Source organism: Colossoma macropomum, unplaced genomic scaffold, assembly GCF_904425465.1.
Source record: "Colossoma macropomum unplaced genomic scaffold, Colossoma_macropomum, whole genome shotgun sequence".
NCBI classification, from domain to species: Eukaryota; Metazoa; Chordata; class Actinopteri; order Characiformes; family Serrasalmidae; genus Colossoma; species Colossoma macropomum.
The window spans coordinates 12,246,236-12,318,324 of record NW_023494796.1 but is presented as its reverse complement, the minus strand read 5'-3'; the positions used below and the strand labels follow the sequence as shown (position 1 = coordinate 12,318,324).

Sequence of the window (72,089 nt, the reverse complement as noted above, 5' to 3'; positions counted from 1 at the left end):
ACACTATCATGTCTAATCCACTCATACCAGTGTAACACACACTAACACGCCACCTCCATGTCAGTGTCACTGAAAATGATCCACCATCCAAATAATACCGGCTCTGTGGTGGTCCTGTGAGGGTCCTGACCATTGAAGAACAGGGTGAAAGGGGGCTAACAAAGCATGCAGGGAATCTGAATGGATTAAAGATGGATTTAAACAGAAACTTTCAATTGTGCAAATACACGCTCTGCACCGGGAGAACAGTATCATAGAGTTGAGTATCATATCTTGTTTGACTGGTAGTCAAATCAAAATGTTTTATGCTTTGGGTCCATAACAATACGATTTATAATGATTTCTTCTCACTCTTCAGCTTTGTATAATTCTTAATCAACTTCTTCTCTTCATCACACACGGAGAAAGCACGAGCTACTCGAGAGTGCTGGCTTTCCCACTTTCAGTCATGTGACCTTGTAAGGGAAGCTCTCTTACACAGTTTTACAGAAAAATTATGTTCCACTTCTTGGTTTTCACAATTATGGACCTGCCAAGGCCTTTCGCCCTATTTAACCATTTGCTTTAACCAACTTGGTCCAGGTGTCATGCTGCTTAAAGTCAAAAAGGTGTGGATCCTCCACTGTGGTGGCAGTGACTCCACAGAAGCAGCTTGGCGAAGTGCTGTTGTGTATTCAGGAGCTCCAGGCTTCCTAGGGCCACTCATCTGGAGGCTTGAGAAAGAAAGACAGACCCAACAAGTCTTGTTTTTTGCATGGTCTTCTGCAGGGTTGCAAGCAGAGTTGATGTAATGCCAGGATTTCAGGTCTATGATCTGCCAAATTGTATTTCATGTTAGGCTGGTTACCTCTCTTACCTCTGCAGTCCTCCCTTTGTCAATTGTCAATTTTGTCTTTTATTTTAAGACAAAATTGTCACTTTTGCTTTAAAATATAGTTTTGCTTCTTATTTTGGTTCACCTGTTTTGCTAATCAATGTACATGTCTGTCTGGCTGCCTTGTGATGGACTGGCGACTTGTCCAGGGTGTATCCTGCCTTCTGCCCAGTGACCGCTGGGATATGCTCCAGCTCCCCCGTGACCCAGAAGGATAAGCGGCTTAGAAGATATGGGTGTGTGTGTGTGTGTGTGTGTGTTTTCATCATTTTGCCAACAGTTATTTTGTTACTACTTGTCTGCTTTTCTGGGTTTAGTTGTATTTCCCTTCCCCATTGAATTGGATGTTTGATGATTTTTTAATTTATGAATTAATTTTTTTTCTTTTTTTTTTGTATATACATTTAGATGGGAAATTCAGGTATATTGGCCATGTAGCATCCTCTTGGGTCTTTTAGCTAGTTGAAAACAGCTTATAGCCGATTCACATTCTTTTTGATTGTTTTCTTCTCTCTCTGACTCTACGTAATTCTATAAATAAGAAAAGGCCATGTTATTGAGGTAAAAACATTGTACATCCATATATTGGATGTTTTAGCTCTAAGACTATCCAGGTATTTGAATCCTGAACTGATAGAGCCGCTATAAACTGTACTGACATGAAACACCAGGTATTTGCAAATCTTTATGGTATAAATGGTATATTGGGTATTTACATCCAAAGATTTTAAATGTACACAGCCTTTGGAAAATAAACTACAAATGTAAAAATCAAAAGAAAAAAATGAATCATTAGGCCCAATGTAAAATGATGATGTAAAATTGAAAATGTTGTTGCTGACACAGTTCTAGATTGGATACAGCTGTAAAACTGGGGTTTACGACGAATTATGCTACTCAGTCAAAATTACATTAGCAGTGCACATTTATAGGTAGCTTCCTACATAAAAATGTAGGTAAAATATTTTGAAAATGCTACCAGCAGCAAAACTACAGATTGGATATTAAGATGAGTCTGTAATCTATATTAGAAACACAGTAAAACATTTAAAAACTTTTAAAAGCATTGAAAACTTACTATTACTGTACTAATGATATGTGCATGCTCAGTAGGACCACTCGATGGGTAGAGTGAATTATTAGAAAACCTGGCTGTATTTATGACATTGCTGTTAAAATTATTTACTAAACTTATTTACAAACGAAAATGAAAGCCATAATGGAAGGAAAAATAAATCAGTTGGACTGTGAGTGCAAAATGAACAATGAAAAGTAGAATACTCTGCTTCACCAACAGAGGGCCGCCCAGAAACGCTGATCAAAAATCCAGTGGGCCGGCCGCTTTCCGGGCCAACAGTGGCCTGCTATCCTCTTGCGATATGGAATCTACTACATCGCAAATACTCCAGCAGCAAATACTTCAATGACACATGACTTCATTCCAATTTTCAACCAAGTTTTGGGTGCTGCTTTTGTACGTACTGTAGCATGTTTAAGAAGTGTTCTGCATGTTTATTCTACATATTGTTCTTCTGTAGTTATTCTTTGGGTTTAATTTGACAAAGACTCTTACCGTGAAGGTAGGGCTAGTTTACCTTTGAGGGGGGAAGTGTGTCAGAGCAGACTGGGTGTCAGTCAAAGCTGGAAGTGAAAGAGTTCAGACGTGGGCAGAGTGTAGTACGAGCTGTTAGCCAAAAGCCGTGCTGTTGTGGCCGTGGCCGACTACAACTGCTTAATAAAGCACAACTACTTATGCACAAGCTTTGTGTAACAGCTTTAATAGCAGCAAACACCACAATACATATATGCTACTAAATTTTGCTGGTAGTTGTTTTCAAATGGTCTAAGCTGGTCTTTGGTGGTCTATGTGATTGACAAGCTGGACATCCAATGGCTGGCAGATCAACTTGGCTTGTGGGCCAACATAGGGTATGTTTTCATTTGAGTTTGAAGGTTTAGCTGGGCTGCCGGCAAGACCAACTTGTGCAAGCTTGTCAACCAAGCTTGGTCATGCTGGTTGACTAGCTTTGTTATGCTCATTGACTAGCTTGGTGATGTTGGTCATGCTGGTTGACAGGCTTAGTTATTCTGGTCAACAGGCTTGGTTATGCTGGTTGACCATCTTGGTTATGCCGGTCATGTTGGTTGATTAGCTTGATTATGCTGGTCTTGTTGGATGATTAGCTTGATTATACTGGCTGACTACTTTGGTTTTGCAGGTTGACCAGCTCAGTTATGCTGGTCATGCTGGTTGATTAGCTTGGTCATGCTGGTTGACCAGATTGCTTATGTTGTTTGACCAACTTGCTTATGCTGGTCATACTGGTTGACTAGCTTGCTTATGCTGGTTGAGCAGCTTGGTTTTGCTGGTCATGCTGGTTGATTAGCTTGATTATGCTGGTCTTGTTGCCTGATTAGCTTGATTATACTGGCTGACTACCTTGGTTATGCAGGTTGACCAGCTCAGTTATGCTGGTCATGCTGGTTGATTAGCTTGATTATGTTGGTTGACCAGATTGCTTATGGTGGTTGACCAACTTGCTTATGCTGGTCATACTGGTTGACTACCTTGGTTATGCAGGTTGACCAGCTCAGTTATGCTGGTCATGCTGGTTGATTAGCTTGGTTATGCTGGTTGCTTAACTTGGTCATGCTGTTTGACCACATTGCTTATGTTGTTTGACCAACTTGCTTATGCTGGTCATACTGGTTGACTAGCTTGGTTATGCTGGTTGACCAGCTTGCTTTTGCTGTATAAAAGAGCCACAACAGAAAACTGTCATTTAAGTAAATAATCCAGGGCATTAGGCAGAACTGAGACCACCCTAGACCAGAACTTAATGCTTTCCAGACCACAGGATCTTTTTTACTTTTTTTAATTGGCCTTTTCATAATGTGGAGCCTTTTACAAATGTTATCAAATTTGTACACGTAGTAAACTTTAATTATCTAAGGTAAACAGTCTAATTTAAACAACCTTGACTTCTTGAGGCTATTACTGCTTGCTTGACTAAACTAAATCTATTATTTCCATAGACTCGCTTTCTCATAGAAATCTGCAGGGATATTTTTCCACACCTCCAAAGTTCAGTCTTAGACATTTGTTGCACTTTCTTCATCTTTGTCTTCTTCTATAGTACAACTATAGACTCATCAGACAATAAAACCTTTTTACACATCTCAGACGTCCAGCTTTGGTGTTGTGGTTCACACGTGTCAGGATCCAGTCCTCACGGGCCAAAACACTGCAGATTTCAACACGCTGCCTCATTAAACACAACTGATTCCCTGATTCCGCTCATCAGCTTATTGGCAAGGCCTTCTTGAACTGAATTCAGTGTTAGATGAGGGTAAATGCTAAGCTCCTCAGTACTCCGGCCCGGAAGGTCCCCAGTTTGACACGCCTTTTCTAGTCCCAAGATCCTCCTTTATGTATATATCCTTTTTCAATAAGAGTTTCTTGACAGCTGAACATGTTTTCAGACTCATAGTGTTGAGTTGTCTTCTCACAGTGGAAGGATGAACAGGATTATTTCAGGTCTGAATCAAGAGTGGAGGTTGATTTTCTCCTCTCTCTCAAAGACAAAGACTTTAAGTACTGTTTATCTGATGGAGACAGTTTAGGTGGTCTTGTCTTATATTTAATATCCTCCTGAAAAATCAATAACTCGTACTTAATGGCTATTTTGGCTGGAAAGGTTGTTCTCTGAATGAATAATTAGTACACACTGTTTGTCATTGACGTGAATGTCCTGAGCTTTGATCTGGTCACACTGACTCGCACGTTTCTGCATCTAATCTGCTCACATTTAGCCAGATAATCACCTCTTAGTCTTCTGATGGAGGGAGGGATGACAGAAGAGGAGAGGAGGAGAGACAAAAGAAAGGCTGTACGTCGAAAGATCTGGACAAGTTATTTACATTCGGGTAGTGCTTGGTGGAGTGGTGGAGGAAGAGGAGTGCGCATCCACTTGTTTATCCCTCATCCCTCTCTTCTGAGGCCTGTTCTATTGACTGAAGGTAGGATATGGTGGGGCAGCTGGGGGGAGTTAGAGGTTGTTTTGCTTGTTATTAGTTTATTGGGTGAATTCCACTGTAATGTATTCAGTCTAGTGATGATAGAAACCAGGGTTCACAATGTCTACAACACAAATATAGCCATTTTATTTACTATCCAAAACCGCCAGTATCTTCTGAGTGTCTTCTCCTACACATCTTCAGAGTTTTTATATGTAATGTTGATGATTGTAAAATAATGCTCAGTGTGAAAGTTTTCTTTGGGGACTATTTTGCCTCACAGCAGACTGCATGCACCCCTCCACCATGAACAGATTGTAAACAGTTTCGGCCAAAATATTCTACTATCATAAGACAATGTGTCAGACATCAGGCAGTGAATTCATAACCATTTCATGGAATAACATTCTGTGAGGGAGATTTTAGAGGTGGGCGTCTGGTTCCTATCACCAGCGCAACAATTCAGACTCTGGAAGTTTCTCTAGAACAAAGCATTCCACACCAAACCACTCTGAAAGACTGAATTATAAGCAAATTTCAAAAAATCTGTTTGTTACCAGGCCTCTACTTGATTGCTTTTTCTTTTTTTGGATACACAAACAGTGATTGCATGCTTGAATAATTAAAGATAAACATGAATGATTTTCTTGATTTAGATTGATTTTTAACAACATTTTCCAATGTTAGTGACCAAATTCTCATCACTGCAACACTGTTAGATTTGCTAACAAAGCAAATTATTTTAAAAATATACAATACTAAATATGTCATTTTACAATTTCTCAGATTGATACTTTTACTTTTTACCAGGGCTGTTTTGGTGTTTTGGGTCACTTTCTTAGAGTTTACAATAAACACATTAAAGTTATTCAACAGTTAACAGTAATGCAAAACTTTAAAATAGAAAAATGAATAGTTCAGCTTTTTGCTGTACCACACAGAGATCAACTGATCTACAAAATTATGTGAATATTGTTTATCCGTGTGATGATTATGACTCTTAAATATATATAGACATAGATTGAGACAGTTTCCTGAGATTCTTTGTATTACATTATATTTTAATGGAAGATTATGGAGAAACAAGAATGAAGAAGCATGCTTAATACGCTTAATATAGCTTTCAGGCTGACTTTAATCTTGGCTCTGCATTGAATACATAAAGGTTAACTATAAGCACATGGGTCAAAGAGATGGAAAAAGGATAACAAATAATTTTCCCACCAAAAATGCCCACAAAAGAAGAAATCCTTTTTTTTCAATTCTTGTGGATTTTTCTTTATTTCTGCTTGTTGTATGTAGCGAACAGTTCAACTTACATGTTGTTAGCTTGTTATACTGCTTGTGTTGTCAGGAAGTGTATATATAAATATAAATATCCATATATATCTGCTACAAATGTCATCCATATTTTGTCCATTTAGAAACAACAATGATAGTTGTAGCTCTCTGCTCTACAAACCAGCAAGCTTGCAGAAATGTTAACTAATATTGTAGTACTTTTATTCATAGTTATGTAGCACTGGGCAATATGACAATATTTATTGTTATTGTGATAAATCATGTCACAGTCTGTTATAGTATGCTTTTCTGAGCGTATTGTGGGTATCGCCAGTATTTAAAAACACTTCCCAACTGCTTATTTAATGATAAGCAGAGCATTATTAATCCTGTTTAAATGGATTTTGTGGAGCATAGTATTTGAAATGCTATATACAAATGATTGGATTCATAGTTTTTGATAGCATTTTTATATTATGGCACTACTTTGTCAATTCCAACATATCAGATGTCAGAAAAAAGAAATATTATAACATATTGTGTATCATGAAAATTTCTTAAAGTATTGTGATAATACATTTTTCCCACATCGCCCACCTCTGTAGTCAAGCAACAAAATTAAATATGTTGGTCTTGGTCCTTTATAATTGGATTTAGTTTGTGGCACTACTTCGTCTGTTCCAACTTATCAGGTGTATCATGAAAATGTCTTGCAGTATTGTGATAGTACATTATTGCCATATCACCCACGTTTACCTAAAAGTGCTGTTATTATTATTAGTAACAGTAGTAGTATGATTCTTTTTCTTATTCATGTTCATTGTTGTCTCGTCTACAGTGACAGCTCACATGTATAACTGCATGAAACTTTGACCTCTGTATCTGCAACTTTAGCACTTTATCTTCAAAAGCAGCTCTAAAGTGACTCTCTGTTTATTTCCTGTAGAATGGCGCAGAAGGCAGAGAGAACGCCCTCTACTGACAGGTAAAGGAACTGCTGTGTTATTCATAGAGAAAGCAACATTCCATTTTTAATTAACCAATCAAAAAAAACTTTTTCAGTGAGTCAAAATAAACCTGTGCTGTGGTGAACCTGTATGCTAGTCTAGTGCGGTAGCATGTGACCTGCTACTAGAATAGTGCAGGCCCTGTGAGAGGCAGCATGAGGCCAGCATCTGAACCATGGGAAGTGGCATGAACGACTCCCTAGCAAGGCCTTCCAAGCTGAGCATTACGCCTACCGGAGCAACTACCAGGGTCCTGGCTTCATGCTGCTTCCCGTGGCTCTTGTTGCCATCTGGCATATCCGCTCATCAGCATATTTTAGTATATTGTACCATAATAGGTTCAAGCTCATTCATGACGTACAAACTGAGCTGGCAAAATTTCATCACTTTAGACCAGGGGTCACCAATCTTATCCACAAAGAGGAGTTCATCTCGTATAACTGATGAACTGATAGAGGGTCAACTGAGTAAACAGGTGGAAACTTTTTCTTGTTTTGTTTGGAATGAAAGCCTGCAGAAACACCCCAAAGATTGGTGACCATGCTTAAACCAGTCAGAACAAGTGCTGTGGGATTAGTCCTTTAAATTTTGGACAAAAATGGGTTAAACATTGACTTTTTTTTGGTTCTTTTAACAGTGTGCTAGCAGACTGCTTTATTTACGCCATAAAGAGTAGTAACCATTTCACTTTAATTAATGTTCAGTTCTAGACATTTATTTATTTACTTACTTACTTACATAATCAATTCATTTTATACTTAATTTTTTTTATAGTCTTGCCCATGTCACCCCACTTTCTTTATTTCCTCTCTCTCCTTCCCAGTGCCAAAACCGCCCAAGCAGCTGACGGAGCTGCTCTTAAGCCTGCCCTCCGGAAAACAGCAGGAGAAACACCAAAGAAATCAAAAAGCAAGAAGTCCAATGAAGAAGTATACACAAACCTGCTCAACAGTGTTTTTGGACAGGTACACACAAACACACACACACACACACTGTGCTGTGCAAAAGTCAGAGACCAACTTTTATTTATTTACCTTTATTTCCAGTCAAAACAGCATTTAAGTACAAGTTATTCATTTTCTCAGCATCAGAAAAAAAACAGTTTAACAGAAAATTACCCAGAAGCTTTAACCACTAAATATAAAATCTGATTTTTCAGTATTCACTGTGTGCGCCCTCTTTATTACAGCTTCTATTCTTTTCAGGAGACTCACTTTCAATCTTTCAAACTTTAAAGCATATTCTGTTTTTCATGATTCTAAGTAATCCTTATTAAAATATCATCTGTCTATAAAACCTTATTCTACATCGAGTTCCAGTTTCCGTGTTCTAGTGCAAATGTTCCTTTTTTTTAAACCATTTCAAAACTCAGTAAGTCAGAATTTTTATATTTAGTTGTATATTTAGATCACATGACCTCCAATCTCCCTCACATGACTCTACACTGGTCTGCCTCGACTCAAGGAGTCCTGACTGTTTTAAGAATAAAGCTCATGGAACTCCCTCACATGTTGATTTTGCAGGCTAGAAATTCTCCACAAGGGGCACCATTAGCAGTCAAATATGTGCTTGCACTTCTGATGTGACTAGCTGTTAGTGTTTCATCATCTTTATTTGGCACAATACTGAACAGTGCTTTTGCATTTTTTGTATTTATTTCAATGAGAAATTCTCTGTTTACATCAAAAACAAAGGTATGTTGCAGCACGTCCAGTCAGAGGCACTATTTTAATAATAATTTATTGCTTCTCATATCATTATAATGGTATCCAACAGCTTTATCGAACATCATATTTTATGTCCATATCGTGCAGTGCTGTTAGGTTATCAGGAGCTTTGAGAAACAGAAATGATGCTGATGTGTGGTGTTGCTATAGTTTTGTATCTGATCTCTGTGTGAAAGCATATATGTGTGTGCTTATGTAACATCTTGTACACAGAATAGAGAGAGTAATCTGATGTAAACCCCTTTCAGACTACAGCAATAGCTCATTAGTGGCTCAGTGTCTTTGTTAATAAGACTCAACAGGGCTTACAGGGGGATGGAGCAGGACGCAGGGAGAACAGTTCAGATGCTCTTTAACCTCAGTTAGCTGGTTCATGACCTACTGACTTTGAGGGTGGAACGTGAACACTGTGTGAAGGCAAATATCTGGAGAATATTGTCATTGGCAGAAAAAACTGCTTTATAAAGGTAACTTTACAGGAGAACAAAAAAAGAACAAGATTTCTTCCTAGTCATTTTGGAGCATTTCTGTTGGTCTGTTCATCATGAAAAACAGCATGAGTTTTCAAACTGTGTCAAAAAATAGAAAACAATAGTAGAGATACAAGATTTTGTCCCGACAGCCACAATATGTTGATGTAAGTGAGAACTGCTTTGTGTGTGTGTGTGTGTGTTTGTTTCTCATACATTTTAATGACAAAAAATGTTCTAACTTTGTTGACAAAGCAGAGACAAATACTCTTGATGCCAGCCTTACTCCAAACAGCTTCAAGCAATTTCACTGTCACAGAGAAATTTCCAGTGTCTGAATAAAATCATGAGAGTCTTGCTAGAGTTGCGAGCATGTGCACACGGTGCGCAAGACAGAGTGAGTGAGAGAGAGAGAGAGAGCGAGAGAGAGAGAAAGAGAGAGAGAGAGAGAGAGAGAGAGAGAGAGAGAGAGAGAGAGAGAATGCATGTGAGTGCCTGAAATCTCTCCTAAAAAGGCAAATCTGCTCCACTTTAAAACAATAATAGTATAGACCTAAAAATGTAAACTGGCTGTTTTAATAGTTCAAGTTCACTGAGTGTAACAGTAATATAAGGAAATGTGCAGAGGACTTTAAGAATGGCTTTATTAGAGAAGCATCAAAATTTTTGTTCTTTTTTTTTTACTTTCAGTGGTTCCTTATTTTATTAATTTGTTATGGATAGTTTAGTTTATAACACCCAATCAACACTGCTGAATCGCTGCATGTTTTGTTTATGTATTAATCTTTATATTAAATAAAAAAGTAGCTGCTCATTTTACAGGTTAATTAAAAAACTGGATGGTAATCTGCCAGAATATACAATTCCACAGTGAACTGGGGTGAGCATTCCCAGATCTCTACAGGCCTAGCCAGCGTATTTTCACATTAGTACCACTACCGGGCAGAGAAGGAAAAGGTTTCTCTGCTTGTAAATTTCCACCAGGTGCATGATGGGGAATAATCTCAAAAATCTAGTTGCAGTGTTGCTAACAGTTACCCTGTGAGATCTGTGACTAAAAACTCTGTGACATTGTCTTTAGATGTGAGAAGGTGTCAGACTTTAATCTTTTAAAAGTGTTCTAGTGTTTAGTAAGCATTACATATAGGACATTTTATTACTACAGATATACTTTTTTTGAGACGTTTTTGGGGGGTCCCATGTTGGCTAGCTGCTAACTCATTTGCCATACTAGCTCTAATGCTAGCTTCAGTGGCAGAAAAATGTTTGATTTAATAGTTCAGGTTAGTTAAATATTTTTTTCTGAAAATGCCCTTTTCTAGACTGGACACTTGGTAAATTGGGCAGGTTTTCCCATGTGCAATGTGCAGCGGTACATTGCAAAGCTTTTCAGTTTGCAGCAGTAACTAAACTAAAAACAACAAAAGTGAAGATACAATGTTTTGCTCTAACAGCAACATAACATAGAGATACGCTCATATAGCTTGAAGGTGATAGTATGTGCAGGTCCACCAGGGTGTCACATGACCTGTGCAGGAGACAGCAAAGAGAGACAATTGATTAATTGTGTGATTAATAGCAAAAGAAAATAGACGTTTGTCCTATCACCTCGATTAACAAAGCTGAAACTACGTGAGCTTTAATGTCCCATGACGCCACATACAGAGGAAACCTGGATAGGGTGTAATTGAATCAGGAAGAGTTTCTGACTGCCCTTAATCCAACTCTTCCTTGGTTTGACCAGCAAATTTAGTCTGACCTACACCTTCCCTAATCTGGAAACTCACATAGTGAACGTCAGTTGAACTTCTGATCAGTCTTTGCTGACTCTTCACCTATTTTTCTCCAAAACATTGGCCTTTGCTTAATAATAAAAGTAATAAAAGTTTTATTTATATAACATCTTTCATAATCACAAGGTTGCCCTACAATACAGTACAATGGTCTTAACAAACAACAACAGACGATGACAGAAGTATGAGAGGTAGGGGATGGGGGGGTGAATTAAACTGAGAAGGGGGATTCATTCTTTCTGTCTGTCCTTCTCTCTATTTCTTCTTCAGGAGAGAGAGCTGTCCCAACCAGAACTGGATGGTGAGTACCTGTAATTCAGATGATATTAGAGATGACTTGACTGAACTAATAGCACAATTCATCCTGTTGCGGTAATAAAACTACAATGATAATAATAATAATAATAATAAATTAAGTTCTGCACAGACAAATATAATGCTGTTCATTTGGTTGGAAACTAAAATATCTTCAAACTGACTCTTCTTCTGGACGAGCTTGTGTGTGTGTGTGCATAAGTGCATATGCATATGCATGTAAGTGCAGTCAAGGCAAATCTTTACTGCTTTTTTTAACCTTCCACTACTCATGGTTACTGTAGTTTACCAAATCACCAATGGTACTTTTTACAACAATAAAACTAGGGATGCATGATGATATTGGAATCATATCAGTGTTGGCAGATAATTGCTTTAAAAAAACCATTTGGCATCTGACAGATGTTTAGATTTTACTGATATTTTTAACCGATATTTGAAGATGTATTTATTGTAGAAAGTTTAGGAAACACACTAAAATATCTGCATTTTATTCATTTTACTGCATTTGTAATCCTACAGAATTAAACTACATTATATTTGTCCATAATGCTAATCCAGGTAGGCATCTACATTTTATATTGTAAAAGATTCAGTGACTGAATCACTCACTGTGATTGGGACATCCACAAAGTGTTGTCACATTCATAATATGTTTTGTGATAGTGATATCTATTTTATTTTATTTTATTATCCATGATATATTATAGGGACCCTATGGTCGACCAGGGTCATTTCTGTGTGGAGTTTGCATGTTCTCCCCGTGTCTGTGTGGGTTTCCTCCGGGTACTCCGGTTTCCTCCCACAGTCCAAAAGCATGCAGTTAGGCCAATTGGACGTGCTAAATTGCCCCTAGGTGTGAATGTCTGTCTGTCTGCCCTGCGATGGACTGGCGACCTGTCCAGGGTGTATCCTGCCTTCTGCCCAATGACAGCTGGGATAGGCTCCAGCACCCCACCGCGACCCAGAAGGATAAGCGGTTTAGATGATGGATGGATGGATGATATATTATAAACTTTTGCTGAAGTCTTCTAGCTGCTGTTACATGGAGTGGTCAGTAGGCGTGCTGGGGTATTGGGTTCCGGTTAGCATCTGCAAACTTTGTTTCTCATCTCTTTCACCCTGTTTGCAGGTTAAATAATCTGGTTACACTGGCCCTGAGGTTGGGGAGTGTAACATGATGTTTTTAGAAATTCAGAATAAAATGTTGAAATTGTGCAGAGGCGGAGACATCTTTGTGTGTTTTTTCAGAGTTGGCGGAGGCCTTTAAGGAGTTTGACTATGATCAGGATGGCTACCTGAACTATAAGGACCTGGCCGAGTGCATGAGGACTATGGGCTACATGCCCACGGAGATGGAGCTGCTAGAGATCATTCAGCAGATTAAGATGAGGTGTGAGTGTCCAGGATGTGTGTGAGACAAGCTTTATTGTGTCATAACTGCCCTTATTCTTTCTTAACAAATGTTATTCTGCCATGACAAGCCTTATTCTCTCGTAACACACTTCAGTCTGTCATAACAAGACTCAATTCTGTTGTAACAAGCCTGGTTCTAAGGTAACAAGCAACATTCTGTCATAACAAACTTCATTCTGACATAGCAACAAACTTTATTTTGTCATAACAAAACTTACTCTGTCGCAACAAACTAACAGAGCCCATTGTGTCATAGTAATCCTTATTCTATCATAGCAAACCTTATTCTATTATAACAATCTTTATTCTGTTGTAACAAAGCTTTTCCTAGCTTAACAAACCATATTCTGTTGTAACAGGCTGTCATAATAAATCTCATTCTCTCTTAACAAAACGTAATTCTATTGTAACCAATTTCACTCTGTTGTAACAAACTTCATTCTTTAATAACAAAACTCATTCAGTCATAACAAGCCATATTATGTCATAAAAACCCTTATTTTCTTGTAAAAAGCCTTATTTTAAGGTAACAAGCATTATTTGTTCATAGTAAACTTCATTCTATTCTAACAAAACTCATTCTTTCATAGTAAGCCTTATACTATCATAGCAAACCTTATTCTGTTGTAACAAGCTTTATCCTCCCCTAACAAACCTTATTCTGTTGTAACAGGCCTAATACTGTCATTACAAACCTTAATTCTGTTGCAACAAACTTCATTCTGTCATAACAGACATTATTCTGTCTTCACAAAACTCTTTCTGTTGTAACAAGACTTATTCTCTTGTAACAAGCCTTATTCTGCCAAAACAAACTTTATTCCATTGTAACAAACTTCATTCTGCTGTAACAAAGCTCATTCTGTCGAAGTATGCCTTACTCCATCTTAGCAAACTCTATTCTGTCGTAACAAGCCTCATTCAAACTTAATTTTCTCTTAACCAACTTCATTCTGTCGTAACAAAACTTACGCAGTCGCAACAAACTTGACCCTGTCGTAACAAGCCTTGTTCTATCTTAAAAAGCCTTATGCCTTATTCTGTCATAACAAGCATTATGTCATAACAAACCATACTCTGTTGTTACAGTACTTATTCTGTTGTAATAAGCCTTGTTCCTTATTTTATTGATCGTCTGTTTATATGTGTGGGTATGCAGTGGGCGGTCTGATGGATTTCGATGATTTCTGTGAGCTGATGGGGCCGAGGATGATGGTGGAAACGGCTCATATGCTTGGACTGAAAGAACTAAAGTCCTCCTTTAAACAGGTAATCTACTCCACACACACTAGGGCTGAACGATATGGACAATGCAATGTTCAGTAAAACCTTTTCATATCATGCTAATGAAATGACCAATGAGATATTATGAATGGAACACCTCTGACAGGGTGTGCAGCAAGAACAGACCCAGATTTTTCTGCAACAGTCTTTGAAACACTGAAACCTTTTTCTCTGTGTATCTGTTAGTTTGATACAGATGGTGATGGGAAGATCACTCTGGATGAGATGAAAGAGGCAGCAAAGACTTTATTGGGAGAGAAACTGAAGAAAGGAGAGCTAGAGGAGATTCTGAAGGAGATGGACCTCAACGGAGACGGCACTGTGGATTTTGATGGTAGTTACCACACCTACGCACACAGTGAACAAGCAGTTTTTAAATAAACTTTTTAATTGCTTAATTTATTTTTTTACTTATATTCTATGGACAATGCACCAAACGTATATAAAATATAATTGTGTGAGTGTTAGAAAACTGGCTAGTTTTCAGCTGTAGGCCCTGAAGCCATCTCTGGCATCAGGTAGTAGACAGTACATAGCACATAAGAAGAGTCGCAGAAAAGTGTCGATAGACATCAAACTCAAGCTCATTATACACTACACTCATCTAGATTTAATGGAATAAAACTTGCTAGTTTCTTGGAAGTTTGAGGTTTATTTGTTCTTCAGGCCACCAAAAGTGGCATCTCTTAAAGAATCCTTCACAACACCATTTAGTGAATTTATGAGGTTTGGTTTCAAGCTAACTAACTCTTCACGAACTTCCATTTTTCCAGCTAAAATGTACAAGGTGAAATGCGATGTGCTTAGGCTAATAACATTAGCGAAGGTGAAAACAGGCAATTAGAATTTGTCTGTTTATCTTAAAGGAATAGTTTGCTGAAAAAAATCAAATTTACTGTGCTTCTACTTTAGAACTGAAACTACGAGGCTGATGTTGCAAACACTGGAAGTCAACAGTCACCCAAACTGTTTCCGTAAAATACATCCCCAGAACTTCTCTCAACCCACTCAAACTGCATCCAGGTCTTAATACAGTAAAACATAAACAGCGCTTGCCCCGGTGTAACTTCTTTTAGATATCATCTGTGAAAAAGTACTTGGTACAGCAGGAGATTTTATTATATCCCACTAGAGACCTTCCTTGTAAATGCCAGATGAAAAATGATCACCACATAAAGGTAACTTTGCTGAATGTCCTCCATGCTAGTTTGAGGTTTATTGGCTCTTCAGGCAACCAAAAGGGGCATGGCTTAAAGAACCTTTCATAAGCATCCTTTACAAATAAAGCAGACATGTGCACTACACTGAAAAAAACTGGTATCTTGAATTGACTTAAATGTTAATCAGTTGAACATGAATAAATGTATTACAATAACACAAGTCTTGCCAAAAAACAGCAGTATGTAAAGCAGTGATAATTTAACAAGTATGTTTCATGTACAATGTCTTTTTCTTTGCAGAGTTTGTTATGATGCTGTCAGTGCAGTAGCCATCACTATAGTGTCATTTAGGGACTCTCAACGAGGGCTAATTATTCAACCTCAGCCAGCACACCTGCTACAACGACTCCAGCTACAGCTACACCTGCTACAACCATACCTGCTACAACTACTCCAGCTACAGCTACACCTGCTACAACCATACCTGCTACAACTACTCCAGCTACAGCTACTCCAGTGATTATCACACCACCTACAACTACACCTGCCACAGCCACATCTATTGCAACTACACCTGCCATAGACACACCTCCTTTTACAATGACACCTGTCACAGCCACATCTGCTGCAACTACACCTGTCACAGCCACACCTGCTACACCTGCCATATGCACACTTGCTACAACTACACCTGTCATAGGAACACAAATACACCTGCAATGAGTACACCTGCTGCAACTACACCTGGTACAACTACAATCATCAGAGTTTCTTCCATTTACATTTACATTTACATCATTTAGCAGACGCTCTTATCCAGAGCGACTTACAAAAAGTGCTTTGTCTATCCAGAGAAAGAATCTTCGCTAGCTTCCCATTGTGTTTGTGTGAGGGTTGCTTCTAGATCATAGTTTCCACTTATATCTGATTTGGAATGTGAATTTTTGTGAATTTTCAGATATTTTGTGAATTTAGCCTCTATTTTTTGACAAAATTATGAATAAGCTTGTGACATTCCGCTGGTTGGTTGTCGCAAATGTACAAAGTTGAAAACTTCTTTCTTATCGTACTAATAAAATAACTGCGTCATTTTATACAGGGCACCCTGGGGGTTTGTTACATTGAGGTCTGGCTGACATCAGTTATTTGGTTTGAAAGATAACAGAGCCAGAATGTCAACGAGTGCGACAATCAACCTCGTATTCCTCCTTCTTTGCTGCTTTAAACATTTGCATTCTTACACTGTCTCTGCTCTGGAGGCTACTGTTAACTGAAAATTACTCTTCACTGAAGGCTCCTCAAAGAATTCAAATACACCCACCAACATTCTTGTTTGTCCCAGGTTACATACACATACATTTGTACAGATTAGAGGACAGATGGCCCAGTGTAAACTATGTGTACTTATGTAAAGACTTTGGAATAAGTGTATTTGTAAATGTATCGTCTGTCATGTATATGCTGTAGGATATTTTGTAATTTTGCTAATAAAGAAATAAATTATGAAACAAAACTTTCTCAACTGCCTTTGTAAAATAAATATTTCAGTTTAAACATAACAGAAAAATAAAAATAGTGTAATGGTAGTGATGAACCGTGACTATTAGTTCAGGCCATAAATGTCAAAATGTCAAAAATGGTAGTTAATCTAACGTGTAAGGCCTTCGGTCCAGCTCCTGAAGTCCTAACCAGTGAGAGAGCTCACTTGGCTCTAATCTACCTAGACACCATAGAAAAAAACAATCCCTATTGGATAATATTGTATTGGGCATAAAATTTAACCCTGTGTTTCCAACTATTTAATTACTACAGTACTTGCAGATAAATACAACAAGCATGGTTATTCTATCAAATAAAAATAAACTAAACACTGAAGACATGTATTTTTAATTTCAATCATAAGGCCTAGAAGGCCCTGAGGGTTTCCATGTGGTGATTATCTCAGAAGCTTTCCTTTGCTTGGAACCCCAAGTTCAGAACATCGATATGACATTGTCAAAAATTTCTATTAAACATTATAACAAAAATGGCACACATTAGCCCATTTCAAATGTTTTTTGTTTATTTTGTCTTTAAATATATTGCATATCAGGAGAGCCCATAAGGTTTTCTCAAATGCCATTAGGATGCAAACCTCATGAAAACGGCTCATGCTAAATGATTAGATTACCATCATCTGAAGCTGACTTTAATACTCAAGTACAATGAACAACTTAGAAAATGGCCTGAAGAAACATGATTAAATTACAAAAACATATAAAAAGACAGATAAAAAAGATGATAAAAGAAGATATAAAGCTATACGACCCCATTTCCAAAAGCGCTGTGCAAAATGTAAATGAAAACAATACAATGATGTGCAAATCATTTAAGCTCTATATTGAATTGAAAATAATACAAAGACAACATATCATATGTTGAAACTGAGAAATTTTATTGTTTTTTTTTTTATATAAGCTCATTTTGAATTTGATCCCATCAACATGTTTCAAAAAAGTTGGGACGGGGACAACAAAAGGCTGGTAAGTTGTGTAATGATAAAAAACACCTAGCGGTTAATGGTCAACAGGTCAGTAAAATAAATTGTGTATAAAAAGAGCATCTCGGAAAGGCTGAGTCTTTCAGAAGTAAAAGATGATGAGGGGTTCAATACTACAATACAAGAATAACATGTATAAGTTAATACCATGTTCTACCATGCAAAAAAGAAACCATATAAAAATAGGATCCAGAAATGCTGCCACCTTCTCTGAGCCCACGCTCATTTAAAATGGACTGAGGAGAAGTGGAAAAGTGTCCTGTGTTCTGATGAATCAAAATATGAAATTCTTTTTGGAAATCATGGACACTGTGTCTTCCAGACCATTTAGCTTGTTATCAGTGCACAGTTTAAAAGCCAACATCTGTGATGGTATGCAGGTGCATTAGTGCACATGGCATGAGTGACTTGCACATCTGTGAAGTCACCATTAATGCTGAATGACATATACAGTTTCTGGCAACATATGCTGCCATCCAGATGACATCTTTTTCAGAGAAGACCTTGCTTATTTCAGCAAGACCACACCAAACCACATTCTGCATATATTACAGCATGGCTTTGTACTTAAAGAGTTCAGGTGCAAAACTGGCCTGCCTGCAGTCCAGACCTGTCACCCATTGAAGATTTTTGACACATTATGAAACAAAGAACATGACAAAGGAGACCCTGAACCTTTGAGCAGGTGAAATCCTGTATCAAGCAGGAATGGAAAAACATTTTACTTCTGAAGCTACAGTAATTGGTCTCCTCAGTTCCCAAACACTTACTGAGTGTTGTTAAAACAGGAGGTGATGCAACACAGTAGTAAACATGCCCCTGTCCTAACTTTTTTGAATTGTGTTGCTGGCATCAAATTCAAAATGGGCATATATTTACCAAAAAACAATAAAAATTCCAAATTTCAACAAATGACATGTTATTGTACAACAAATGAAATAAATCATGATTCATGATTTATATGCCATTGCACAGCGTTCCTACTTTTTTGGAAACTGGGTTGTAGAACAAAGCTTTGAGTTAGGTGGATCTTGAAAAGTGGCCCATGAACAGTAGGATGAAGTAAGTGTTTCTCATAAAGTGGACAGTGCGTGTATAAATGAGTTATATTTCAGCCACAGTTATTGGTATATATGGAGAATTTCTTCTTGTGAAAGATGTTTCCATCTGGCTTCAGTCTCCAGGTCAGTGTGGTTCTCTCTGCCATCCAATGATCCTTCACTTTCTGCTGGATCTGAAAAACAGAGCCAGTGGTTGATTACAGAATACAGTACAGCAGGCTCTTGAAAGTATTAAGAAAACAAACGAAGTTTCTGTTAATTGAATTAACCCATTTCTGAAATATACTTAAAGTATTACTGTTGAAAGAACGTAATTATCCCACACATCTAGACACTCAATTCAAATAAAGGAGAATGAATGATGCTTTTCTCAGTCTCACAGGATTTTCACCTACTATCATGAGACGCAAACAAAAATAAATGAAATTAGAATATATTTAGACTTAGGGGAACAACTTCTTTGAGTATTTCTTGTATTCAAAGACATTACTGGCTCTGTGCTGTCTTCCTACTGCTCTATTATTTAGCCTGTGTGCTTGTCTAATACAGTAATTATATTTTATTTGATGGTCCTTCATATATTAAACACCACTACGTCATTCACCAGAGAAAAAAAAATCAAGCCTATTGTATTTGGGTCCACAGTCTTCCTAAAATGAAATCTATAGATAGCTTTGGGCAATTAGAACTACAGAAGTAGCCCAACCTTACAAAAAACTCACTAATCACATCTAGCAAGGTACATAATGTGGCTAAAAGTAATGTTCAACCTTACATTTGCTCTCTAGTTTCATCTGCCCTAATTTTTGACTGGTTACGGCATGAAAAGAGACACATGATGAGTGGAGCTTTGCTGCTGAAGTTACGATCAAAATGGAAAAAAACCCATTCTTGTGCAGAATGAGCGGAGCCAGTGGAATATACATCCTGCCATAAAATGAAGTTTTGGGCAGAATACACTCTGCCATCGGAACACAGCCTAACACAACCAAGGCGCCCAAAGTAAACAATCAGAGAAGTATATAATATAATATATAAACATTCAAAGCAGTTGAATTTCAATAAGATTCATGTAATGTAAGTAAACTAATTATCACTCAGATACTAACATTTCCAAACATTAATTTGCCACATTCGACACAGCCTCTTTTCACAAATTTGATGCCAGCAACACATTTCAAAAAAGGTGGGACAGGGGCATGTTTACCAACCACTGTTTTGCATCACCTTTTCTTTTAACAACACTCTGTAAGTGTTATGGAACTGAGGAGACCAATTACTGTATTTTTGAACGTGAAATGTTTTCCTATTCTGGCTTAATTCGGGATTGCAGCTACTCAGCAGTTCAAGGTCCCCTTTGTCATATTTTTCATTTCATAATGCGCCAAATGTTTTCAATGGGTGACAGATCTGGACTGCAGATTAGTGCCCAGACTCTTTTACTACAGAGCCATGCTATTGTAATACATGCAGAATGTGGTTTGGTGTTGTCTTGCTGAAATAAGCAAGGTCTTCCCTGAAAAAGACGTTGTCTGGATTGCAGCATATTTAATTAATGATGCCTTCACAGATGTGCAAGTCACCCATGCCATGTGCACTAATGCAGCCCCATACCATCATGGATACTGGCTTTTGAACTGAGCACTAATAATAAGCTGGGTGGTCCCTCTCCTTTTTAGCCTGGCGGATGCTGCATTCATAATTTTGATTTGTTGGACCACAGGACACCTTTCCTTTTCGCTTCAGTCCATCTTAACTGAGCTCGGGCCCAGAGAAGGCAGCAGCATTTCTGGATCCTGTATATATATGGTTTCTTCTTTGTGTTTTAGAGTTTTAACTTGCATTTGTGGATGCAGCATTGAACTGCATTCAAAGACAGTGGTTCTTGGAAGTGTTCCTTAGCCCATGCAGTGATTTCCACGACAGAATGGTGTCTATTTTTAATGCAGTGCCACCCAAAGATCACAGCCAACCAATACTGGTTTTCGGCCTTGTCTCTGATTCTCTGAATCTTTTTATGATATTGTGCATGATGATGATGAAATCTCCAGGTTCTTTGCTATTTTACTTTGAGAAATGTTATTTTTGAATTATTGCACTATTATACTTTCACAGAGTGGTGAACCCCTCCCCATCTTTACTTCTGAAAGACTCAGCCTCTCTGGGATGCTCTTTTTATACCCAATCATGTTACTAATCTGTTGCCAAATAACCTAATTAATTGTGAGATGTTCCACCAGGTGTTTTTTTTTTTTTGAATTACACAACTTTACCTGTGTGACGATTCAACAGAATTCAGACGCTCGCGGATAAAAGGAGCAACAGTTGTTTTATTATCGTCAGGCAAAGCCGTGGTCAGAAAACAGGCGTGGGTCAAATCCAAAAAAGCCAGCCAGATCACAATCATTATAATAATACCAGGCAGTCAAGATCAAAGGGATAAAGCAAAAATCGTGGTCAATGAACAAGCCAAAACGTCAAAAACACAGATCCACAAACAGCAGGCAGAAGTACCAAGGGGTTAGGCAAAAAACAAGGTCAGGGAAACAAAGCACAGGTCATAACAGGCAAAGACAATCAGAAATATAACACTCAGTAAGTTCTTGGAATAAACAATACCTCGCAATGTCTACATCTAAAGCCCGGGCTTAAATACTGAACTAATACGGTCATATGACAAGATACAAAGGTGCACCACATTAGTATTCAGGCAATCGGGAGCGCTGATAGGTGCGTGTGCTATTGTCTGATGTCATGTGAACTCCTGAAGGATTGTGGGCAATGGAGTCTGTTTCGGTTTGACATGTGATCTCCACATGCATGCTGGGAAATGAAGTCCGAATCTTCCCGATGCGTGACAACCTGTTTTATGTTGCCCTGTCCCAACTTTTTTGAAACATGTTGCTGGCATTAAATTCAAAATGGGCATAGATTTATAGATTTTTAAAAAACAATGAACTTTCTTAGTTTCAACATTCTTTTTTTTTACTGCATTTTGCACATTGTCCCAACTTTTTAGGAGTTGTACATATACATACATGTGGTTCAAATAGCATAGAATGCATTAAAATAATTGTGTTTGCATGTATTTACCAGACACTTTTGGTGACTATCAAAACTAGCCTTATTTAAATAGTAGTGTTGTAGTCAAGACTACTAGAGTTGAGTCCAAGACCGGGGCCGAGACGCATTGAGTTCGATTCAAGACTAAGACTTTGTAGTAGTCAATCAAGACCAGGAGAGGTCAAGACTGAATTAAGTTTTTTTCAGAATATAAAAATAAAAAGAAAAAAGGGGGAAAAAATGTAATTTGTTTGTGGTTTATTGTAAATTCATTATCATTAATTATACTTTATGTGTATTAACAAACATTTTTATGCTATATTTTGTAAAGTAAAACATTAACTATAACACCTAAAAATCTGATTAATAATTATATATAATTATTATAGTCTTAGCAACTTTATACTGCAACTTGGTGAAGTTATTCTCACCTCACTTGTCACCACCTAAAGTCATCATCATCATCATCATCATCATCGTTAACCGCTTAGTCCAGATAGGGTCGTGGTAGCAGTTGGGAGAGCAGAGAATCCCAGATGACGCTGTCCCCCGCAACTTCCTCCAGCTCATTCCCGGGGACCCCAAGCTGCTCCCAGGCCAACTTGGAGATATAATCCCTCCAGCGGGTCCTAGGACGACCCCGGGGTCTTATTCCGGTAGGCCGTGCCTGGTACACCCCCACCGGGAGGTGTCCAGGGGGCATCCGGATCAGATGCCTGAACCACCTCAGCTGGCTCCTCTCAATGCGGAGGAGTAGCGGCTCTACTCCGAGCTTCTCCCGGATGGCCGAGCTCCTCACCCTATCAAATAGAGTGTAGCCCGCCACCCTGCGAAGAAAGCTCATTTCTGCCGCTTGTATTCGCGATCTCATTCTTTCGGTCATTACCCACAGCTCGTGACCATAGGTGAGGGTTGGGATGTAGACCGATCGGTAAACAGAGAGCTTCGCCTTACGGCTCAGCTCCCTCTTCACCACTACAGTCCGGTACAGCAACCGCATTACTGCTGCCGCTTGTCCCAGCCTGCGGTCGATCTCACGATCCTTCTTCCCATCACTCGTGAACAAGACCCCGAGATACTTAAACTCCTCCACCTGGGGCAAGTCCTTTCCCCTTACCTGGAGTGGGTATACCATCCTTTTCCGGGCTAAGACCATGGACTCAGACTTGGAGGTGCTGATCCGCATACCGACCGCTTCACACTCAGCTGCAAACCGCTCCAGTGCGCGCTGGAGGCATCCATGTGATCCAGCCAAAAGAACAACACCATCTGCAAATAGCAGAGACGCCACCCTCCGGCCTCCACACATAATGCCCTCCTGACCCCGGCTACGCCTTGACACCCTGTCCATGAATATCACAAACAGGAGTGGAGACAGGGCACAACCCTGGCGGAGTCCAACTAACACTGAAAGAGTCCGACTTAATGCCGAGTATACGAACACAGCTCTCACTCCGGGCGTACAGAGATTGAATGGCCCGGAGTAGTAACCCCGGCACCCCATACTCCCGGAGGACCTCCCACAAGATATCTCAGGGAACACGGTCGTAAGCCTTCTCCAAATCCACAAAACACATGTAGACTGGGTTGGCAAACTCCCATGCCCCCTCAACAATCCGTGAGAGGGTGAAAAGCTGGTCCATTGTTCCACGGCCAGGACGGAATGCGCATTGTTGCTCCTCAATCTGAAGTTCAACTATCGGTCGAAGGCTCCTTTCCAGCACCTTGGCATAGACTTTCCCAGGGAGGCTGAGCAGTGTGATACCCCGATAGTTGGCACACACCCTCCGGTCCCCTTTCTTGAAAATAGGGACCACCACCCCGGTCTGCCAGTCCAAGGGTACTGTTCCCGTGGTCCATGCACTATTGCAGAGGCGTGTCAGCCACGACAGCCCCACAATATCCAGAGCCTTAAGCATCTCCGGACGAATCTCATCCACCCCCGGTGCCTTGCCACTGAAAAGCTTGTCAACTACCTCAGTGAGGGAGGCATGTCTCCCGTATTAAGGAGTTCCTCATAGTGCTCTTTCCACCGACCGACAATATCCTCATTTGAAGTCAGAGTTTCTCCACCCCTGCTGAATACAGCCTGGGCGCAGCCACCCCGACCACTCCTGAGTCGCCGGACAGTTGTCCAGAACCTCCTCAAGGCTGACCGAAAGTCTTTTTCCATGGCCCCAACAAACTCGTCCCGTGCCCTGGATTTTGCTTCTGCCACCTTTTTTGCCGGTCGGTACCTATCTGCTGAGTCGGGAGTCCTCCGGGCCATCCAGTCCCTAAAGGCCTCTTTCTTCAGCTTGACGGCCTCCCTCACCACCGGTGTCCACCAGGTGGTTCTTGGGTTACCGCCCTGACAGGCACCCACAAGCTTTTGGCCACAGCCATGCCTGGCAGCTTCCACAATGGAGGTTTTGAACAGGGTCCATTCAGACTCCATGTCTCCTACCTCCTGCCGGACATGAGAGAGCTCTCCCGGAGGTGGGAGTTTAAATCATTCCGAACAGGGGCCTCCGGCAGTCATTCCCAGCACACCCTCGCTATTCGCTTGGGCCTACCGGGTCTGACCATTAGTCTTCCCTGCCATCTGATCCAACTCACCACCAGGTGGTGATCAGTCGACAGCTCAGCACCCCTCTTCACCCGAGTGTCCAGAACATACGGTCCCGAGTAGATGAAACGACAACAAAGTCGATCATTGACCTTTCAGCCAAGGAGCTCTGGTACCACGTACACTTATGAACATCCTTGGGTTGGAACTTGGTGTTCGTTATGGACCATCCATGCCTAGCACACAAGTCCAATAACAACTCACCATTCGGGTTTAGATGGGGCAGGCCGTTCTTCCCAATCACACCTCTCCAGGTCTCCCAGTCATTGCCAAAATGAGCATTGAAGTCTCCCAGTAAGACTACGGAGTCTGTAGGCGGGACCCTTTCCAGAACCCCGCCCACTTGCTCCAAGAAGGCCGAATACTCCGACCTGTTGTTTGGTGCATAAGCACACACAACAGTCAGTGTTTTCCTCTCTGCGATTTTAATACGCATTGAAGCAACCCTCTCGTCCACCGGGACAAACTCCAACTGCACTGCCGCCAGCCGGGGACTCGTGAGTATCCCCACACCCGCCCGGCGCCTCTCACCTTGTGCAACCCCGGAGTAGGAGAGGGACCAACCCCTATCCAGGAGTTTGGTTCCAGAGCACGATACTGTGGGTGTAGGTGAGCCCAACTATATCTAGTTGGTACCTCTCAACCTCCCGCACAAGCTCCAGCTCCTTCCCCCCCCAGTGAGGTTACATTCCACGTACCAAGAGCTTCTGCCGCAGGGGCCTAGGCCACCAAGGGCCCCCGTGCAATCTCCCACTGCCTGTACGGCACTGCACCACTCCCCCATGCTGGACCTTGTGGGTGGTGGGCCCACATGTTCCCCCCACGTTGCCTCTTCGGGCTGAGCCCGGCCGGGTTACGTGGGCTGCCCAGCCACGGGTAGATTTAGGTAGATTTCTAAATCTACCTAAACTTTCAATTGAGCCAGAGCTCTGTTTGCAGCTTTCCTCTCCTGACGTCCAGCACGTGTAATTGGCCAAACGCTGTCAAACAAGTTCAGGTATCTCATTAAGTGAATCAGAAAAAAAAATCTGATGGGTTAAATCTTCTTTTGGGCCATGGAAGCTTTTGTTGTTATTTGTGTAGGCTGCGAAGGATTGTGAACCCTTGATGTAGATAAAACCTATTTTATTCTGTTTGAAGTTGTTTTTAATGTAAAAAATGATGGAAAAAAGTTAAAAAAATTTCCAGTTCCCTCAGGCTGAGGCATCACACTCGGCTGGTCTCGAAAAACTCCACTTTAACTTGAGACCGAAACAAGACTAAGGTCAAATGATGCCGAGACTGAGACAAGACCAAACTATTAATTTATGGTCTCGAGACCAAGACCAGACTTGAGAACTACAACACTATCATACAGAGCATAGGGCATAGACTCACCTTCTCCAGGATAGCCGCCTTCACAGCAGGGTCATTGATGTTCTGACCTGACTGCACCTCCAGTCGCAGTATCTGCTTCTTTTTTTCTAAAATGTAAAAAGATTGGAAAACTATATGTTAATTAGCAGATTTGAAGCAAATCATAAGATCACCCCCCACCAAAGCAACAACCGTTTATATAAACCATTAAAACTTCTCACTTACTAGTATAGCAGAAGAACGGTATCGCCAAAGTGCACTTCCCACACACCCAGTTCCCCCGTGTCACGTACAAACCAACGCAGCAGTCACTCGGACTGACTTTCATTGGATGACCACTTGCCCAGTATCTGAATGAGAGACTGCTGTTGTCTGACCACGTAAAATTATCCTTAAACAGACCTATGAAAGCTCTATCATTTGCCATCAAGAGTTTTTGAATCTGCAGGTTCTCCTCTAGGTTTCTGACGCTGACCAGGTCAGTGTGATTGAGTCTGCAGTAGCTTTGAGCCCCAAGCCAGGTCTTTGCACTTTTTATCATAATGTACTTCTGAGCGCTTTGAGCTGTAAAACAGAAATGAAAACTATAATGTACACTAACTTAATATGCAAGGTCAGGATGTGGGGTGATACATAAAGAGGGGTGACGAGTTGAAGGAAAAACCAGCATAAAGTCAATTAGAAAGTTGCTGGGAAACTGTACTAGAGGGAACTGTGGATGGGATAGTGGGTGAGATAAAGGTGGTCACAATAACTTTGTACTAATTCGTTTGGACAAAGGGGACCCAAACTGCCAGAACAATGCAAAAATGAGTTATAGCTACATATTTATGTTTGATGGGTTAATCAGTGTTGATGTGATGTCAATACTGCTAATGGTCTGCCATTAACTGCATTCATACCTAAAGCACATGAGATCTAGACATAAATCATTAGGTCACATAAGTCAATCATCAATCAGTGTCAACTGTCAATTGTGAACAATTTTCAACACTTGAAAATGATCAAAAGTACAGAATGCATCTTTCACCAACTGTCTACCTGTGAGAGCAGACTTTGGTAAAAGGAAATGGATAAAAAGTTTTTCATGTTCTTGCTATCCAAAGATTTCTCCACGTCAGCTTCTCTCCAACTCACAACATCAGACAGCTGGAATGTTATGCAAGCTTGTGCTATTTTTGCTGTGTGTAAAATGGTCCCCTAATCACTATCCCCTACATTTCAAAAACAGGATCACTACATAAAGCACCATTATAGGGAACAGAATTTGCGATGGTAGTAAACAATTTCAGTCACTAACATTACATACCATACATACAGGTTTGCTAATTACTTACAGACAAACCAGTGCATTATGGGTTCACCCTACCATAGGTTGCACACTACCCACTGTGGTGCACTGTGGCATTGTCTGAGTGCACTGGGTGTTCTGCACTGTGGAAAAAATAGCAGAACCCAAAAATAGTACACTATATAGCGAAATATGGCACAGTTTCTGACACAGCTTTTGTTTTTCTGCTGCTGGTGTTACAACAGCTGTGAACCATGCAACACACAATGGCTGTATTTTATCTATCAGGATGCTTTGCTAGTTAACGGTGTACAAACTTTGGCTCTATGAGTGTGATGTCAACATGTCTTATACTGGTGATGTTTAGAATTAATTTAATACCTGTATTTATCAACTAGCACAGTTTAACACAGTTTCAAATAGACATCAAGTAAATTTAGGGGAGCATGGGATGGAAAATTTATTTCACACACCCCTGCATTTTAGAGCAGGAAGTGAGACTGCATCACTGTCCCTCATAGCCACATGGCAAGCAGTTAGATCCCACTGTTTTTAAGTAAATGTGTCCTAAAGTCTGAAAATCAGTGTGCAACATTAAGAATTGTCACTACAGAAACACATATTTTCTGCAATTAAGTAAACTTTTTTTTATGCATTTTAAGGTACCAAAACATTTCGTTAGTGTTATGATTGTTTTAATAGTGACCAAATAGGGTGTCTAAAGTCCAAGTCAGTTAAAAGTCCAAAATGGTTTTTGACTTTAATTCCATTCAGTACCATGATGTATATATTTTGGAGCAATTTTTTAACTTCAGCATGTACAGTAAATCTAACTTGTATATTAGTATGGGCCCTAGGTGTTTCTTAGGGTTTTTTAGTAAAAGCAATATTTCTTTGTAGAACCATGATCTCTCAAAGAACAATTTAATGCATAAACGGTTCTTTGTATGGTCAACTGGTTCTTTTCTATGATGTAAAACCACTTGCATATGGTTCTTTCTAGAGTGTATACTCTTTAAAAAAATGGATCTTCAAGGCAAAGGTTCTGACAAAGGACCATGAACACTTAAAGAACAATTTTGCATGCATAAATGGTTCTTTGCATGGTCAAATGATTCTTCGGTACAGTTTTTATGAATCTTTAAAAACTCTTTTAAAAATGGTTTTATACAGCACCAACAAGGGATTTCACTATTGTTACAAGTCAAAAAACCCTTTTCAGTACTATATAGAACGCTTTTTGCTAAGAGTGTACCTTTGCCTAGTGCTAAGGCCACCCCTGGTAAATGTATCCACTTACTCACTCAAGTGTTTTCTTTAATGTATCACCTGTTTGTGTGTACCATTTGTATTATACATATATGTATTTATATCATAATGATGATAATAATAATGCCAACCAAATATCTCAGTTTTTTCTTTCAACAGTGTTAAATTTTCTAAGCTAAACTAGGAAGATTGAAAAACAGTAAAACGTTGTAGAAAACAATTCAGAGAAAAATCAGCAATAAATTGCTTCAAATTCAAAGATGATATTGTTTAAATGGCAATATACAAAAGGGCTGGAACAGAGGGGCATGTTTCATGGGTCTTTAACACACACAAACTGAATATTTCATATTTGTACCAGAATATTCTTCATTGATTCTTCATTGTACTCATTTTCAGTGTATAAAACTTACCGTCATAGCAGATGAAAGGCCTTAACAATGTGCAGGGAATATCCAGAAATTGGCTATTAGCATCCATCACACCACAGTCTTCAATCCCTCCAGAGTTATTTGGCTCTCCAGGCCACCAGTTTCTGTACTTTATCTCCCCCTCATCGTAAAAGTCTGGCATGGCCAGGGACCAGTGCCAGTCAGGAGTGTTTTGTTGGTATAGACCTATCCATGCTGCACCAGTGTAACCATCTGTAACAGTAGCTAGGAGGTTCTTCATGTCTTCCATGCTATTAATTGTAGCCAAATCGCTGTAAGTGTTTCTGCAGTAAAGCTGAGCACTGGCAAAAGATTTAGCGTTGTTTATGAAGTGATACTGATTAGTGCCACCTGTTGAGTCGCATGGACCTGTTAAAAGAAAGTCTTTTTGGTAATTTGGATTTGTTTTAAAAATAAGAAGGAGAAAAAGGACACACACAAAGTACCTACCAATCAGAACCATGATAAGAAGAATTCTGTGGTCCATAGCTTTATTATAATGCAACACTGCTGACTTTATAATCTGATTCTCCTAAAGACAGAGAAATGATTTGTTTACATTTTATCCCAAAACTTGAACAAAACTGCACAGAATTATTCTAAACTGCACTGAATGATTTTAAATCATCAGAGTAGCTCATCACTTTCTCCATAAACGATAAATTTTGTTAAAACAATGTGTATGTAATATCAGAAAGACATCATGAATAAGTGCCCTTACCTGCAGAATCAAGTGTCCTTATTTTTACTGACATGAAAAGCAGAATCCTTTGGTGGGAGTGTGATCATGCCAACTTTATGGGCTCCAAGTGTGTCTTGTCCCTGGAATGCAAACTTCATGAAAAATAGCTTTATGCAAAATGACGAGCTTGATATCTGAAGGTGACCTGTAATGCCCAAATACACTGCATGTCTGAATGAAGAAAGTTGGCCAGGTTAGTCACCCTCCACCCCCACAACAACCCCCCCCAACACCCACCCCCAAATGGCCAATGAATGGCCATTGAGACCCTAGTGTGAAGCATGTCCACACTTCCAACCACCCCAGTTAGGCAAAGTGATTTACAGCCCTGTTTTCCCAGTTGCCTACGTTTCCAGGGTCTTATATTTCCTTAGCTCTTTATATGATACATCATACCTACCATACCTTGCGATAAGGTCATAGCTAGGGTCATGGGGTCATACAGAAGACAATAAATAGTAACTGCACTTAAAAACCATTAACATTAAGTTTAAAACCTGAAACCTTATTTCAAGTGGACCTATGATCTTACAGCAATACTTTGGTAATACTCTTTTACCAAAGTTTAGCAAAAGGAAGTTCCTGGTCATCCATCCTTTTATGTCTAAAATCTTCCATTATGTGTAACTATGACATTGAGTATGGCTGGCTTGACATGTATCATCAGTATAAAATTAACTTTGTGTTTATGGATTATTTGTCCAAGAGGCTGTAAATAAAGTGATAACAGTAAGGGCCCTAAAATAGAGCCCTGTGGCACACCTTATGGCAACTGTCTATGTTCAGAAAACTCCTTATTTACACTGACAAGTTGGAAGCTGCCTGTAAAACCTAAACCAGGAAACAACTTGTCTCTCCGAACCAACTACATTTTTAAGTTAGTCAATTAGGACCAATTGTATCAAAAGCTGAATTTAAACCTAGCAGTACCAGAAGAGAGTTTTCTGCATGATATTTTTTAAAGACAGAATAAAAAAATATGCTTATCATGCTTAATCAAAGACAACATTACTTTCTTCTAAATCTTAACTTTAAATCTTAAATTTAATCCTAAATCTAGTCAACAAATGTTGGAAATAGAACAATACTTAGAGATGAGTTGAATGTTGAGCAATGGCTTGACAAGAGTTATTTTAAAGAACTTAGAGATATGACTCAGGTTAAGTTATGAGTAAAAATGATAGGAGTAACCCACAGTGGCACTGTGGTGTCAGGCACTGGCTCACTGGCTTTCTCCAGACCACTGTGTGGCAATGCAGGGTCAGGCGCTGGCTTGCTTTCTGTGCAATTGGCTTCAGTGCAGTTCACGAAGGTGTGTTTCTCATTTGGGCACCACTTGCTCCACCTGAGTTCTGTTAGGTCCTGGTGGCCGTAAATCAGCCTAACCAGTAAGCAGCTCTGAACTAAACTGAACTAACCCAAAAACATCCATGACAGAGCTGCAGTGCATTGCTGAGACTACTTGGCTCTCAGACAAGCAGGCCAAGGGGATGTGCCCGCATTCTCCACTAATTCTGGCATCAGTCTTGCTGGGAAAAAAACATGAACCAAGAACGTATGCACTACCTTTGTGTGATGGTGACAACAACAACAACAACAATAATGACACATTAACTGAATAAATTCCATGTTTCTACTAGAATATAGTTCAGCGATTGTTGTTTTTCACCTTAAAACCTACACATAAAAAATTTACCATCATAGCAGATGAAGTGTCTTGTCAGTATATAGTGAATATCCAAAAACTGCCCATTAACATCAATGGTGTTACAATCTTCACTCCATCCAGCATTATCCGGTTCTCCGGGCTGCCAGTTTCCGTACTCTGTCTAACCCTCAGCATAGAATCCAGGAGTGGACAGGGACCAGTACCACCCAGGAATGTTCTGTTTGTACAAACCTATCCAGACTAGACCAGTGTTACTGTCAGTAACTGTATAGTTTCTTCATGTCTTCTTTGTTATTAATGGTAAGTGTCTCTGTAGTAAAGTTGGGCATCTGCAAAAGATTTAGCCTTGTTTATGAAGTGATACTGATTAGTATCTGTTGAGCTGCTTGAACCTGTTTAAAGAAAGTCTTTATACAATGTAGGTAGAAGAGAAAGAAAAAGAATTGTTTTTTTTCATTCAAATTTGCTTCTTTATGTACCAATCAGAACCATGATGAGCAGGATCCTGTGGTACATGACTCTATCATAGCACAACACTGCTGATTTTATAATCCAGTTTTCACTAAAAACGTTGTTATGGTGCAGTGCTTATGTTAGCATGCCAAAACTTGATCGAAACTGCACAGAAGGATTCTACACAGATCAGGCATAACATTATGACCACCTCCTTGTTTCTACACTCATTGTCCATTTTATCAGCTCCACTTACTATATAGGTGCACTTTGTAGTTCTACAATCCATCTGTTTCTCTGCATACTTTGTTAGCCCCCTTTTACCCTGTTCTTCAGGGGTCAGGACCCCCATGGATCCTCACAGAGCAGGTACTATTTGGGTGGTGGATCATTCTCACTGCAGTAACACTGACGTGGTGGTGGTGTGTTAGTGTGTGTTGTGCTGGTACGAGTGGATCAGACACAACAGTGCTGCTGGAGTTTTTAAACACCTCAGTGTCACTGCTGGACTGAGAATAGTCCACCAACCAAAAATATCCAGCCAACAGCATCCTGTGGGCAGCGCCCTATGACCACTGATAAAGGACTAGAGGATGACCAACAAAACTGTGCAGCAGCATGAGCTATCGTCTCTGACTTTATAGCTACAAGGTGGACTGACAAGGTAGGTTGTCTAATAGAGTCCACTCACAGAACTACAAAGTGCACCTATATAGTAAGTGGAGCTGATAAAATGGACAATGAGCATAGAAACAAGGAGGTGGTCATAATGTTATGCCTGATCGGTGTATATTACACAGAATAATTGTAACAGGTTAGAGTACCTCTTCACTTTCCCAGTACCAGATTAACTGATTTCTAAAACTAACATGAATTTTTAATATAGTAAAGGCATTATGAGTAATGGATGTGAGTGCACTTACGTTGAATCAGGTATCCTGGTGTTTTGACCTGCTCTACTTTCCTGCCGATCTCTGATTCATATTTTTACCGACATGAAAAGCAGAATCTTCTTATAAAAATGTTGTTATGTCAATTTGATGCTCTGCATGTTGTAAGGTTTTCTTGGTATGCAAAGCTTATGAAAACAGCTCATGCAAAATGATGAGCTTGGTGTCATCTGAAGGTGACTTTCTATACACAAATAGGGGAGAGCAGGGTTGGATGGCACACTCTAACACATGGTTCCACAGTAAGAAAGACACTGGGCAAAAATGGCATCCATGGGAGAGCTGTAAGGCACAAAACACTGCTGAACAAAAAGAACACAAAGGCTCATCTTGCATTTGCCAAAAATGATGACCCCCAAGACTTTTGGGATAATATTCTGTTGAATAATGACTCAAAGGTAGAACTTTCAGGAAGACATGGGTCCAGTTACATCTGGCTTAAAGCTAACACCGCTTTCCACCACGAGAACATTACAACAACAGTCAAACATGGTGGTGGTAGTGTGATGGTCTGGGGCTGCTTTGCTTCTCCAGGACCTGGACAACTGGTTATAATTTATGGAACCATGAATTCTGCTCTGTACCAGAAAATCCTGAAGGAGAATGTCCGCCTGTCAGATTGTGACCTAAAGCTCAAGCGCAGTTGAGTTATGCAGCAGGACAATGATAAAAAGCACACAAGCAAGTCTGAGCCACTGAGTGGCTCAAAAGAAGCAAAATTAAGATTTTGGAGATGGGCAGTTCATGCAATTCATGCTCGAAAACTCTCCAACGTAACCGAATTCAAACAAAGAAAGACTGGGCTAAAGTTTCTCCACTGTGATGTAACACACTCGTCACAAGTTATCGCAAACGTTTGGATTGCAGTTGTTACTGCCAAGGATGGCACAACAAGTTATTAGGTTTAGGGGCAATTATTTTTTCATATGGGTGATATAGGTTTTGTAAAAATCTTTATCTTCAAAAAATGTAATGGTCATATAAAAGCTGCATTGTGTGTTTACTTTTGTTGTCTTTATCTTATATTACAAATAGTTGGATGATCTGAAACATTCAAATGTGACAAATTAGTAAAATAAGAAGAAATTGGTGATGGATAAATACTTTTTCCCAGCACTGTATATCCAAGCGCCTGGATTCAGTTATTCAAATTCAGTATATCAAGCTATGAAACGTGAACAACTTTAAAATACAATTACTGCAATTTAGTCATGGAGGCTGCAGTTTTTCCAGAGATTTTTAGACACCTATCAGTTCTTTTTTAATAATCCAATTACACTGTCATGGTCCGATCACGTTACATTCACTCAGCTGAACGAATCAGAGTCAACATTACATGACCGCTACAGGGAGATGGACGTGATGCATGCCCACAGTGATGTGCACCCAGACCCAGAGTGGGATATCGGGCTTACGCTGCCTATAATCAGGGTTGGGATAGCTACTGAAAAATTAGTAGTTAGCTACTTTTTAGCCACTTTCCCAAAATGTATAGCTAGCTACAATTTAGCTACTTTTCCAGAAAAAGTAGTGTCTACTTTTTAGCTAGTTTTTGAAAAGTAGTGCACTACTTTTTGGCTCCTTTCAAAGCGTGATTGTCAGAATGTTTGTGAATCTCCACCTGACACACCAAACAAGCCCAACTCATACTGTGAACAACACACTGCATTTAATCATGTGCCAGATTAGTGCCAAAAAAACATACAATTGAAAAGCTGCAAATATACAAAAAGATCACCAAAAAGTAAGTTTAAGTGTAACCAACAATCAAACTTACACAACCAAAGGTGTGATAACCAACAAAAAATTTGATTAAGCAAAGGCAAAGTCAATCCTTCCAGGTTTTTCCTAACAAAAATCAACAAAAATAACGTATACTAACCAAACACTTTAGCCTCAAAATTCTCATCAGTGACCCAGGCTCTGCACAGTACTATTAGTAATAGTTTATTACAAACATGTTTTTTCTGCTTTAGCTAAGCCAGGGGTCGGCAACACGCGGCTCATTAACTGCCCTGTTGCGGTTCCACAGCAGAACTCGATTTTTATGTAAAATAACATAATCCTCCTTTGCTGCAAAATAAAGCTCTGCTGATCGTTATAACACACAGTTCTAACACAGTTTTCACAATAAATGGTCTTAAATGCTGGAGTTAATGCATAACTGCTAATTCACCAATCTTTAACGCTGAAGATTGACGCGCAGACTGCTGGCCACACAGTAATGCAGACAACCTTGCCTAGCTAGTAGATGACAAAACGGCGAGAAAGATGTAAGATGAGCATTGATAATTTAGAGACTAACGGATGTATTTACATTTATAATTACTCTAGCTGATTTCCTGATACATTCAGTCTGCAAAGAGAAGTCGCGAAGCCATAGTCAGCTTCTCTTTTGCCAGCTACTCGTCCGAACTGTTCCACTTTAAATGGTGCAGCAGTTACATTCTGGCGCCGCAGGCACCATTTAAGGTGGAACGGGACACTTCAAACATGAAGCTGGAGAATGAGAAGTGACTTCAGCCTCATAAAAAGTCGAATATTGAGAGACATTTTACAAGAAACTCTATCTAAACTCTAAATTTCTGACTGAGATGCGAGAAAAGCGGCTACAACTGAGCTAAAAGTTAAAGCAGAGCAAAGTAAGTTTGCATTTTCATTTATATTATATTTTTTGCCTGAACTACTACATCAGCACATACTGAGACATATATACAGCCAAGATGGTAAAACGGACATAAAATTTTGTGGCTTTCAAGGTGGTTTCATTTTTGATGAAAGGACAAAATGGCTCTTTTTAACATTTTGGTTGCCGACCTGAGCTAAGCCTACTAGTAATGGGTGATCAGCGTGAGACCATTTGCTCGAGCTGTCCGCGGCTCAGTCAGAATTGCACAGCTGCTAGCCCAGTTAACGACCGCAGTCTGTGGTTCAGATTTTGCGCGGATTGCCTGAAGCCAGTAGCGAAATTGTAGCGAAAATTATCGCTATAGCTACACAAAAATTTGTAGGTGCTACAGCTATTAGCTACATTTCATAAAACTGTAGCAGCTACAGCTATTAGCTACAAAAAGTAGTGCGCTACTTAGCTACTCCCCCATCCCTGAATAGCGGGAATGTGTAAGACTTTACAGACGCCTTAATGACACAATTTTCCTGTGTGTAGTTGATATTGCTGTTTGTAGGAGCTGCCCAGCAACAATTTGTGAAGGTGTTGAAGGAATATCAATCATCACAACCATTCAGCGCGACACTACACCAAAGCCAGTTTATGGAGAGCCTGGCCACTTCAACAAGACTGCAAAACAGCAGAGGGTGCCTGTGAGTGAGTCCTCAATGAATAGGAGGAAATGGCGCTCAACGGCTAAAAACAAAAAGTTAAAATAGTTTCTAATCACTTTCCCAGAACTTTTCTTTCATTTTAGAAAGTAGAAGGATGTATTTCACCTAAAAAGTAAAGTAAACTTACCTGTATGTTTCATTTTGTCTACAGCAAACATGTTTTGGGCAGCAGAACGCTAATATTACTGCTACTGAGTGCTGATTGGTTGGTGAGCAGAGCAGCTCACTGGCTGAACTGACGTCATGAAGCTACACAAGGTGCTGTTTTAAACTCCTACAACTCGAGTTTAAATGCTCTTAAAAAAATATAACATTGGTGTTAGATGTTTTGTGCTGTTCAATGTTCAGGAAATAAATGCATTTTTCTTATAAATATGAAATGAAAATTAAATAAAAATGTTTAATCATTTATAAACTATGATTTTGCTCAAATACTCCATCTTAACCCATTCATTGTGGACACCCAGGAGCAAGCGTCTCTAGCGGCTGAGAAGCCCAGAAGATATTACAGAGCGGTAATTCTCCTCTACAAGTTCTCTGACTACACTTTCATACAATGAATTTGAGATATTACTTCCTAATATCCTGCGCTGGGACAGGTTTCAGCCCCCGCCCCCCAGGAAGATAAGAGGCTTAGATGTATATGTGTGTGTGTGTGTGTGTGTGTGTGTGTGTGTCCTTCCTAATACTAAACATTGTAAAATAATTTAGAAAATGATTAAATAACAACAACATCAATAAAAACAAAAGGATTTAAGACCTTGCATTATTATTATTATTGTTATTATTATTCAATCAAAACGTGCATAAAAACAAAAGATTCATAAAAACAAAGGTTATAAAATTGTCTTTATGAATTTATGCACTGTGATTGCCAGTCTCCATTGTTTTTGGTGCACCAAACAACTTCAAACATTGCATTTTGATCAAATTAACATTGCTAAGAATGACCATTTACCATGTCTTCTTCTTCTTCTTATTATTATTATTATACACTAAACCCACTCCATGCTTTATATTGTTGAGGAGCATCTACTTTAAACATTACAGCGCAGTGTTTTGAGTCGCAGTTTCATCATATAATTTTCTGTACGATCACAAAGATGTGTTTATTTTAAAGCTATGAAATGATGGACAGCTCGCTGTAATGCTAGCTTTCCCCTTCCTACTTCACGTTACTTCAAGCTTGCCTCAAAGTAACTCGCTGCAGTAAAAACCAGCTAAAGTGACCGGATATTACTCTAGAGCAGTTAAGTCAGCCCAGCCAGGGCCGTATAGACAGAGAGCAGCGTCAACGGAAGTTCAAAATGCTTGATGGTCACGTGATTCACGTAGACTTCAGATAGTTCCAGGAAGTTCTTTGCGGGCAATTTAAACCCATAAACACTCAGCGACAGAACTGCGTCTTTCGGTACTTTAAAGTCAATAAATGCACCGATTTACAATATTTACATAGAAACCCAACGTGTGTGTGTAGTTACAACAGTCTGATATATTTAAAAGTCAAATTCGCTACTATTTGAGGATTAAGCAGCTGTCGTTACCTGCCTTTCTGACATGTTAGGTTAATGTGAACATGGTGTCAAAGTGTGCTTTGACTTTTCAGTATTATAGATATTATGTTCTTAAACTTGTATGGTAGTTAGCATCAGTCATATCCTAATGTTTATTGATATACTTAGAGGGAGGGAAAGGGATGTTTCAAAATTGAGATCAGATTAATTTTCAACATAAATAAATATAATTAACATAAATACATCTTTAACTAATGGTTGTTTCAGTAATCCCAAGGCCTAGATCATTTTAATGACTTTCCGAAAAGGACAGAAGGAGAAGGAGCCAAAGAAATTTGTTTGGCTTGCATATGAAAAAATCTGTATTAACAAGTGAACATTAAAATACATCAGATCCAGACAGGACAGGACATAATAAACACATCTATTTATATTTGTTTGTACACATATAAACACATTTCATATATCTTGTCTTTTTACTATGCACGTATTTACTGCGATGGATTCATTAAATAAAGCTATAACAAACTCAAACATGAATAGCCTGGCAGGCAGTTTGTCTGTGCCCTTTTCTCCATGTTGTCCTTGCATACAGTCCCCACCATGGTTTGCTCTGCTGCATGGAGATGCTTCAGTCGCTCGGAGAAAGGAGTGAAATGTTTGGTTTCTCCACTGACACAGAGGGAAGAAACAACTGCTGGCTCAAGTCAGCAGGAGCAATTACTAAATTACTTACCATCACTAAAGATTACAACAATGTGACACTGCATACGTTTCACAAACAAAAGCCACACCACTGGGAAGCTTAACGTTTTATTTATTAAACATAAGGAACAGGTAAAGAATCGCAAAACCCAGGGAGCTGAGACTCAGAGTGCAGGGTGGGGGTGCTGTCTTATTGTAGGGAGTCTTTAGGCTGAGTTGAATCCCCCCATGGTTCTTGCCGTTAATCCAAAAACAACTGAACTGCAACATAATGTACAGATAACAGTCAACAGAATCACAAAGCCTGCAAACACAATCTCAATCCATAAGTCTTATATTTGTTTACTCTTTAAAGTCTCCAATAGGTGCTCTAAATCCACATCAGTAGTGACGTATCACGAAAATAGCTCTTTCTTTTTATTGTGTAACTTACGTTAGCTCGTACTCCAAAATGGATAATGATATTCTCATTTTAACTCCCCCACCTCCTCCACTCTACAAACTCTGCCCCAGTGATGTATTTAACTATTATCTCCCACCCACCCCTTGCAAAATCACGTTTAGAAGCCTTTTCTAAGATTCAACAACGGTGGATGAAACGACATTAAGAGCAGGGATTTTACCATCACCAGGCTGTTTATGATATAATGTTAACATCATGGGTTCCTAACTTCACTCAGTACCCTAGCCTGATCAGTTATCTGTTAATGTTCCCTAAATCTACTAATTTAGTCGGGGATAATCCACTGACATACTTTAATATACATGTTCGTTTGATTCAGATGTGCTTATTATATACAATCTGATTCTTTAATAGTTTTACCCTTTTAAAGTGAATCACAGCCAGTCTATTCTGCTGCAGCTCGGTATAGCAATATTATCGCAAATCACGATTTCTTAACTAGAAGTTATCATGCTAATTATTTTTAGATATCGTCCAGGCCTACTTGGCAGTACTTAGATGGTCAGGCTAAATTTCAACTAGAAACAAAAAACAATTTCAACACTGTAAATCTGTAGTTCTCGGGTAAACAAAACTTACAGACTAAAACTTACCAAGGCAGTTGTTTCCAGGATTTATTTTGCTGGCTTGGCACTTTAAATGTTTGTGATGTTTGGGTAGTGGCGCAGTATCTTCTAAAATGCTGACAATTAGCAGGCAGTTTTCTTTTTTGGGAGAGAGCTTTTCAGCTTGTTTGCAAGACTGCGTACAGTTTTTCTCACAGTAAGCACTGAGCAGAGGCAAAACCAACAATGCTTGGTTCATCTTGTGCCACTGTCGAAAAATAAAATGCAGTTATCCTCATTGGAAAAAAGAAAGGCACAGTCTGTGTCATCATCCACTGTGTCTGTTCTCTTCCAGGCCTTCCTGAGTTTCATTCAACAGAGCATCCCTGACTAATGTCACGTATGGACTGTTGGTGTACTTGAGGCTCAAAACGTCCCGTGAGTTTTCAGAATGGTTAGAAATGGCAAAAAGATATTTGCAGGGTAGAAATGTAGACTTGAAGGAGACACACTCACAAACTGGAACTCCCTGCTGCTCCCATTCAATCTAAAGGCATCCTTTCCATAGGTCACACACTTTCTGCTCCATACGAAGAGACAGCCTCTATAGCTTTAAGACTGTGCTTAATAAAACCTCTGGGGCGGTTCCTCAAGAACTTTTGGATAAGTCTGCTGTATGCTATGTACTCTAGGCTATAGGAATAGTTTAATTTTACATAAGATAGGAGCTGTTCTGACACAAATTCCACACACAATTTTTTCAGCCAGTAAGGAAACTGTACCAGAACTTACGAGCTTCAGATTAAAACTCTTCAATGAGTTGTGAAAAGAAAAAAGGAGGGAAAAACAAAAAGATAACACATCTTAAAAACTGAAAATACATTCTGTGTAATCTGTATATAGATGGCAGAATAAAGGAATACTTACATCATATTAAATGTACGTTCATGGTGCAATGACACTTAATATATGAATGCAACTGCAATTTTAAATTCAAACTCACTTGTCTCGTGAGTAATACGTTTCTGAACTTCTTTTACATTCACATGGACTTAAACTACTCACTTCTCTAAATATGAAGATAAAACACTTTGGATGAACACCAGAAAGGACCATCACCTAGCTAACACTGTGATACCAGTCCTACAGACGATCCCCACCAACTTAATAACACTCAAATTCTAAATGTGCGTTTTGTGTAGTATTTTGACAGATCACTTCGTCAACAGGCCAAATATTACAGAAAGAGGACACTTAAAGGGTTCCCTCTGCCACGACACTACTGCTGGTGAAATGAGAAAAGCAAAAATATAAGAATGAATAAATGAAAAAAAAGAAAAGAAATGCAGACTATTAGCTGAAAGAACAGGCAGAGAACATTACTACATCACATTCCAGCTGTTTGGCTAAGATGAGGGAGAATATGGTGCTTCAACCAAGTACAGATGAGGTGGAAACACTCACTCTACATAACCCTCTATATAAGAAAAGAAACCACTTTATTTAGTTACAAACCTTGTACACCCATATATTAGACGTTTAAACTCTAAGACACTCCAGATATTTGGATCCTGAACTGATAAAGCCACTATAAGCCGCACTGACGTGAAACACCAGGTGTACAGTAATGTCGGGTATTTACATCAAAAATACAAAAAGACCAACGCAGCCTACAGCACGAAATATCAGGCAGGAGAAACAAGTAATTTGATCCTGTAAACGTACCAAACCGGTTCCCAGTATCGCAGCATGATAAACTAGTATAAACCCTGACACCACATCAACTTCAGGACATGAAACCTTAACCTGTATTGTTTCTGACCGAGTCGAGTCGCATTCAGCTAAATGCTAATCTCTTCATCTTCGTGCGCGTTGACCTGCCCAAAGCCACGCCTCCAGGACAACGCCTTACGGTGTATGCCACAGAGTTACATACCTAGATGCCACGTTGTCAGTTGTTCTCTATCTGTGGCGATACGTCTGCGCGTACGCCATGTTGGAGCGGTCAAAATCCGCTTGTGAAGAAATTCACTTGTACTGAGAGATTAAATCTGCCACAACCTTCTTATTACTATTTGTTTTGTTATAATGTTCAGACATAGATTAATCTGGGTTGCACGGACTGCTTTCGGTAGCTTTTATTTCTTTAATAACTTATCATGATTGGCCGTCCACCCAGAAGGATAAGCAGTGTAGATGGTGTGTGTGTGTGTGTGTGCCGTCCGGACCAGCAGAGAAGTATTCAGTCTGAATCTGACGTTAAAACCGAGTTTAGCGCGAGCTTCGGTAGAAACTTTAAATCACACATCAGCAAATACATCAATGTGTGAATCACTTCTAATCTTAATAAACATAAAAATAAAATAAACCCCCGAAACACAGTAAGAAGGACGAAACTAAAGTTGACCTCCTATATAACAACTACAATAAGTTAAGATCCCCTAAATGACATAAGCTTAATATAACACCGGAGGAAAACGATCACATGACCAGGTGCTGTGCCTCACCAACCACTCGGCCATATATCTACACATATACATCACACAAACAATTCGCATCACACAAACATGTGGATCGCTGCGTTCCTTCCGTTATATAATCCTATCTATCTTTATCCTACCTATAATCCCACTTTCTGAGTGCAATATTCTTGAAATAGTATAATTCTGGACAGTAACTTTTTTAAACTGCCGCTCTGTAATGGTACTGAATGCTGTCCCGCAGCGGTGTTAACCGCCCCAAAATGGCGGCGCCGTTGACGTGACTGGCTGGACCCAACACGGCATCTAGGTATTTATATCTATGGCCAGAGCATATATACAAAATCTCTGGCGGCAGTTCTCCTCTCCACAGGTTCTGTGTATGTGCTCGCTATCGGGGTCGATCCGCTAGCATTACATTATAGAGTCACATCAGTGGCAGCAAAAACGCTGACATACATTAAAAAATAGGATTCGTGACTGGACGAAAATCTGAGCAGGAATAAAAAGCACCACCAGCTCTTTTCCCTCCAGTGCTGCACCAGACCGCCCCATAAGCCATATTCTTACAGCTCGCTTAAATAAGCCCCGCTTCCACAACAACAGCTACAGAGTCTCACATTATTAGCCTGTTATTTCACACAGTCCCAGGCCCTACGACGGCGTTTTAGGGCCGCTGTTAATAACAATAAAATAGTAGACTTCGAGAATAAAGTCGTAATATTTCGAGAAAAAAATCGCAATATTTCTAGAAAAAAGTCGTAATATTTCGAGGATAAACTGGGATAACTGTAGGGGGGCTGCCATAAGGCGCCGGGGTCTCGGTTGCTGTACTGACGCGCTGTTCTTTGTCTCTTTGTGGATCGACCATTTTGATTATCGTTCTCATTGTCTGTGAAACTTCATGCCCTCTTCGAATGGCACGGAGATGTAGCCACCGATAGCCGTGTAGACGACCCTGCCTGCGATTCTCCTTCAACAAAACAGACAGACAGTTTCCCCCGAGACTGGTTCTTTATTCTGAATAAACTGTTTCCTGCTCAGCTGTTTCTTACACTGATAACAGGCTGGTGCTGATGTGCAGGAGAGACAGGGAGACTGAGTATTTCTTTATGGGTGAAATCGACATAAGAGTGTACCTCCACCTCCTCACCGCCCTCATTTTAACTCAAGGCGGTGCTGCCTTCCCTTTGCAAAGCCTTTGGCCACAATATTGCGACCTTTCCTGGTATTAACGCCACTTTGTCGTAATTCTACGACGTTATTCTCGAAATACCGTACGACATTTTTTCCCTCGAAATATTACGACTTTTTTCTAGAAGAACTACGACTTTTTCTCGACATATTATGACGTTATTCTTGAAATACCGTACGACTTTTTTTCTCGAAATATTACGACTTGTATCTCGAAATATTACGACTTTTATCTCGAAATATCACAACTTCTCGAAATATTACGACTTTTCTTCTCGTAGCACTACGACTTTTTCTCGACTTTGACTTATCTATCGTACGCTTTTTTTCGACATTACGACTTATCTTGAAATACCGTACGACTTTTTTTCTCGAAATATTACGACTTGTATCTCGAAATATTACGACTTTTATCTCGAAATATTACGACTTTTCTTCTCGTAGCACTACGATTTCTTTCGAAATATTACGACGTTATTCTTGAAATACCGTACGACTTTTTTTCTCGAAACATTACGACTTTTTTTCCTCGAAATATTACTTTTCTTCTCGAAATGTTGTGACTTTTATCTCGAAATATTACGACTTTACTCCCGAAGTCTACTTTTTATTAACGGTGTCCCTAAAACGCCGTCGTACCCGGGCAGATCACGAAACCCTGGAACCCTTTGTTTGAACGCAGGCGCATCCACCTATCCCCCACTACTGCGTCACGACCGAAAGTGAAAGTATTCCTGCTTTCTTAAATCGGGATCTGGGAATTCTGGGAATAACCACGACAGATCTGTGCGAGATTTGGGGTTATACTTTATAGAACCGTGTCTGAGACCTACATAAGAAACTTAGGATCAAGACTGGAGAGGCTGCGGTCACTGATCTGAGCACAAATCACGGGTAAATGGGATTAATGGACGGTATGCACGCACTTTCCAGTGTTGTACGGTTAAAGCAGATCTGTAGAAGGCCTCAGTAGTCAGCTAGATCTTACTTACAGGGCGATCGCCTTTACTGCATTAATGTTTTAATGGGTCAGTATTCACTGTGTGGCTCCTTTTGGTTTTGCAGAAATGCTGATGTTTTTGATCATCGTGTTGCTCTGGCCTCAGCTCACTCAGGGCTCAGGTAAGAGAGAATTTCTGCTAGCCCACGAATGGGCCTCCATTTTTGTGTCCCTCTGATATTACATTTGTGTTAAGTAAAGGTAAACATGGGTGAAGTGAAGCTGATGAAATAGACAAGGAGTGTAGATATAAGCAGATATAAGCAGGTATATTTAATAAAGTGGACAGTCAGTGTACAAATATCTATATATGTATGTGTGTGTGTGTGTGTGTGTGTGTGTGTGTGGTTGGGTGGGTGGAGTGGCTGGGGAAAGCAGATTTTTTTGTTTGGGAAAATGTAAAGTTAGACTTTTGGGGTAAGAACACCCCCTACTCTCCTAATCACGGGGCAAAAGACGCCAGTCTGATCTGAACAAGGATCATTTACACTAAATAATTCAGTGTTGTTGCTTTATTGAAGTCACTATTGTTGTTATTTGACTGTAATAATTTGTTTTGTTGTCATAGTTTATTACAATGAAGTGGAGACATTTAGACATGTACATTGGTATACATCTCAATTTCATTTTAAAATATAATATTTTAGTGTTATTTGTAATCTGTAGAACATCTGTAGAATGTAGATGACAGACTGATGGGAGATTCACCAGGTGTGCTTCTTTAAAGATGTTCTTTTTTGGGCTACAGAAACAGAGCTGTCTGCTGTTTCAGTTTATGACCTCTTACTGTGTACAGGTTTATTCATCATCACTTAGCTTTACAGCATTACAGGGCTTTTTCTCCTATAATGAACTGGTTCTTTCTCCTTCTACATCCTTTTCTCTCTTTATCTCTTTTTCAGATTCTCTCCCTGTAAAAGTTGCTAACACTGCGGTCATAGGGAGGCTTGGTTCCTCTGTGGTTCTTCCCTGTTGGCTCAATCCTTCATTGGACGTTAGAACCATGGAAATTCGTTGGTACCGTCCACACAAGTTCAACATCCCTGTCTTGTTCTACCGTGAGCAGAAGATCATGACGGACCCCCAGGAGGAGAGCTACAGGAACCGGAGCTCTCTGGCCCTGCGTGAACCTCAGTCGGATGGGCTGAAAGGAGGAGACTTGTCCCTGAGGCTGGATAACCTGAACATAGATGATGAAGGGACTTTTCACTGCTACGTGAGTGGGGACAAAGGATATGGCTCTGCTGATGTGACTCTCAGTATAACTGGTGAGTAGAAATGAACCTCAGTGTCTCTGTCCTGCATCGTGACTGAAAATGGTTATTAAATGGTATAACTCGAAATGCTATTTTATCATTTGCTTGTTCACATAATGTTAATCTCTCTCTCTCTCTCTGTCTCTTTCTCTGTCTCTCAGCTCAAGGCTCTTCTCCTGTCCTTTTGGTGCAGCCCAAGGATGACTTGATGAATGTTAGCTGTAGCTCCTGCGGGTGGCACCCACAACCCCGTGTTGAGTGGAAGTCTAACAGGACTACTTCCTTTCGTCCTGTAGCTCTCGTCTACAGTCAAGGGGAAAATAAACTGACCTGTGTCCAGAGCTGGGCCCTCCTCTCCCCTTCTGACTTTCACCAGGTCTCTTGCTCTCTCTTTATTTCTGAAGGAGATGAGAGGGAAAGCACTGTGGCCATTCAGACCATTTCTCGCTTAATGGGTAAGCAGTTATTCTCGGAAAAATGTAATTAATTCAACATGTTCTGTATTTTTAGTGCTTAATGATGTAGTTCAAGTCTAAGAGAAGACCCCAATGGAAACTGGTGTTGATCTATTTTCATGTCAGGTTCACTTTCTTACAAATCACTTTTTCACCAAAGCTCATTGTAAGGGTAGTAACAAAAGCCTTTCTCTTGATAATGAAATTATCTGCACATTTTACATTTAGATGCAGTTTACCTGTTCAAGCCTTTATACATCATCAGTAAATGAATTTAAACGTGTGTAACTGACGGCATCTTGCACACCAAACGTGACTTTTCAAACAGCAAACATTATTTTATTCAACCTCTGTTTCAACATGCCAGTGTGAACACACTGAAGATGACTGATCTGCAACTAGAGCTTTCAATAAATGTCAAAAGGATTAGTATGTCTTCTGCTTTGTCACAGTTGGTGTTTGTAAGCAGCAGAAACACGGCTCCAAACTGTGTTAAAGCATAAGTACCAACTACCCGTTATCCTTTCGCTTTTCAACAATAGAAAGAAGGCTGTCCAGTGTCACGCTTTCCCCATTTTGTGAGTAGTGCTCAACCAATATAGGATTGTTAAAGCCAAACTGGTTTATTTGCAACTACCTCCTGTTGGTCAATAATAGTGGCACGCTGATTTATCAGTCTGTCTCTATTTGTGAGGATATCTTTTCCAACTGGAGACATTTTGCCCATTTGTTTATGCTGAAAAAGTAGTTTAGCAATTCTCCAGACTGAAAAAAGGAAAAGGTCAGTAATAAGTAATGTAGTCCTTGGAATTCCCACTTGGTGTGACATTGAAATGGTGTGGCTGTCACTCGCACCAACAAAGCATTAATTCCTTTATTATAGATTCGGAATAAGACTGTTTGTTTCATGGAAAATGAATTTAGCATTTAGTGCTTTCTTGTACCTCATCCTAGGTCGTCTTTACTTGCCTTGTGCTTTATCGTATCAAGCACTGCCTCTCAAAACTACTACTCGTATCAGCAGGCTGTGCTGTAGTCATGACACAATGTAGTCAACTGCATCCTGCACCCTCCCCGTCCTCACTTCTAGCCTTGGAGAGTCTAATGTCAGTTAAGTCTTTTGTATTGTGGGACTTCACTTACATGGGTGTCCATAAGACAGACTGCTGAAGGAAAGCCGTAGCTTTTAGCTTCCGAACATAAAATAGACAAAAGATCTTGGTTTTTTGAAGACAGTAGGATGTTTGTGTAGTGTGATTATTAACAATTTTAAATGCTGTATTATGTATTGTAGTGTATGATCTGTGTTTTGTAGTGTTTACTCTTTAGGTGTCAGTAGTATATAGCAAAAGCATAGTGTAATATGTCTTTAAACAGAACATGGAATCATTTTAGGATTTGTTTATTGATAGTCTTATGATTGTATTATAGATGAAATTGCTACTAGTTTTGGTTAGTTAACGGAATGCTCAAATTTACATGTACTCCTACCAGATGTGAGTTTATTTGTTAGATGTGCCAAAGATGCAACTGACAAAGAACAAACTGTTGGTGAAACCTTGGTGCACTCATTTTACAGTCAGATTTGATGATACACAACTTTGAGTCCTAATCTTCACTTATGAATTGCCTGGTTAACCTAAGTCGTGCAGCTGGGTTCTCTTTTGAGACTCTGGTATGTATGGCAAATTTTCGTAATGTTGGGGTCTCGGAGACGTCCTACATAATATTTCAGTCAACACTCGAGCTGAATTTGATGGCCTGCATTGGAAAGACTGCCAACGATTTGAAGTTTTCTCCTTTTGCAAGCTATCTTTCGAACAGCAGAGTGATTGCTTATTAAATGGCTTTAAAACCCTTTTAAGACCTACAGACTTCAGCGGTCTTTATTGTCATGGCTTCAGAGAGCTCATTTGATCTTGGGATGATGTGGCCACACACTTTAGTTGCTAAAATCGAGCTATATCACAGCTTTCTAATGCTAACATAAGGCAATGACCTCCCTCAGGTTGCTCTAATTTTCTAATTATTTGCACCTGTTTTGGTGCACATTGTTCTAATTTTAGGCATTTGGTGCAATAAATGTTCATTTTAAATAATAACTCACTCACAGAGTATGACATATTAAAATGTACTGATATAAGTGTACTCACACTCAAATTATGGCTCACTGAGCAAACAAATCTTGAATGAATGCGATTTCTGTTAAGAGGCAGAGGACGCTGTTTTGACGAAATTTGGGTTCCCTTCATCTGATATTTTAAGACTGATATCTTAAGGTGGAAGTGGTGAAAGAGCCCCTCCTTTTCACTTTGTTCAAAGTGTGGCATGTTCTAGTGCAAACAAAATCTGGGGACAGTAACATTCATGTCAATATTCCTGTGTACTATAATTCCCCTATGAAACTTTTTTCCAATAAAAAGTTTAAACAATTAGTGTGTTTAAAGCACTAGTTGGTGTACTAAATAAATGACAGTAATATTATCTTATAAAAGTGTTTTTAACACTGTTAAAATCTATTCCATCTGCCAGATTCTGCGGAAGATGGTGCTGCATCCTGGAAGGCCCTGTTTGCTGTGGCACTGTTAGTGGCATTGGCCATGATTGGCGTCAGTGTCTTCCTCTACAGAAAATATAAATCAGGTAAGATGTAATTTCAAAGGTTGTTTCAAAATTTGAACATTTAAAATTTATGCACCACATGGTGTAATTTTGTTCTATTTTTGAGATCGTTTATGTTAGTGTTTCTGTGTTGCAGGATACATGCGGGCTAAAGCAGGTAGGGGGCGACATCACCTGGACTTCTTTGGTTTGTGCTCAGCTTTTCAACCCCTGTGGAATTATTAACTAAACTTTTAATTTGCTTTATACTTTCAGATGAAGAGCAACTTACAGGTTTGATGTACTTTATTTATTACTGGTCCTTGGTACAGTTTAAGTTATTTAAACCAAGAAATAAAACTTAACTGAAGTTATTCAGAAAATGTGTCAAATGTGTATATGAAGGCCACTCTAATTTAGTCATTTACATCATTTAATTGATTTTTAGTTTGCAGTAACCCAAACATGGAGGACTTGAGAAAACATGCAGGTATGATTTTGTGTTTCCTTAATGTTTTTAGTAAATGTTGTTATAAATCTTTAGCAGGGAATTCCACCCATTTTTCAATATGTCTGCATAATTCAGTGGTTGAGATGTAAACAGTCATTCAGAGTGGTTTGGTGTGAAGTGGTTCATTGTAGAGACTCAGATGTCTTTACAATGGTGGTGATGGGAACCAGGGATCACAATGTCTACAACTCAAATGTAGCCATTTTATTTACTATCCAAAACCACCAGTGGACCTACATGTGTCTTCTGAGGTTTTATATGTAATGTTGATGATGGTAAAATAGTGAAAACCTGAAAATAATAAGTGCTTTGTGGACGTCTCCACCATGAATATATTGTAGAAAAATGTTTAATGCCAAAACCTTCTCAAAACTATCATGAAGCAATGTATCAGACATCAGACAGTGTATTCCTAACTATTTCATGTAATAACTTTCTGTAAGGGAACTTTTAGTGGTGGACGTCTGGTTCCTATCACCACCACAGTGAACAATTCTGACTTGCTAAGTTTCTTTAGAATGGAGTATCACAATATGGCTTTGTATCTTAACTGTTTAATTGTGCAAAAATGTTGAGAAAATGGTGGAGTTTCCCTTTAATTATTAAATTGTTTTTAATATTTTCATTATTTTCATCCCTACAGTGAGCATCACTTTAGATTCTACAAACATCTGCCCAGATCTAGTCATTATTCCTAATCGCAACATGGTAAGAGATCGTGCCAGTGCTGCAGACAACCACAAAGGACCTGGTTTTCCATACTATTTATCTGTATGTGGAATCAAGGGACTCAGCTCAGGTTGTGCATATTGGGAGGTGAAATTGACAGCAGCTCAAATAAAGCCCAAACAGTCGTGGCTCATTGGAGTTACTAAAGCTGCACATTACTTAAGTAATGATAAGAGTGATCTTACCCCTTCAAAAGGTTTTTGGTTTCTTTGCTCAGATGAACAAACTGGTCTCCATATCAATACAGAACCTGAAATTTCACTCCCAGTAAATTCAAGGCTTGAGGTTGTTGGAGTTTTACTACACTATGAGAAAGGCGAGCTTTCATTTTACAACGCTAAAGAGGGTGTACATCTCTTCACTATGAAAACCAAATTCCAGGGAGAGATTGTGCCTCTCTTTAACCCAGGAATAGGAGATGAAGCTCCACTTACTATCATTAACCTCCCTGAATCCAGCACACAGAGGAATGGGGCCAGTGAATCTGCAGAGAGTGCTAGTCCTCAAGCTAACGTCGCATAGGCCAAAATTAAATTTTGGGTATCCCTGTGAAAAAGAGGGTAGGCCACCAAGGTAGGTTTCAAACACATATTCCCACAATGTCATAACATCTACCTACAGCCTATTACTGACAGCACTGTAATCGTCTGGCCCAATCCATATGGTGCTACAAACAATAGCAAGACTGTGTACACATCAACAAGACTACATTTACATAAACCCAACACTGCAGCACCCTTCACTGGAAAGTTCGTGTCTGCTCACCACATGCATTTTTGCTCAGTGAAGATAACCGAGTACACATAAGATGACTAAGCAAGGAAACATATAACTCTGTTAACATTCAGTATTCAACTCTTGACAACTCAACTCTTCACAACCTCTCAAAATGATCTAGCAATGAAGCAATGCATTTGTGAATAGATTTTGGTGTACTGGATACCGTCAAACTTGCGTCTGGAGTGCCTGTAAATTTGGGTATAATAGTTTTATCAACCTGATAAAAATGCTTGATTTGTAGTTAACTAAACAAAACTATTACGAATATCATCTATAAGGATGAATAAAAATAGAAAATTAAAAATATACTATTTATTTGTGCACATGCCAGTCCAGTACAACATTGGAAGTACTTATTTAACAAGCACATTAATATAAACCAGGGGTCACCAACCCTGGTCTTCGAGATCTACCTTTCTGCGGAGTCTGGTTCCAACTCTAATCCATCACACCAGCTCCAGCTAATTAACCCGTTCAAAAGTCCTCAGTTGAACCAATGTGGATTACCATGGTCTTAAACCAGTACCAGACACTTACATATCTTGATCTAGATGTCATAAATGAAGCCCACACCTTGACTGTGAAAGAATATGTGAAACACTATGGCGAGGCTATATGTAAATAAGGTTGTGCATTAGTTTGTTTTGAGCCTCTAAGCCCCAATGTCATGCTTTAGAAACCAATGACATGCTTGTTTGTTGTTGGTTTTGTATCAGAATACTAACCAGTTGTTTTTATGTTTTTATATTTCTGTATTTCATCAACTAATTTTAGCATATTATCCAGAGCTCATTTGAGGTTAGCTATAAAGATTCAGACTCCAGGACAGTAAATTTACACGTTTAAGCCTCCCCTGCGGAAAATAGACCACTTTGCTCTTTTTAGCTGGTTTCTGAATGGTGAGTAAAAAGTGCAAGACGGAGAACAAACTGTCTAAATGTCATTTTAGAGCTCTAATTACATTTTGCAGCTAAGTAAATGTTGGAGACCTTATAAAGGGTAGATCACGGACATATTGTGTCTGATATTTGAACGCTCGGCACTAACATTATAGCAAACTGCTGGACTGTAGCTAATGTGACACTAAGCTAACATAAGCTAACATTAAATTTTGCATTAAAGTTTGCTTGAATTAAACTGAGATTTTCATGGAAATTGTGGAGTGGAATGACCCACTTGGTAAAGTGTTTCTCTCAGCATGTAAATGTGATTTTTGTTGAAAACTGAATTCATTCTTTTCTCTATTGCTGATATGTGTTTAATTATAATCCAGTTTTTGTATCAGGTTTTCATATTGAGTGGTTTGTAATCTGTAATCAGTAATTACACTACATTTATACTAAGCTATAACGCATTACTTTATATAGCTTTATATATCTGAACAGTCAGATTTAAGGTTTATTTCACTACAATTAGTTCAACAATTTAAAAACACTGTGTGATGAATTTTGTAAACATTTTGCTGCAGTTGTAATTTTTTTGTATATGCACTCATATTTGTGAACTTTGCTTACATTAGAATCTCTGACAGAATAAACTCACATTTGTTGAATATAGTGTGAAAAATAAAGTGTGAAATGTAGCCTTTGAATAAATACACTACACCAATAAATAATTGTGGAATAAACTGTTGAAGTGCTAAATGATCATTCATTGTGTCGTGATAGTATTTCTTCCAACACTACACATTCATGCAAATTATAAAACGAATGAATGTGTACAACTTCTTGTACTTCTTTGATTTGACTGCAGAGCAAAAGAGATTGAGATAGATGTTGAGATGTCATTCAGAGTGGTTTGGTGGGAAATGGTTCACTGTAGAGACTCAGATGTCTTTACAGTGGTGGTGATAGGAACCAGGGGTCACAATGTTTACAACACAAATATAGCCATTTTATTTACTATCCAAAACCACCAGTGAACCTACATGCGATGATGGTAAAATAGCGAAAAGATTTGATAAAACAAGTTTTCTTTGGGGACTATTTTGCCTCACTGCACTCATGTACACCGCCTCCATGAAGGAATTCATAAAAAATACATTTAAACCAAAAGCTTCTCAAAACTATCAGAAAACAGTGTCTTTTAGAGGAATTGAGCTCATCAGGTTCCTATCACCACCACTGTGAACAGCTCTGACTCACATCAAACCACTCTGAGTGACTTTGCTTATGTCTTAAGCACAAACTTCGAAAAATCTGTGGAATTTTCTCTTTGAAACGATTAGTTATGTAAGGGCTCCCCCTATTGGCATAAAACACATTTCCAGGCCACAAGTGCAGTTGCCAGGTCAAATACAATATCACCATATTCTGGTGATTTATGTAACAATGGGAAATAAAGGGTGTGACACAAACTAAAAATGCAAATAAAAGTGTGTTATTTCTTGCAGTGTGACATACATTAATCTCTGTGTTTCTCTAAACAGCTTTCTTCTAAAATCAGATAGATCTTTACAATGCCATTTAAGAAAACAAAACAAAATGTAGCACTTTTATATAAGTAGGTATTTACAGAATGTACAACTTCACACAATGGAAAGACACGATACCCACTTCTGCTAGCATGAGCTCACTGGTTTCTGCTATAGGATATCAATAAACACGCAGGAAGGCTGCAAAACAGACAAACATCCAACATGAAACAAAACTCAGGTTCAAATGTGCATGAACTTGAAGCTGAGAAGGGCTTTACAAAAATTAAAAAAACAGACTGGAGGCCAGTGGCTTTAGCTTATCTAAAATACTGTGAATGTTTATAAAACAGTTTGTAACTGGTTAGGGAGCTTGTGGTAAGCCAATCACAAGCCAAGTTGAATAGAAGTAAGTAGGAATGAAGTGAAATTCATAAATGAAAGGCTGGTCTCAGTATAAAAAGAATCAACACTGGGATAAGAAAAGGCTTAATCTAGGTACTTTACAAAAGGCCCCCCCCCAAAAAAAGGTCCTTGGCTAGGGTAATTTAACATTTTCCACTGAATGTTTACTGTTCTTTGCAGCAAATAAACAATCAAGACAGTCAATCAAGTGTGAATACAAAGGACGACATATAGCTTAGTTTCAGATATAAAACTTAAGTGGAGACTCCACTGAATTTTCAAACTTTCTGCCTAATTCAGTGGTTGAGATGTAAACAGTCATTCAGAGTACTTTGGTGTAAAATGGTTAATTGTAGAGACTTAGATGTCTTTACAGTGGTGGTGATAGGAACCAGGAGTCACAATGTCTACAACACAAATACAGCCATTTTATTTACTATCCAAAACCACCAGTGAACCTACATGTGTTCTGAGTTTTAGACGTAACGTTGATGATGGTATATAGTGGTCGATAGCTTTACAACGCCTTTGATGTGCATCTCCACCATGATTTAAACATCAAAACCTTCTCAAACTATCGTAAAACATTGTCTCAGACATTACACAGCGTATTCATAACCATTTCATGTAATAACTTCCTGAGGGGGCTTTTATAGGTGGATGTCTGGTTCCTATCACCACCACTGTGAACAATTCAGACTCCTGAAAAGTTTTGAATTTTGAGCGCAGAATTATAAGAATCGAAGAACAGTACATTTCAAACAAATGTCAGTGTCTGAATGCAGTTTGAGTCAGCTGACTGTGTGACTCTGATTGCTTTTAAAGGCAGATGTCTGGTTCCTATCACCACCACTGTGAACAATTCTGAGTTTCAGAGCATTTTACATCAAACTCTGAATGACTTTGTTTTGATCTTAACCATTTAATTATGCAAAGATTTTGAAATTCCCCTTTAAAACTTTTACCTCCCTTAATGGGTTTAATACTGTAGGTCTCAGTCTCAGTCCTGAGGACGCCATGGATTGTTCTTGTGTTTCTAATGCTTTAAAACAACCGACTCGGCTCATGAAATACCAAATGAGCTAAAACAGGTACAGCACCAGTCAAAGGTTTGCAGTTCTCATACACTTACACATTCAGATCTAAAGGCTTATGCATAAATGCTTTGAAATGTCTCTTTGTGAATTTATTTCCAAGTGTAATTTTGAATGTAAAACATATAGTACCAAACAAAAGGTTCTGTTTGCTATCAGTAGCAGAACCCTTTTTGCCGTTTTAATAAGGTTCTTTAAAGAACCGTATAGAACAGATTTGCCATCATACTGAAAACCTTAACAGTTCTTTACTGAAGAATCACAATCTTTACTGAAGAACCCCTTTTAAAGGATGTAAGTCTAACTAAAAAAAAATCTTAGATGGTGATTCTCCACTTGCGCTGCCATTTAGTCGAAGACTGGGCTTCATCAATATCTGGGAAACCCTACATGTCCTACATGAAGGTTACTTAAACTTCTTTAGGGAACCAATTGTGGTTCTTCACTGGCATTGATCAAATAACCCGTTTATGGCCCCTTATTTTTAAGGCTGCATTTTGTATCTGAACCAGTGTGGTATGTACACATGTGCATCTCAGGGGTTCTCCATCTGAGTTGTGGGGAGTTAACACATTTCTCTGCTTTTCCCTGATGTAGCACACCTGATCACATCGTTAACTAATTAATAAGCTCCTGGTGCGCTCGGGTCTGGTGTGGTAGAGCTGGGAAAACAAAAATGGGCTTTGAGACTTCGAGAATCTCTGGTGCAGAACTTAAAATAGAAGATGGTTTGGATTTAACACTACACAGGATTGTTTTTTCATAGTTTGATATCTTCACTGTTATTCTAAAAAATTAAACATGTTAAAAATAATAAAATAAATAAATTAAAAAAAAAAGCCTTCTATCAGTAAGTGTGTCCAAACATTTGACTGGAACTGTACCGGAGCATAAAAAGCTTGTCTTGCGTGATGTGATCTCCTAATGAGGAAGTCTGAGGGACAACCATGAGAAATTTTGGGTTAAATGTGGACTTATTAGGACCTAAATTAACTTTGTAAACCAATCCAACAACTAGTGAACAACTCTAGACATTAGAGGAGTCTGAGGGCAGGATTTAGAGGGGCGTACCAGAGACGATCTAGTGAGGGGAATTGCCACTCAATACTGGCTTCCAGATTTGTCAGACACTAGGGAACGCTCCCGAGAGAGTCCAAATGAATGGGTTCCTATGAAGCTTTCGTGCATAATTGTAATTTATAAAAGCTTATGTAAATTCATGATGTCAGCCAATCAGCTCTCAGTAGCAGTAAAGTTTCCTACTGTCCAAAACCTAGTTACGGTAGAAAGACGGAAAGATACAGGTACGTTTTTTTAACAAGACTACATCTTTATATTTTGCAAAATTAACAGAACGTCTTGCATAAATGTGTAAAAACGTTTAATTGTTTTGTGTTTAGCCGTTTAGCTTTATTCACTCCTATTCTTTTAGGATTCAGGTGCCCTCTAGTGTTTTGCATTCAATGTTTGATCTAATGGGGGAAACAATATGCTGACAGGCTCCTCTTAAACAGCCTCTGGCACAAACCTATGTTAGTTATGTAATCCAGCACCAAAAGTTTAACAAGCTATCCCCAGATGAGATCACATCTGAGACTAAGAAAAAGCAACACTGATTGCATACGTTCACCAGGAAATAAGACTGAAAACCACCAGCTGTAGAAACGTTTAACAAGCCAACACAGCAAAACGTGCTTAATTAACTTCCCAGCAGAACTCAGGGATGATGTGGTCCCACAAAACAAAACACTAATTTATACACCACCCCTCCCCACCCCCACCACCACTGATGAGCATAAAAATCTCAGGTCTTTATATATAAATTTATCACAATCAGTCCAACAGCAAGACTCCACTGGACAAATAATGTTGTTAGCATAGAAAAGGAAAAACAAACGTTCATAGAGAAATAGGTGGGTCATCTGAATCAAATCTGCATTGTTTGCTTCGGTTCGTCGAGCTGCATTGTTGGGTTTGGGGAAATCTCCCTCATCCACCCATCTCACACACACTCACACACACACTCACAAAAACTCACTCCAGTCTGCTTGAATATCAGTGATCAGAAATTAGAGGTATTCAGTTTAGAGGGCTGTGTGAAGTTGTCCGTAAAAGGGGAATTTCAGCAATTTTCGAAACTTCTGTATAATTAAATAGTTGAGATGTAATGACTGACAGCTCACTCAGAGTGGTTTAGTGTGAAATGCTTCATTCTAGAGAAACTTGCTGTGTCAAAATTTTTTACAGTGGTGGTGACAGGAACCAGACGTCTGAAAGGTTTAATATAGAAGGCCATTTTCGCCAGAAGAAAAAAAACAATCGTGTTTCGATTCTGTCAATATTTTCACTTCTCGAAATAATGACTTATTTTCCTAAAAAAATGACTTTTTTGAATAAGACATTACTTTGACACAGTAAGTCATTATTTCAAAATACTGAGCCACAATTTCAAGAAAATAAGTTGTTTTGACAAAGTAATTATTTTGAGGTGCTTTGTCAACATTTTGAGAAAATTAATTATTTCAAAATACTAATACATGAAAATTTCTCAAAAATTTCAGAAACAGTGAGGGAGGTGGGGGAAAACCTTATTTCTCTTGTAGCTGAAGGTATTTGGCTTTTACAGTTAAATACCTCTAAAACATCTCTCATTGAAATGTATTACATGAAATGTTTATGAATACGCTGCCTGATGGCATTAAATGTTTTTTTTTTAAATCCTCTCATGGTGAAGAGGTGCAGGGCATTTCACTGTGAGGCAAAACAGTCCCCAGAGAAAACTTATTTTATCAGATTATTCACTATTTTACAATCACCAATATTACATATAAACTCAAAAAACCTGTGTATGTTCACTGGTGGTTTTGGATAGTAAATAAAATGTCTATATTTGTGTTGTAGACCTCACGACCCCTGGTTCCTTTCAAGACAATGGTAAAGAAATATGAGTCTCTAGAATGAACCATTTCACATTAAACCGCTCTGAACAACTTTGTTTACATCTCAACCACTGAATTAGATAGAAATATTGTAAACACTGGTGCAATTCCCCTTCAACATGAACATTCTGTATAGAAGCATGTGTGTGTCTGTCTGTAGTTATCCGATGATCCTTACGCACTGTGTCTGTATTTGTGTGGGTGTAGTTAACGGATACACTGATAAACGGCTACCCTCAATGTACATGGATGCATAAGTGAGTGTGCAGTCTGTCACTTATTCGATCCAACATTCTAATAGTGAGAGTCTCCGTGTATGTATGTGTAAAGAGTCCTTCCCGCTGTAGTTAACAGACGGCTGCTCCGTTGCTCTCCCTCCGTCCCTGTTTCTTGAGTAGCTGAATGCGGTTGTGGCAGTAGAACTTAATGGCCCTCCAGTCACGCTGGTTGGTGACCAGCAGGGGGCAGTGCTGCAGGCATCGCTCACAGTCTGCCTTTGCAGGCACACGCAGCTCCACGATGTTGCGCTTCAGGTGCGTCTCCACGGCGACGCGTTCGGCTTCGGACCACGGCCGCTTTAACACCCCACGTTTGCCTGAAAGATGTCGGGTGTTAGTTAAAGGAGAGTATTGTGCAAAACATCTGCCTAGTGAAACTGTTCAGATGTAAACAAACTAAAACGGAGTGGTTTGATGTGAAATACTTCATTGTAGAGACACTTACTAACCAGATGTCCACCTCTAAAAGCTCCCTTACAGAAAGCTATTACATGCAACAGTTATGAATAAACAGCCTGATGCTTGAGAGTTTTAGTGTTCGCTCAAAGAATAGCCACCAAAAAAACTGTAGACATTGTTTCTTGTTTCATTGGACATTGGTTCTTATCACCACCACTGTAAAGAAATCTGAGTCTCTACAATGAACCATTTCACACCAAACCACTCTGAATGACTTTGTTTACATTTTAACCACTCAATCATGCAGAAATTTAGAAACAGTAAAAATTTCTCTTTAAAATTATAGTTTTCCTCCTTACCCTAAATATAGTTGAACAGCCAAGATGTGTTTGGGGTGTGAAGTTTGCTTCTTTATTTACAGCTCTGAAGCTGGTAATGTCGCTAAAATGGACAAAACAGCAACAGCTGTCTGGAATCCTGAATTTTGTGGCATACTTTAGTCCATGTTTATGGGTAACAGTAGGGGTGGGAATCTCTAGGCACCTCACGATTCGATTACGATTCAGAGGGCTGCGATGCGATTATAAAACGATTATCGATGCATCTTGATGCATCTTTTTTTTCTATACTGAATTTCTTTTTTCTCACTGTGTCAGGACTTAGTACTTTTAAAGCAAAGTATTTGTAATGATCCATAACGAATTTACTTCCAATATCTTTTATTAATAAAACAAATGGAAGTGATGTGGCAAGAGAACTAGAAGGCTCTCATTCACTGCTCTTGTTTGGAGCACATGAGACGCTGCTGCTACTCATCTGCGATAAAATGCGCAGTTACAGTGAAGTAAGATCCAGTGGCAATGGGTGTCCACGCAGCACGTTACAGCTGTCCTAACCATTGTCTTTAGTGATTTTATAATTTCGGTTTTGGTCTCGTTGTAGAGAGTGTGGGGGATCGCTGTGTCAGTAAAATATCTTCGAGACGAGGCGTATGCAATATAGCGCGAAAGCCCTGGTTCTCAACGACTGAGAACTGGCATGCAGACTGCAGGTCACAGAGCAACAAAGTCTCGCCTGGCTAGTAGCTAACGAAAAGGCAAAGAGAAAGATTTAAGATGAACATTTGGAGACGAAATTGACTTATTTGCATTTATAAGCAGCACAGTTGGTTTCCTGGAACGTTAAACCTGCAGTGAGAGACTGTCAAACACTAAAATGTTGCGAAGATGAAGTCAGCTTCTCTTTCGAATTTTCCCGTTCCACCTTAAATGATGCTGCGTTTACATTCTGGTGCCTCAGGCACAATTTAAGGTGTAATGGGAAAATTCGAACAAAAAGCTGACGAATGAGAAGCGATTTCAGCTTCATAAAACAGTCGAACGTTGAGAGACATTTTACAAGAAACTCTTCTACTTTTGAGGAAAAGTTTTCTGGAGATGGGAGGAAAGCGGCTAAAGCTAAAGCTTAAAGCAGAGCAAAGTAGCCAAGTCTGCGTTTTCTTTTATATTTTTAGCCTATACTAGGACATTAACACATACTGAGACATAAAATGTTGTGGCTCCCAAGGTGGTTTGATTTATGTTAAAGGACAAAATGTCTCTTCTTATCATTTGTGTTGTGACTCCTGACCTAACCTGGCTTTTAATGCAGAGGGAGCCGGTCGGATTTCTCGCTCATCCAGTCGTGCTTTTGTTATGTGCCGCCACAGACTGTCTGGGTGCTGCACTTCCCCACTTCCAAGTTGCGCCTTTTGCGTTCCGTCAACATTGTGTTATAAATTAAAATGTAGAAAATCTATTTTGACATTTGTGAATCGATTCTAGAATCGTTCACGTCCGCATCGCGATGTATCTAAGAATCGATTTTTCCCCTCCAACCCTAGGTAACAGTATGTCATACAATGTCAAAAAACCACACAAGCAAGTCTGTAAGGGACTGCTTAATCAACTCCACATGGTTTGAGGCAAGTGATGATTTAGACATGCAGTTAGCACCATGCTAATTGCGGGGGTATAATTTGCCTCATAGCTCAGTTGGAAAACTAAAGAAACAAACTTAAGTCTTAGTGTATATAGAAATGTGCACGTTTCCGCCAGATAAGGTCACTGCGCTGGTGTAAACTCAGCAATGTGGGTGAAGTCCAGTGTTACCTGACTTGATCTGTGAGCTCCTCCTCTTATGGCCACCTGATGGGGAGGGCGTAGTGGGCGAGAGCTGAGGGCTGAAGCTCTTCTTAGGTCGCGGCCCTCGGCCGTTCACTCCTGTCTTCTTCCCCCCATCCAACCTCTCCTTACCCTTCTCTCCATCTCCGTCTGACTCTTCTGAGAAAGAGTCCCCAGAGTTTCCTGACATTACTGAGAGAGACAGAAAGGGCAAAATAAATCAATGAAATAAATGCTATTTCCATTAGCATCTCTAGCGCCAAGCTAACTGGGGTTCATCCAAACAATTTATGGCAGCTGTAGCTAAAACACTGTCAACAGATGACTGCAAAGACATTCAGTGAACATTTGAGTAACGTTAAATCTGATCCTTTCAGTAAAAATTAAAACAAAGTTTGTGACTGAATTCTTCTGTAGGGGCCTAGTTGCCCTATTAGCTATTAGCAGGTCAGCCTACTATAATGTCCAATTTTGTTCATAAAATAAATAGTGCAACATTTGTAATACATAGCCTGTACTATTATTATCATGTTAAATATAGTGTTCTATTATTTTGTATGTAATACAGGTAGTTACAGTAGCAAACATTCTTGCTAGACCAAAGCCCTTTTTGTTATGTCTTTTTTTTTGTCACGTGTGAAAAATAAAAATATAATACTTTTTCCAGGTGAAGAGGAAATGAGATCACATGCAGCTTTTGTCTTCCTTTTTAAAACTTTCTAAAAGTCGATCTGGATATATGATGCAATTTCCAGTCAGGGAATAAGTGAACAATGCTCACTGGTTTTAACGGTGCATAGTGGGAACTTTCAGGGAACGATTTTGACAAAGACAAACCCTAGAAAATGGCTGATTCCTTCAGCAGTATCCCTAACTACTGAACAAGGGAGCTGTTTGAGACACCCAAAATAGGATCAGTAACCAGCAAGGTCTGAGCTTTAATAGTATAAATTAATGTAGGCTCACTATTTGGCAAGCAACAGGTCACTGTTTCTCTTTATATTTAAAACTGCTTATTAAATGTTTTATGAGGGGTTTACGACCCAATAACCACTAACAAAACTAATCTTCAACCCTTTATGATGGCAGTCTTACTGTGATACCTATTTTTTTACTGCTAAAATACAACTTAAAAACAAAAATAATAACGTAAAAAGTTATATACAGCACTAATATGTCTGTTGGGTGAGGGGATGGGGTCAGGGTAACCTTCTGATGAGTCAAATATCCTTGTGGGCAACTTTGGGTGGCCCTACACCACAGTAAATGTTCATAACAACGCTATCACTCTCAACAAAAAGAAACAGCACCATCTTGTGGATGAAGTCAGAAACACATATTGGTTATCTTTTAGTCTAAGGATGAGTTTTATGCATGTTAAAAACATCAATACTTACATTATAGATTGTCTGTTCTTGGGCCTTTGTGCATTATTACTATATTTAAACCCTAAATGTTATAATACCATCTTTTAACAGTAACATGGGTTATGCATGTTTTAACTCCTTTATTTTGGCTTTTTTCGCATACATTCCACCCACCGTCCAGCTCGAGGCAGATGTGCTGGAGACTCATCCCTCTGAATAGCACCCCGTCTCTTTCTCCATAAAGCACCACCCGGCCCACTCGCCCCATCAGCGCCGGGTCCTGGCTGATCCGGGCACAGCTCTGCGTCACGTGGTACTCCTTCTGGAGGAAGTCCTCCAGGCGTTTGGCGGTGGCGCCCTGGGGCCTTTCCCCTTCCTCCAGCAGGAGAAGCTGCGTAAGGATGGCCACCTGCCTGCGGGCACGCGGCGCCGTCAGCGCTGCCGGGTTTTTAGCTCCACTGGAGCGAGCCAGACCCCGCAAAAGGTCCGTGCCGCGTAGAGGGGTGGCTGGGGAGTGGTATGGCCGGGAAAAAACGTATGGGCTTTGGGGGTCCACTCCTACGTCAGACGAAGTTTTCAGGAGCAAGTCCAGGCAGGCTTCGGAATGTGGCGGGAGAATTAGCGGCTGGATGCGCCCGCGCTTTCCTAAAACGCCCCACACGGGGGCGATGACACAGCACGTGGCGCTCGAAAGGGGAAAGGGAGGCCTCTAAAGGAGAAATGGGGGGATTAGCAGGGACTCCAGTGCCGGAGGATGAGGAAGATGAAGGTGTAACACGGTTGCGGTAGTCGTGCACGGTCAGTTTGGCCACTTCACACTCACGGTGCCGGTTGTAGAGTATCAACAGCGCCAGGCTGGAGTGGCACAGCAGCCGCCACGCCTCAGCTGAGCTGCTGGAGCGAGAAAGGGAGAGGAAGGAAGAGTGCTGCTGCCGCCGCAGGTACAGAACCAGCGTGGACAGAGAGGAGAGGAGGGGGGGCATGTGAGAGCGGTGAGAACTTGGAGGGGAAAGAGAGAGAAGGGATGGAAAGAGGAGGGATAGAGAGAGAAGAAAAGGACAAGACAGTTAATAATAGGGACTGTTTTTGCAGTTAAAAGAAATAAAGATGTATTGATATGGGAATTATGGGCCGATGCTGATATCTAGATGTGGGCAATATGGCAAAATCATGATGCTTAAGGAAAATAACATTAAAAAACTTAAAATCTGTTTTTTTCTATTTTCAGCTTGTATGTTTCTTTCTGTTTTGAAAACTCGAAAACTTTTCCATCTCTTGTTTTGGCAATTTTGGCAAACATAGACATCCGTAACTTTGCTAGTGTGGGCTTATGACGACTTGCACACCCTGCTGGAGAAACTCCAGACTAAATGTGCCCCACTCTATTAAATGGAATTTCAAGCTATATCCAAGCATAAAAGGTGTTGTTATAGCTCTGGCGCTCTGGAATTCAGCTATAGATGTCTGCGAGAAACCAAAAAGTATTATATTTTAATAATTTTACAGCTCACCTAAAGCACTGGTATGACACTCGGAACATCCAGCAGAGGAAGTCAAGAATTTACTCTTTTTACTCTTTTAACTCTTTCACAGCTTACTAACGCACCATAATAATCCACTGTTTTAACAGTAAAAGGGAAAAAAAAAAACATTACATGCACACATGACTTAATATTATTTACGCTGTTTAAAGTTAAATTAGTCCACTCCAGTTCTGTCAGTTCTCTTCCCCGGCACAGGGATTATCACCTTCGATCACATTATTACTCAGGCCTAGTAGGAGTCACCAACAGATGTAAACCACAAAAGTTACAGTTGGCTAGGTATTACTGTAACAAGAACTCACATTCACTTGCTCAACCCCTTTTAAACTCGTTCAATATAAACAGTGCATCCGCAACCATCCACTAACAGACCTCCTTCAAACTCCTTCGAACCAGCAGTCTTACCAACCACCACAATACAGGACCACCCACAGTAGTAGTTGGAGTTTAAAACTGCAGAGTCTATGCATTTACATTTTTCAAAGAAAACGGCAGTTGCATGTGTGTGCATGGCAGTATTTCTTCTTGTACTATTGTTGCTATCGTCTCTCATATCACTTCCACTGTCGGTGAGTCTGTGAGGTTAGGTTCTGAATGAAAAAAAAAAAAAAATTTACCTCAGAGTATTTCAGCTTACTGCGGAGACTTAGTAATGGTGTCAAGCAAGCTCCCTTTCCAGCAGCTCAACAGTGACAGACAGCCTATCACAGCTCAGGTTTTCTGTTTCTGCCTTGTGTCCACTAAAATACTTTTACATTCTGGATTTGATGCTGATCAAAAGTCTGAACATTTAATCCTTCTTATAATCTTCTGGCTTTAATCATTTTGAACTCCAACGTTTCTCACAAAAGCAGCTCAGGTTATAGCAGTCAATTTTTAACTGTTACCACATTCACAGTCTTTTTTCAGACAACTTTTATGGACGTCAGTCAACACAACTCGGCATACTGATGGACTCAGAGTTTGTTAATTTCACAGAAATCGTAGATCTTTACGAAGCTGCAACACTAAACAACCTGCAACAGACTCAAGAGCCTTTAAACCTCGATTCCTACATTCCCCAGAGTTCACTTCGACTGTTACAGCTGGTGGGGGTGTGACTATATCAGCATTGCACAATCAACAATCCAAATAAACCCCAGGGAATGTAGAAATCAAGCTTTCTCAAATAAAAAGGCTCAATATCTTTGCAAGTATGCCACAAAATTGTATGATTTTTGTAATAAAAACTGATCAAAGCTATTTGACAGCATGCCTGGTCTGCTTTAAGTACATCCTAAAAATATAATAATGAAGTTTGACTAGGGTATCAATTGGTAGGCTAGCATATCTTACCTAAATTGTGTTGCTGTGTTGTCTATGAAAACAAAGATAGTAGTTTAATCAGCAAAAATACTGGATCCCTAGTAACAAACTAAATGAATAAACACATACCTTTCCAAATCGCCATTCTTCTCTTCTCCACTGTCATTTTCTCTCGATTCGTTCATCTCCAGCTCCTCATCATCATCTTCCTCCTCCTCTTCTTCCACGTCTTCCTCCTCGTCTCGTCCTGGAGTGGGCGGAGGCTCCTCCTTCGCCCTTTCCATCTCCTCCTGTTTCCTTTGCTGCTCTTCCTTCTCTTTTTTGGGCCGGCGCCCCCTCCTGGACGGAGGGGTGACGCTGGGCGTTACGGGGGAGGTTTTGACCGCTGCTGCTGTAACGGGCGTTGCAGTCTTCCTAGGAGGGGTGGAGAGGGAGGCAGGGTTTTTTTTGGAGGCATTTGAGGCTGCAGACGCTGGAGGTGGAGAAAGGGAAAGGGAAAAGGACATGGCTCCGGAATTGGACGTTGACTGCGAGTCCCGTTCGCTGCGAGAAAATAGCGACGGACCGGCAGCAGCGGAGGAGGAAGAGGAGGAAGAGGGCTGCAGGGGTGAGGAGAATGAGTGTGAGCTGGAGCCTGTGGAGTGTGTGTTGGATGCTGTGTGCGAGGAATGAGTGTGGAGGTGCGCAAGTTCCATAGCGGCCCGGATTTCCGGCTGCTGGTCGTGATGTTTTTCCAAATGTCTGGCCAAAGAGCGGAAATTCCGTCCACAGTACGGACAGTGCTGTCGCCTGCTGACCGTGCTACTGGCACCACGACCGATGTTTATGTTTATGTTGTTGTTTATGTTTGTGGTGGGAGGAGCCAGAGGCGCCTGGAAGGGGGACGAGGAGGAAGGGGCAGGGTGAGCGAAGGAAAGTGGGCGGGGTTGAGCCCTCTGGGTCTTTTTCTTGGAGCTGGGTGCCGTTTTTCGCTTCTTTCGTCGACGCATCATTCGGCCCCTCAGTTCCTCCAGCTCTTCTTCGTCCTCGTCGTCATCGTCATCTTCCTCCTCTTCGTCTTCCTCGCGGTCTGAGTCGCTGGGCTCGGAGTGTGAGAGCGGAGAGGAGGAGGGGGAGAGGGACCATGAGGGAGTGAGGTAGTCTGAAACGGTGAGAGAGAGAGGGAGGGGGCCTGCCTCCTCCTCCTACAGAGATGGAGAGAGAAATAAGGACAATTACATTTAAAAGGTGCTGTATTTTATGGTTTCACACCACAACAGGAAAACAAATGGGAAAAAATCCAGAAATGGAGACAAGAACCTGTAAATACAGAATGTACATGTAATTTACTATGGGAATAGGCCTGTTACGTTCATGATATTTTAGCTAACAATTTATTGCCATGTAAATAATTATGGTTAACAATTTAAATGGGGAATTCCAATTTTTTTCAAAATGTTCTGGAAAATTAAATCTTCTGATGTCTGAGACATTATTGTACGATAGTTTTGACAAGATTTTGGTTTAAAATATACTTTAAAAATCCATGGTGGAGAGATACAGGTGAGGCAAAATAATAAACAAAAAATTTTTCACAATTTTTCACAATTTCACCATCAACAGTAGGTTTTCACTGGTGGTTTTAGACAGTAAATAAAATGGCTATATTTTTGTTGTCGACATCGCAACAATCTGTCATCTATACATATATATACATATATATCTGTAGAGAAGCTAAGAATGTTTTTGCTTAAACTATGTGGAAGACTGCACTCTGTGTTAACAGACATTTTATCACTTTTCCCATGGGAATATAATAAAGTCTATCCCTATAAAGTCTAGATTTTTGTTTTTTGTCTACATACTCACAGATCACTGCAGAAATGTGCAGTATTACTGCTTTCCCCATTCCCGTGCAGCTTTCTAGTATGTATAGTGCCATTAACAATTCACTAATCATAAGAAAATGTTTTTCAAAATAGAAAATGTTACAGCTCATAATCTGAAGTAACAGTAACATTAACTAGCTAGCTAGCTAACTAATTCACCTAGTCTTCACCATCCAGAGCCTCTTATTCAGAAGCTCCAGCATAACTGCTGTGTCCCAAGCCAGACAAGGTCAGCTTTGCAAACGTGGCAGTTTGCAACCTTTTTGGCTGAATTAGAGTGAAGTACTCCCCCTGACTTTGGCAGATTTTGGTCATGAAGGTGATGCCACTGCACGGTTGTTCACCTCGCTCATAAGCAGCAATGCTTACATGTCAGTGCATTCTGAGTCAGCATGATAAACACGATGATATCACCAACTCATTGACAATTAAATTTGTTGACAACTAATTTGGACATCGATTTTAGTCGACTTTTTCCCCTTTTATTGTCTTTTTTTGTATATAAAAAAGTACAAGGGTAAGTGGCCAAATGAGATGTTCAGCTATCTTTCTTCTTGCTATTGATACTTAGTAGCCCCTAAATGACAGTTGTGAGAGAGAAAATCCAGGATTAGACGAAACTAAGATTAAAATCAGCTGGCTAAGATGTTTTGTTTAGGAATAGGAATCTAATAAATAAGTTAAATGTTTAACTGTGTGCTGTACGCATCCGGACCAATCGAGGCTGAGTTTCTGTGGCTGTCTGGATGAATCAGGGTATTCAAGTTATCCAATAAAAGTAAATAACTTTGGTAAAAAATAATACAGGCCAGTCTTTAATCACAACAAAGACAAATTATTGTGTTTTAATATAGCAAAAGGTATACTCGTATGGAAAAACTTAACTTTACAGGAGAAGGAAATGTCACTTTTAACTTTCAATGTAAGATAATGTAATAAGGTTTTATTTTTTGTAATTTGTAACCATTTTTCGTTTGGTCTGTTCATCAAGAAACCTTCACGGGGTGTAAAGGGCAGCTGATACTTTCACATTAAGTCAAAAAAAGACAAAAATAGACATGCAAGGTTTTGTTTTGGCAGTAATGATATGCTGTTTCACAAAAGGAGGCAAGCAAATTCATACTGAAAGCTCTAAAAACTGAATTAAGAATATAAACAGAACAGATAGTTTTATAATTAAATTATGTATAATGGATGTGTTAAGTACAATGTATATGTTAATGAATTTAAACGTGTGTGCATTTCTGTCACGGAAAATCTAAAAAAGTTCAGCTTACCTTCTTGATATTGTTGTCTGGATTGAAGCCGCATTCAAAGCCACGTGGCGATACGGATCGATGGAAACCCTGGATTAACCACAACAAAAACAATGAAACTGTGTCTACAAGTTGGGACAGTAGGTAAAATGCAAATAAAAACTGAAAGCCGTGATTTGTCTTTTACAGGTATGTTGCTGGAAACATCATGAAGAAGAAATATTTAGTGTTGTTTCTTACTAATTTTATTGATTTTTTTTAATAAACGCTAATTCTAAATTTGATGCCTGCAACACATTACAAAAAAGTTGAGACAGGAGCAATGTAAGACTGGGAAATTTGTGGAATGATAAACACTTTTTGGAACTTTTCACATGTAAGCAAGTGAATTACCTAACAGGTGATGCTATAAAGACCTCAGTCATCACTTTGCAAAAAACTGTGTGAGTGAACAGTCCAACAGTTTAAGAACATTTCTTAATGCACAACTGCTATTAATTTAGGAAAGTTCACCCTCTACAGTCCACAGCATCATTAAAAGATTCAGACAATTCGAAAAAATCTCTGTGCATAAACAGCAAGGCCAATACTGAACGCCTGTGACCTTCAAACCCTCAGGTGACACTGTATTAAAGACATGCTTCTGTAATGAATACAACCACATGGGTTTGGGAATACTTTGAAAAACTCTTGCCAGTACCACCACAAATTGTCGCTGTATCTACAAATGTAGTGGTAGAAACGCCACTGTCCCACCTTTTTGGAACATGATTCGGACTAAGCAAATATTTACAGAAAAATAGACAAAACGTGAAATATCTTATGTTTGTACTGTTTTCAATATAATACAGATAAAAAAAACAAAAAAAAACAAAACAAAAAAAAAAACAATAATCATAGCTGTCTGTTTCTATTTACATTTTACCTACTGTCCCAACTTTTCTGGAATTTGGTTTGAAATTTGGTTCGTTTCTAATAAATAAATCTAAGTATATTACATGTGAGGGCTTTGATTACCATGGCGTTTTCTCCCCAGTCGGTCAGGCTGTAGTCAACTGTTATTTCCTCTCCTTTGGCAATGTCTCTAATCGCTATGACGACCAGCCGCACCTGGCTCCCACAGTGCACCTCTCTGATCCTGCAGTTGGGCGGGGGATGGAAGAGCACAGGGCCGCGGACCCCGCTGGCGCCCTCCTCACCGAGCTCCGATACACTGCAGCACATTCAACACACATTTAATCCCAGAAACACATCTGTGATAAACATAGACAGTGCTGTGTAAACGGCTTATATGCCTCTAAGACACCTTATGGCCCAAATAAACTGCTTTGAATATAGTAATTAATTAATTGCCATTAATATGTTGATTGAACTTTCACAGCTAGGTTATGTAAAGATTTCTGTCTCGATATAAATATGATGAGTGAAAAGTTACAAATTTATTTTTGGCTACAAAGTAGAGGAGCAAATACTAGCATACTATGTAGTTTATTTACAGGGCACCTATAGCATGTCTCTGATGAATTTGTGAATACAAATTGAAATGTTCTGAGTGTATATGGGGGTATATGGAATTCTCTGACTGTTTACTTTTGGAGGTGTTAGTAGTAACAGTGTGCTCCCCATGTGAAGGATGTACTTTAGCATGGCTAAAACATCTGCTTCTAAACATTGCTATATTACAGCCACTATGAAGGAGATTAAAATAATACAGGAGTGAATTCTGTGACTCAGTAATCAAACACTTACGATGAAAAAAAGACACTTTTATGGTACAAAAACAGTCTTAAGCATGAATCTGGTTAAATATCTGTCTGATGGCTGTCCAAATTCACGGATGATGGGAAGCTTTGGGAACACGAGATGATGACCAAAAGCACATTCTACTGCAACTTGTTTAACTACATAAAATATTAATTTCATAAACATTTTAACTCATGTTAGGTTGTGCCCTGCTTTCTCCTATTATCTATCTATTTATTATACTATTTTGCATTGTGGTTTACAGTTATATATATATATATATATATATATATATATATATATATATATATACACACACACACACACACATACACACACACACACACATACATATAGCTCTCAAACACAATCAGTGATGTTTACTGTGTGCTGTGATCATCCTGACCAATCACAGATCCATATGAGTTTCTGTGGGTGATCTGATCAATCAAGGTTATTACGTATTCCAAAAAAAAGGAAATTATTTTGATCAAAATAATGCAGACCAGTCTGTAACTATTTGAACTTATTCATTCACTGATGTGATTTTAATAAACTGCAAGGAATATTGCAATCGCAATACAGGGTAATATAAATGCAAAAGTAGTATTTGGCTCACATGGTACTCTCTTATTGTTTTGTAGAATGCAGAATAAATGCTCACCAAAGCTGAGTGGGGTCAGTGAGGTAGTAGGGGCTGCCAGGTGGCGGGAGCCGGTCCTCCACTCCGTCTGGATACTGCCCATCACCTGAAATGTAGTGAGACATTATAAAGACTTAACAATCAGTTATCTGAAAAACTACATTTATGGTAAATGAGGTCTTCAGCTGCATCAGGACATTGACTTTTACAGAAAGTGCTACGTTAATAAAATTTAGCCAAACATAAGAACTCTGTCATGCCGTTTTGGCTACGTTCACATTACCAGGTTGAAGTGGCACAAATCTGATTTTTTTGCCCTAATATGACTCAGATCTGATGTTTTAAGGGCTGTGTGGACACACAAATCTGATCTTTTCAAATCCAACCTGAGCCAGTTTCATATGTGGTCCTAGACAGAATACGCATCCGATTCGCGGCCATGCGACCTTAACGTGAACACTCAGATCTGAATTCATGTGCTTTTTTCCCCACTGTGCTTGCGCCATCATTCAGCGTTACCATGGCAGCAGCGCCAAACAAAAGTTAAAGACTGTAAATGGTGGACAAGCAACACATCTCACCTTTTCTGCCTTCCTCTTGCTCTAATAATGAACAGCTGAGAGCTGATCAGAGTTAATTATCTTCACAGCGAAGGCTCGTTCTGCTCATTAGTTCATTTGATGATGATGCATGTGACGCACGTGATTCATTCACATGACGTTACTGAGTAGGATGTGCGCACGCGGGTCATTTCAGGAGGCTGGTTCATTTACATTAATGAAAGATTTAAATCGCTTACCTAAACGGGTGTGAACCATCGTGTCAGAGAGGTCGGATTTGAGCAAAAAATCTGAATTTCAGCAATGAGGCTTGTAATGTGAACGTAGCCTATGATGCAAAAAATATGAACATCATACTTGGAGAGCCTACAGAAGGTTCTTGTTTGAACTATTTGTTTGTTTTTGTGCCCTGCATATATTGACAAACATGTATAGTGTTTATGTCCAAATAATCCCTGTATTGCTGTGCCATGTCCTAACAGCAAGTGAGCCCTCAAATGTAGTATAACATCACATTGCAAAGCCTTCAGGATGTCCAGACAGGAAACATCAAGTCAAAATCTAAACCAACAGAGCGATCAGAAAATAACTTCATAGTTCAAAATAGGTTTCTCCTCATCCATTTTGAGGCAGAATGGCAGTGCAACGCAAAAATAGAAATGGGGCTTCCATCAACAATGGCATGTTGGCATCACGCTCTGCCACTTGCAGCTGGTGTAGACAGCTTCATTGATTATAATGGAAGAGGTCTGGTTTTGCCCTTGTTGATCTCTCACGTTGCTTGCCGTTAGGACAAAGTGTGACCCCTTAAACTCTAAGGGTCTGTATGAGGGTCCACTTCAGAGATTTAAGAGATACTAAATCATTCACAGGGGTGAATAATTTATGGTTGTTACCGAAAAATTCCTAATAGTTACAGAACAAATTATTGGAGTAACTGAATCATTCAAAGTAGTTAAAGAAAAATTCTTTGGAGTAACCAAATAATTCAAATATTCAGGAGACTTAACAATTCATAGTACATACTGAACAAATCACAATAGTTACTGCATAATTTATAGTAGTTACCAAATAAAGCAAAGCAAATACTGTATATTTTTAGCAGATATTAAAAACTTCATGATAATTATCGAGTAATTCATAATAGATATTGAACAAGTGACAGAAATTCATAACAGATACTGAATTGTGCATAGGAGTAACAAAATAATATACAGGGGATAATTCAAAGTAGATACTGAATATTTAATGGTAGATACTGATTAATGTATTGTAGTTACAGGACAATGTACGGTAGACATACATACAGTATTGACTGTATAAAAATGTAATAAGTTGATCATGTTAATCATAAGATTAATACCTAAAAAAACTGGCCTGTGGTTCACAGAATTAACATGCAAAATGTTATATTTTTACGTTTCTGCCTGATTATTATGTGTGCATGCATGTTTGCTATGTAGACCTGCTGAAGATAAACTGCAGTAAAAAAGAGACTCACTGTGGTAGTTTTCATCACTGATAAATAGAGGAAATGATGTCAGGATGTGGTTTCAAAGCCCATCTTCTCAACGCAAACAGGTACTAAATACTTTTTAGTCGAGGTTTTGTAATTTCAAAGCAGCATCAAGAACATAAGGTTGTGCAAAACTGTCACTCTGATTAAATGATCACATCTGAATAAAAAGAGATGCAAATAGAAACAGATTGCAACAGCCTGTTGTTGCTATTTGCGTCTGAGTCAAACATTAAAACAGATTCC

General features: G+C 39.4%; 3 protein-coding genes across 4 annotated transcripts in view; 2 read left to right on the top strand and 1 right to left on the bottom strand.

Annotated features, from left to right (window-relative positions):
- Positions 1-7,119: 7,119 nt before the first annotated feature.
- On the top strand, positions 7,120-15,673 carry si:cabz01076231.1 (calcium-binding protein 2). The gene is made up of 7 exons (XM_036583808.1): positions 7,120-7,157; positions 8,003-8,144; positions 11,440-11,470; positions 12,736-12,879; positions 14,060-14,169; positions 14,371-14,518; positions 15,645-15,673. The coding sequence occupies exons 1-7, from the start codon at positions 7,120-7,122 to the stop codon at positions 15,671-15,673; spliced, it is 642 nt and encodes a 213-aa protein (XP_036439701.1).
- Positions 15,674-43,654: 27,981 nt separating this feature from the next.
- On the top strand, positions 43,655-52,000 carry LOC118817107 (butyrophilin subfamily 1 member A1-like). 2 transcript variants are annotated; one of them, XM_036583806.1, is made up of 9 exons: positions 43,655-43,933; positions 44,085-44,141; positions 44,922-45,287; positions 45,437-45,730; positions 48,263-48,373; positions 48,489-48,509; positions 48,608-48,625; positions 48,780-48,821; positions 49,486-52,000. In XM_036583806.1, exons 1-9 carry the CDS (start codon positions 43,918-43,920, stop codon positions 50,091-50,093), a joined length of 1,533 nt encoding a protein of 510 aa, XP_036439699.1. In that variant the 5' UTR covers positions 43,655-43,917; the 3' UTR covers positions 50,094-52,000. The 2 variants fall into 2 exon arrangements, with proteins under 2 accessions (XP_036439699.1, XP_036439700.1); XM_036583807.1 differs by having other exon boundaries at positions 43,663-43,913.
- A 9,971-nt stretch (positions 52,001-61,971) lies between these two features.
- Positions 61,972-72,089, bottom strand: part of LOC118816798 (serine/arginine repetitive matrix protein 1-like) — an 11,751-nt gene continuing 1,633 nt past the window's right edge. Inside the window, exons 3-7 of the mRNA XM_036583392.1 lie at positions 69,789-69,873; positions 68,399-68,594; positions 67,403-67,471; positions 64,387-65,441; positions 61,972-62,407 (exon numbers count right to left, since the gene is read on the bottom strand). Coding sequence (XP_036439285.1) covers positions 61,972-62,407; positions 64,387-65,441; positions 67,403-67,471; positions 68,399-68,594; positions 69,789-69,873 — 1,841 coding nt within the window. The remainder of the gene's footprint in view (positions 62,408-64,386; positions 65,442-67,402; positions 67,472-68,398; positions 68,595-69,788; positions 69,874-72,089) is intronic.

Coding starts and splice junctions, on each gene's coding strand:
- si:cabz01076231.1 (XM_036583808.1), top strand. CDS start 7,120: ATGGCGCAGAAGGCAGAGAGAACGCCCTCTACTGACAG. Junction 11,471..12,735: donor GTCCCAACCAGAACTGGATG/GTGAGTACCTGT, acceptor GTGTTTTTTCAG/AGTTGGCGGAGGCCTTTAAG. Junction 14,170..14,370: donor TAAAGTCCTCCTTTAAACAG/GTAATCTACTCC, acceptor TGTATCTGTTAG/TTTGATACAGATGGTGATGG.
- LOC118817107 (XM_036583806.1), top strand. Junction 45,288..45,436: donor TGTGACTCTCAGTATAACTG/GTGAGTAGAAAT, acceptor TCTGTCTCTCAG/CTCAAGGCTCTTCTCCTGTC. Junction 45,731..48,262: donor GACCATTTCTCGCTTAATGG/GTAAGCAGTTAT, acceptor TCCATCTGCCAG/ATTCTGCGGAAGATGGTGCT.